The sequence below is a fragment of the Cricetulus griseus genome, chromosome 3, assembly GCF_003668045.3.
Source record: "Cricetulus griseus strain 17A/GY chromosome 3, alternate assembly CriGri-PICRH-1.0, whole genome shotgun sequence".
NCBI classification, from domain to species: domain Eukaryota; kingdom Metazoa; phylum Chordata; class Mammalia; order Rodentia; family Cricetidae; genus Cricetulus; species Cricetulus griseus.
The window spans coordinates 223,341,263-223,405,584 of record NC_048596.1 but is presented as its reverse complement, the minus strand read 5'-3'; the positions used below and the strand labels follow the sequence as shown (position 1 = coordinate 223,405,584).

The window sequence follows — 64,322 nt, the reverse complement described above, 5'->3', positions numbered from 1 at the left end:
TAGGTCTTAGCCCAACACAAAGCCCTGGACCTCCAGGAAGAGAGCTCAGGCAGAGAGCAGAAGCCAAAGAGAAAGCCAAGCTCCATTGCTGGTCTCCATGTCAATTTAGTTCAAAATTCACCCCAAGCCACAGAGATAATCTCTTGGCACTATAGACATGGCCCAGACTAAGAAGGTTCTCTGAGAATGGGTGGGGTAGAGGCTCCACTTGGCCCTCAATGAAGAACTATCCTTTCATACTTGGAGCTGGCACGGCAGCACAAGAAGGGATAAAGGTCCAGCTGGCACTGTGAAAGGAGGATGAATGACTGTGGCCAAGAACCACCCACCAAGCATCCAAGAGTGCTGGGGGAACAGAGAGGCTGTCTTTGTGTCAGGCTCCTGTGCTGTGCCCCACTCCCCTCCCTGCCTCAAAACAAACTGACCAACAGTCGGAAACCAGCAGGAGCCAGAAGAGAGAGACTGTTATGGTTCTTGATGAGGCCAAACCCACAGTGGAAATGTATTCAGTTCACTGAGGGCCCAAGACTAGTTAGAACTGCCTGAAACAGCAGTGTGTCCAGAGAAGGGAAAGATGGAAAGAGAGAAGTTTTATAACTAGTTTAGAAGAGGATAGGTTGGAACCCAAAAGGGGTGGAGAGGGGCTGGCGAAAGGGGTAACAGCTCACACCTTAGCCAAGAAAGGAATCCATGAAAGCAAGAGGGAGTGTGGAGGTCACAGTCTGAAAATCCCATCAGAGGCAAGCACTTTACCAACCCAACCCAGTCCTGGATTCGTGTGTGTGTGTGTGTGTGTGTGTGTGTGTGTGTGTGTGTGTGTGTGTGTGTGTGTGTGTGTGTGTAAAAATACACATGACATAACTTAGTATCCTGCCTTCATTTAAGTGGGCCTGAGCAACACACATGCCCTGCTAAACAATCCATCACCATCAATCCCACAATATTTTCATCTTGCAAAACAGAACCATTCCCCGTTAAAACACTATCTTCCCATTTCCTCCTCCCATAGCTCCTGGCAACCACATTCTGCTCTCTCTCTCTCTCTCTTCTCTCTCTCTCTCTCTCTCTCTCTCTCTCTCTCTCTCTCTCTCTCTCTCTCTCTCTCTCTCTCATCCAACAGTTCTGGGCTCAGCAGCAAGAAGGATCAATAGGTGAAGCCATATTCTACCCACTTGTGTCTGGCTTATGTCAGTTACCGTGATGTTCTGAGCTGTCTTAGCTCTATTGTTATGAAGAGACACCAGGACCAAGGCAACCCTTAATTGGGGGCTTACTTACAGTTTCAGAGGGTTTGTCCATTATCAATCATGGAGGAAGCAGGCAGGCACGGAGCTGGGGCAGTAGCTGTGAGCTTTACATCATGATCCACAGGTAGCAGGCAGAGAAAGGGAGACACTGGGCCTGGTGTGGGCTTTTGAAACCTCAAAGCCCACTCCCAGTGACACACCTCCTCCAACATGGTCACACCTCCTGATCCTTCCTAAATGGTTCATCAGCTGAGCACTAGGTATGCAAATAAATAAGCCTCCAGGGCCATTTTCATTCAAACTACCATGGCAGGCTTCCTCTGTGTCACAGCACCTGAATGTTTTTAAGTCTGACTAATATTGCATTGGGTATTTATATCACATCTTCTCCTTATCTGTTGATAGATACCTGTATTGCTTCCACCTTTGGGCTACTGGACATGATGCTTCTATGAACACTGAAGTACAAACATCTCTTCAAGGTCTCAGTTTCCTTTCTTTGGGGCATATACATAGAAGCAGAATTTCTGGGTCCTCTGGTAGCTGTATGTTTAATTTTCAGAGGGCAAGTCATTTCATATTTCCACTAGGAATGCACAAGAGTTCCAATTTCTCCACATCATCACCAATACTTGTTAGTTTCTGGATTTGGGGTTTTTTGTTTGTTTGTTTGCTTGCTTGTTTTTAATGGTTGTCATTCTAATTCTCATTGTGGTTCAATCTTGAATTTTAAAAAGTTGACTTTTGGGCACTAGAAATACAGCTCAGTTGATAGAGTGTTTGCCTAACATACATGAGTCCCTGGAATTGATCCCCAGCACTGAGTGTGAACCCACTTACTGGTATACACTTGTAATCTCAGTGACTTGGGGGGCGGAGGAGGATCATTAGGCATTCAACACCATCCTCAGCCATGAGGAAGTTCCACATCAGTCTGGGCTAGTTTTAAACCCTATCTAAAAGAAGGAGGAGGAGGAGGAGGAGGAGGAGGAGGAGGAGGAGGAGGAGAAGGAGAAGGAGAAGAAGAAGAAGAAGAAGAAGAAGAAGAAGAAGAAGAAGAAGAAGAAGAAGAAGAAGAAGAAGGCACTAGAAGGGAGACTTGGCACTTAAGAACATGTACTGCTCTTGCAGAAAACCCAACTTCAGTTTCCAACACCCACATCAGTGGCTCACAACCACCTAAAACTCCAGCTCCAAGGAGACCTGACACCTTTGGCTTTTGGCACCTGCATTCACATGCACATATATACAACTAAAAATAAAATAAAGCTTGGGCTGGAGATAATGGCTCAGTGGTTAAGAAAGCATACTGCTCTTGCAGAAGTCCCAAGTTCAATTCCCAGCACCCACTTCTGTTCACAACCATTTGTAACTCCAGTTCTTGGGTGATTGGCACCCTCTTCTGGCTTCCACTGACACCTGCACACATATGAATATGCCCACACAGACACATCAATTTTTTTTTTAATTTTAATTTTAATTGACTTTTTGTCTGCCCAGAGAAATAACCTTTTCAGGATACTCACATCCAACTACTACTCTGTGCTCCTTTAATGTCACCTTCACTAGACACATGCCTGCCATGTCACTGGTTCTTCTGTTCTGTTGTTTGTTTGGCAGTTTCCATTTGGGGTATCAACAAGAATGAATGGATTAAGATGCCTAGCCCACAGCTCTCAGGTGGCCAGTCAGGGCTAAGAGCCAACAGTTCCCCTGCAGTAGTAGCCAATTAGCATGCTCTGTGAGGGGTGTGTCATCATTTCCTATGTGTGCTATCAAAAGGAAGAGGTAAGGAAGCCAAGCAGATTGCTTTCTTTGACATTTCCTCTCAGCCTTCAGAATGAAACATTAAAATCCCTTCCCTTTCAAAACAGCTCGGTTCTCTAAATGAAATAGGTCTGGGCTCTGAACCCATGAACTCTGCTGTAAACGCCAGTGTTCCTTTGAAACACAACTAACTGCTTTGTTCCATCTGGGTTATTCTGGGATGTCTCTTTGCATGACATATGCATGTCCCCAAGGCAACATAGGGCAATAGAGCTAATGAGACAGAGTTGGACCACAAGGGCACTCCTTAATGCCTGTCACTCATTCTCTAGCCACATAGGAAGGATGGCCTTGACCCTTGGACAGAGCAGATGTGTCCTTCACTCTGTGGCCTCTCCTTTGCAAGGCACAGCAGCCAGACAATGACAGGCTGGTTTCCTATGAGAAGAAAATATAAAGTGAGAGAAGCAGGTTGTGTGCTATCAAGAGATCAGAAAAGGGAATGAGGTAGCAACTGGGAAAGAACCTGCCTGAGGAAGGCATCCTCCTGACAGATGGTGCTTGCTGTTCGAGGTCAGCATGGCTCGTCCTCTCTGTCCCAGTTTCCTCTTCCATAAAGCAGGTGTGTGTGGAGGAAGTGCATGAGGGCTTTCCACAGAAAACAAATGCCCTAGAATGCCAAGTCAGGAGAAGGGCTGATTGCATAGCCCTGGGAAGTGGGGCAGACGCGTTAGAACACGATGCTTCGATGCTGTCTGGGGACCTCTGTAAAGTACACATCCTACAAGGATCCACTTCTGAGAAAAAGAAGAGATGGAGGATTATAGTACGTTTATGTCATTCATAAAAAGCACACAAGAGTCTAAGGTAGAAGAACTGTGAGAGTGAGTCTGAGTTACAAAGCAAGTTCAAGGCTAGCCTAAGCTATATAGTGTGAGCCTGTTCCAAAACCAAAACCAAACAACCCCTCCAGTCCATGGAGTGTCTATGAGGAAGGAAACCCTTCCCATTCTTTAGGCTGACTCAAAACGATAAAATACACGATGTTAAAGAACCCTCATGCACCTTTGGGCTTAACAGCCTTCAAAGTTGGCTTGCATCAAATCCACAGGATTCATTCAACCTTTGATTAGAACTCAGTCCATACGACAGGTAAGAACAGAGCTGTTCAGAGTAAGGTGTGGTTGGGGCTGGGCTACCTGGGCCTCAGTACCTCCCTTCGAAACTCACAGGTCTAAACCATCTACTCAGAAGTGCAGACCTTCCTGGTGAAAGTCCATTTTGCTTGACTCTCACATGTAGATAGGCTGATCATCAGCCCAGATGACTTGATCCCAGGCTTGGTTCATTCTTCTTTTTCACCACACTGTGAATGGTAAGAACCATTGACAGTAATTGTGGTGGTTTGAATGAGAATGACCCCCATGGGTTCATGTGTTTGAATGCTTGGTCCCCAGTTAGTGAAACTGTTTGGGAAGGATTAGGAGGTGTGGCCTTGTTGGAGGAGGTGTGTCACTAGGAGTGGCTTTGAGGTTTCAAAAGCCTACCCTATACCAGGCTTAGTCTCCTTCTTTCTCTCTCCTTAAAATTTGTAGATCAGATGTGAGATCTCAGCTACTTCTCCAGCACCATGCCTGCCTGCCTGCCTGCCTGCCTGCCTGCCTGTTGCCATGCTTCTGGCCATGATGGTAACAGATTGACCCTCTGAAACTGTAAGCAAACCCCCATTTAAATGCCTTATTTTACAAGTTTCCTTGGTCATGATGTTTCCTGTCAGCAACAGAACATTAACTAAGACAGTAATACAATGGCATTGGGACGAAAAGAGTCAATACAATAGGCAGGGAGCAAGCAGATAGAATGTAAAAGATGGGAAAAGCAACACGTTTCAGGAAGAAAAGAATCAAGGGGTTATTAGTTACTTTTAGCATCTTTGTGACAAAGTACTGACAGAAAAAAAGCTGGGGAAGAAAGCTTTATCTTGGCTACAGTTTCAGAGGGTCTCAGCCCATCAAAGTATGGTGGAGTTCATGGTAGTGGGGGCAGGTGGTGGAGACTCCTCACATCATGGAAGAGTTGGAAGTAGTAAGTGGTCAGAACCAGGGACTTAACTATCAAAGGACTTCTACTAGCTAAGCCTGACCTCATAAAAGTTCCAGTCTCCTAACTACCAGTGATAGCTGAGAAACAAAGAGCTCAAAATGAGCCTGTGAGGGACAGTTCAGATTCAAACTATAGCAAAGCAGGAGGTAGTTAAATACTGCATCTCTTTTTTTTTTCTTTTCTTTTTTCTTTTTTCTTATTTTAGATTTATTTATTTATTATGTACAGTAGTTGATCTGCATGTATCCCTACATGCCAGAAGAGGGCACCAGATCTTATTACAGATGGTTGTGAGCCACCGTATGGTTACTGGGAATTGAACTCAGGACCTCTGGAAGAGCAGCCAGTGCTCTTAACTCTGAGCCATCTCTTCAGCCCTTCAGCCGTCTCTTCGTGTGTAAAAAAAAACAATGCAAACTGGGGCTGAGGAGATGGCTCAGTGGTTAAGAGCACTGGCTGCTCTTCCAGAAGTCCCAGGTTCAATTTCCAGAACCCACATGGTGGCTCACAATCATCTGTAACTATAGTTCCAGGGATCCAATGTCATCTATTAGTCTCTTTGGGCACCAGCCATGCACATGGTGAAGAGACATATTTGCAGGCAAAATATCCATACACATGAAATAATATAATAAAATACAATACTGAAAACAAAAGGAAAGAGAACTGTTCTGTGAGTGAGGAAGGAGTAAGAAGAGGAGACTGCTCTATATGCATCCTTTGGACAAGAAGACCACATCTCCTGTATTACAAATGAGTCACTGAGATGGCCTAACACTAACATGGGCATTCTGTAATACGCCATTCCCTCAATTGCTGGTAGTCTTACCATAATATTCCAATGTCTGGGTCTATCTTTAGAGTTTGTGCTACTCACTCGTTGTGATTCCTGGAATGGATAATTAATATAGCAAAGCTGTGGAGATCAGAGCTTTCCCCTTGCACCGGTGTCATCTCTACCACTGTGATTGTTAATACATGTCCATTTGACTAAGACAAGGCATGTTCAAATTAAATATCATCTCTGAGTGTGCCTATGAGGGTGTTTCTGGAAGGTGTTAGCATTTGAACATGTGATCGAAGTAAAGATTTCCCTTCTCAAAATGGCTGAGCACTATCCTACCCACTGAAAGCCTGATTAGAATAAAAAGGTCTTTGTTCTCTTTTCTCCCTGTCTCCTTGCTTGAGCTGGAACATCTCAGTCCATCTTCTTCTGCCCTCAGTTTCCTAGGTTCCCAGCTTATATGGGACTTCTCAGCCTGCTAATCACATGAACCAAGGTGCATAATAAATCACCGTGTCTATTTTAATACATTTTAATGCATGCACCTCCTATTAGTGGATTTCTCTAGAGGACTCTGATTGATGCTCATTTCCTCCAGTACTGAATATAGAGAAAGTCTTCAAAATGTCTGAGAAGCTGTTCACTCTACAAAGCTGAGTGCTCCAGTACAAGGTAATGTAGCCAGTAGGTATTCCAATATTTGTAGAGCAATGTCAGCGACACCAAGAGGTCATTTCTAAGCCCAAATCAAGGTCATGATCCCATCCTTAAAATTCCTTAAGTGCTGGAGATGCAGCGTTTCTGGAGACAAGTGGGCAACAGGTACCAGAAACCAGGAATTCAACCTCAGAGGAATGTCAGAGATGCACAGAGAGAATCCTACAGAAGGTTGTTTGGTGCAGTATTATTTATGGTATTAAAATTGTGTCTGTCAAGAGAGCCTGGTTAAGCAAATTATGGTAAAGCTATAAAATAAAATAGCATGTTGCATTTTCTTAGATACAAAGTCCATTTGTAAGAAAAGTATTGAATTATGGAAGTATTTATGATTTATTAGGGGAAAAGAGGAGACTATAAAACACTGTGCTATGTTATTCTATCTTATGCTACCTACTATAGAATGTGTTTCTGTTACATCTATTTGTTTATTTGGGGGATACATGCACTGTGGCACATATATGGAGGTCAGAGGACTTTTCCCTTTCCATCATGTGAGCCCCACGGATCTAACTCCACTCACCAGGAATGGCAACAGAAACTTTTACCTTCTGAGTCATCTCATCATCTGAAAAGCACATATTTAGAAAACATGAGTAACTTGAATATAAAACAGGCCTCTCTATTTCTCAAGATTGAGTTATAATTGATTTGAACACCACTTTGATTTCGTTTCCAATTCCATGAACTATGGAGATTTATGGGCTTTCCCAGGTTGCCTCTGACGTTTAGGTATGGGGATGGGAGAGGTATCAGGTTGCTCTCAAGGTGAAACTCAACCCTGTTTTCCCTTTTTATTTTTAATTACTATCTATATATCTATCTATCTATCATCTATCTAGTGTGTGTGTGTGTGTGTGTGTGTGTGTGTGTGTGTGTGTGTGTGTGTATAACATTCGAAAGTTGATTCTCTTCTTCCAACATGTAAGTCCTGGAACTTGAACTCTGGTCCTCAGGCATTTTTGTTTGTTCGTTCGTTCGTTTGTTTGTTTGTTTGTTTTAGCCAGTTGTGGTGGTCCTCAGATTTTAGGGGCAAGCTCCTTTACTGGTTGAGTAACCTCACCAGCACCTCATTTGGAATTGATTTATTTATTGGTGCTTTAAGAGTTTATATTGAAGGTCGTTAGTAAAAACAAAGTAAAAGACAATCTGAGAAAAAAATTACATGGATGAAACTCACTAAATAAGTGAGATTACATCAGACTTGGGGTAAGTGTTCTCTTCCACAACTCCAGAGGTGAGATCTGTGGCCCTGAGGTTTGGCAGTTTTCTAAATGGGGAGGAGAATTGTGGCAATTAAAGCTGCCTCATCATAATTGTGTAAATCTACAGTAGCAACCTAAGGTTTCTTCTCTTCCTGGGAAATCAGTTCTGATATCCAAACTGTGCCTTATTTCTTACAAGATAAGATGCTGGAACCCCAGCAGGATTTGGTGATTCTTTCTTTTGCAATCACACCAAATAATCCAATAGGCACAGCTGTCTGATCCAGTTGACACAAGTTGACAATGACCTTCTATTTTGTTGACTTTTCTGCATTGATCCAATGATGGCTATCCTCTCAACATTGTCGTAAAGCTATACTCAAGAGTGAGGGTTTTCTGTAACCTGTGTCTGTCCCTCCAGCATCTTCTGCTTCATGGCCAACCTTGCAAACCACAGTCACTGGAATATCAGTTCACACCAAGGCTGTACATCCCTAAGAGCCCAGCACTCAAAATTTATACAACTATATAATTAGGCACAAAGAAAGAGAGAGGGTTTGGGATGGAGTCTCTGAGACATATACACCACAAAGCATTTGGGTGGTGGGAAAGGTGCAGAAAGGCAAGCAGGAGTTTGCGTTAGATTTGAAAGCTTTATTCATTCAGTTATTTTGAGATAGTGTCTCACCATGATGCCAAGGATGGCTTGAATTTGTAAGCCGTTTTTGACCACACTTTAAATTCCATTTCCTGACACAGCTTTGAATTCTGTTGGTTTCCTCAGCATTTTTACACTTCAGCTTATTCAATATACAATCTAGTTTATTCACATAAAAAGGTAAACTATAAAAGTCTTATAGTAGGGCTGGGGATATGGCTCAGTTGGGAGAGTACTTAGCATTCATGAAGCCCTGGGTTCCAATACCCCCAACACTATATAAACCAGGTGTGGTGGTACAGGGATAGAAGACCAGCACTTAGGAAATACCGGCAGAAGGATGAGAAGTTCAAGGTCATCCTGCTACACCTCAAGTTCAAAGCAAGTCTGAGATACATGAGTCCCCATTTAAAGGCAAATTCAAGAAAGCAAGGGTGGGACAGATACGGGCATACAGGGGATAGACAGGTGGTTACTCCACACTCTGGTATCTATTATATTTAATGCTTTGTACACTTAGAAAAATAACATGAAAAATTATTAACTTAGCCCAGGCAACAGAGCTTTCACAGCTCATTTTCTGCACAATGTCCCACCACTAACAAAGGAAGGAACTCAAAGTTAGGGCAGAGCTCCATGGTAGAGCATTTGCCTAGCATTCATGAGGCTCTGGCTCTGCTCCATGACACCAAACAATACTGGGTTATGTGGTGCGTGCCATCTCAGCACTTCCTGGGAGAGACCCTGACAGGGTCAAGGTTATCCTCAGTTACATAGGAGAGGCCTGGACCAGCCTGGGTACTTGAGACCTGTCACATAAGCAAATAATTTTCCATGGGAAGAGGGAAATTTTAAAAAGCTGCTTCTCCCCAGCACACAGCCTTTCTGCACTGGAGGCCCACAATCTCTGCCGTGTCCTTAGCTGGGGTGGCAGGGCTCCTTGTTCAGAGAAAGCAGGTGTTTGTCTCTCTGCAGATAGTGTCTTGTTTTGCTCATTAAGCTGTCTTTTACATTTCTTTTCCCATCATCCATAGCTGCTTGATATGACCAGTGAGGCCACATTCAAAAGAGTTGCCACTATTTTCAAACTTGCTGAGAAACTGTCTGGCCGAATCTGTGTAGCTCTGCTTGATTAGGCCGCCACCATGTGTCTCTGGAGAGAACTGTCCCTTAAGTTGGAAACTCAGACTTGCTTAGATTCTCTCTCCTGTCTCAGGGAAGCAGGTACAGGAATAGTTAGAGTATGGAGCTTGCTCTCACCATGTCTTAGTGTCATATGGAAGAACAGGCATGGAGAGAAAAAATAACTGCAAAATATGACAGTGCCCGCTGTGGTGGCTCACATCTGTAACACCAGCATTTACGAGGTGGAGGAAGGAGGACCAGGAGTTCAATGTCATAAAGGGAAATCAAGCAGAGAGTAGAAGGGTTGTTTCCAGGTGTTAGGGGTCAGGAATTGAGGAAATGGTGGTCAAAGGGCATAGAATTCCACCTTTGCAGGAAGAATAGGTTTGGGAGGCCTACTGGAAAGCATTTAGTAACACTGGATCGTACATTTAAGATTTGCTGAGGAAATAGATCCTAAGCATCCTGATAACATAGAGAAAATGGAAATTCTATGAGGTTATGGGTATGCTAATGATCATTTCACAATATATACAGATATCAGACACACCAGGCTGGGGGGCCAGTGAGATGGTTTGCTAGGTAACAGTGCTTGGCACCAAGCCCAGTGACCTGAATTTTATCCCAAGGCCCACATGATAAAAGAAGAGAATGGATTCTCACAAGTAGTCCTCTAACACACACACACACACACACACACACACACACACACACACACACACACACGTGCACATATGGACATGTGCATAGCTACACTGAGTTGTATAGCAATTTCCTTTAAACTGAAACACCCCATCCAGAGGAAAGTTCATTAAGATTCAGGAAGTGAAGCTGGGCAGTGTTGGCATATGCCTTTAATCCTGACACTCGGGAAGCAGAAATAGGCAGATCTCTAAGTTCAAGGTCAGGCTGGTCTAGAGAGAATTCCAGGACCACCAGGGCTACACATAGAAACCCTGTCTTGCCTGTTTTGAAAAACAAACAAACAAACAATCAAAAAAGACTCAGGAAGTGTTAAAGGAAGTAACAATTCACAAGTCTCAGGAAGTAACAAAACAGGAAGTAACAATTCACAAGTCTCAGGAAGTCCCTAAAACCAGATATACAAGGTTCCCTACCCCACTTCAAGATAATATAATCAGTAAGGGCTGCTGAGGAAACTCAGACGAGCCCCGTGGAAGAGATTCTCTAACATGTCAAGGTGCCTGCAAGTTATGCAGTGAGCTCCAGGGATCTAGCTCTCATGAGCCATCACTCATGCTGGGATAGGGGCTAGGCCTTTAGTGTGTTCTGTAAGTAACCCTTCACCTATACACCTATAAGTAACCTCGATAAACATGCTGATTTATTTAGTTGGACTTTGGTGGTATCAATACTTCTGTCTGTCACGGGTTCCCTTTCTGGGGTGTATAGCAGTCTTTCTCAGACCACCAGCCCCTAAATCATGACACAGAGACTTAATATTAATTCTGAATGCTTAGCTTTATCTTATGCTTGTCCCACTAGCTCTTATAACTTATTTCAACCTGTTTCTCTTCATCTACATTTTGCCTCAGAGCTTTCTTTTATTCTGTATATCCTATTCTTTTTGCTCCTTCTGTGTTTGTCTGTCTGGCAGATGACCCCAGGTGTCTCCCTCTCTTTCTCCCTCGTTCTCTCTTCCAGAGCCTAGATTCCTTCTACTACTTATTCTTTCTGCCCACCAGTCCCACCTATCCCTCCTCTGCCTAGCTATTGGTCACTCAGCTTTTTATTAGACCAATCAGGTGGCTTAGGCAGGCAAAGCAACATATCTTTACATCATTAAACAAATGCAGCATAAACAAATGTAACACACCTTTACATAGTAAAAGTAATATTCTGTAACATAAAAAATTAACACATTTTTACATAGTTAAAGTAATATTCCACATCAGGGGTTAATAGATATTTGTTCTTATCTCCCCAGAAAGAGTGTCACACAACAGAAATACACAAATAAATATGTAATTATAAAAATAAATCAGGCTGGGTATACTAGTGAATAACTGTAATGTCTGTACTGAGGCAGAGGAATTGAGAAAATGGGGACATCCTGAGCTACAGAACTAAATCCCCAACTCACAATCCTAGGGTGGTGGTGCAGACCCATAATACTAGAACTCAAGGGGCAGAGGCAGGAGAACCAATGCAAGCTCAAGCCTGGTCTGTATGGCAGGCTCCAGACCAACTAGGGTTATATAGTGAGACCCTGTCTCAAAACTACCTGGAAAAAAAGGAAAAATACACTTGCCAGTACTTGGGAGGTGAAGCTTGGAGGTTTAGGAGTTCAAGGCCAGCCTCAGCTATGTTGCAAATTCAAGGCTAAATGTAGGGTAGATGAGACCCTGTTTAATAATAAATAAGATAACCCACACAGATCACCCCATATGTCCTAGAACATATATATATATATATATATATATATATATATATATATATATGTGTGTGTGTGTGTGTGTGTGTGTGTGTGTATTTAATTGTCTATTATCCTAATAAAGCTGGGGGGAGGAAGTGGGGGAAGGGTGTTGGTGTGAATGGGGAGTAGGAACAGAGGAAGAAGATGGCAGGGTACTGTAGAGGAGATCTGATTCTAGTCCCCACTATTTTATAAGCCACAGCATTGAGCATGGATTTTAGCACCATAGGGAGTGGCTAACAGCTTGATCTCCCCACCAGTTAGATATAGCAACTGGGAACAGATGCACTACAGAATGCACGAGCAAGGGCCTGACTCTCGAGATCTGTAAGTACGATACTGTGAACACACATTTTGTCATATTTATAGCACTCTTCCACATCCCTCACCTGAAGGTGCTGAGTGTGTTATATCTAACGCAAATGAGTCAACTCAACAACTTGTGCTATAAACTGGGTGCGGTGAGCACATCTTTAACCCCAGCACTCCAGAAGCAGGGCAGGTGGTCTCGGTGAGTTTAACACCTGTCTGTTCTACTAGCGAGCTCCAGGCCAGCCAAGGATACGTAGAGACCCTGTCTCAAAAAGAAAAAAAAAACAAACAAAACAAACAAACAAACAAAAAATCCCAACCAAACAGAAAATGATGTGCGCTAAGTGGAAAGAGAGTAAATTTCACCCATGTGCACTTCTCACCTAGTCTCTTTGTTAACTTTCACTCAACTTGAGGTCCTTATAAAGGAAGTGAAGCTTGCAAAAGGCATTTGTGTGATGGCTGCTGGGTTATAAATAAAATATAAAATAATACTGTTGGGGCACTGAGAAGCATGTTTGGATATAGGGGATCATGAACATCGGAAGCTTTCTGGCTGAGAAGTGTTTGACCCTCCCACCGGCCTTGGTGGTGGGGAGACAGACACAGGAAGAAGCTGGGATCAGAAAGACAGGCTTGCCAGCGCCAGAGGGATCATCACTGGAGCTAAATTCCGACCTATATCTTGCACTTGTACCTCTGACCACATCATCCCATTTCTTCCTAAGAGAACTGAGATGCTTTTTAGGCAGTTCAAATATCACTCCAGAAGAAACGAAAAATCTGCCCTTCTTCACTTTCCTTTCTCTGCACCCTGAAGAGGCCTAAATCTTCCTTCATGCCCACATCAAACTCGAGACACCGGGCTCCCTTGAATTCCTTTTATTCGGCACAGCTTCTGCAGCGGTCTCCAAGCACCTGTAGGTCTTTAAAGGGAATGTTAAAGGAAGCAAAGACACGTCCTCCAGCACGGGGCTCAGCAAACGGCGCATAAATCAAAGCCAGAGAGAAGCCTGCTAGCAACCCGGAAATCAAATTGTGTCTGTGAGAAGGACAGTGTGGAAAATAGATTAGAAGGGCTCTGAACAAGAGAGGATAAAGACAGCCAGCCCCTGAAAAAAATTAGCGGGAGGAAGACAGGGCCTGGAGAAGCAGCCTGAATTCACAAAGAGCCTTGCACTGCCTCAGGATAGACCCGTGTTTCAGCCACTTACGCCAATTCCTGCCTGGATAATGCAATGGTCGCCCAGTTATGTCAGCTCCTGCCTAGATATTGCAGTGGCTGTCCATTTCCACATCTTTCTTTGTGGAAACTTTCCATTCCATCCACGGTGTCTATACTCTGAGTTCTAATTTGTTCCTTTTCTCAAAGCCTTATTATATATGCCACCCTCTCGTCCATGCTCATGCTGTATGCTTTTGAGACAGACACTTTGTCATATTTATATCACTCTTCCTCATCCCTTACCTGAAGCTGCTGAGTGTTTTCTGTCCAAGGCAAATGATAAACTCAAGAATCTGTGCCCAGACTGGCCTTGAACTCAGTATGTGGCCCAGGACTGCCCTGAACTTCTGCTACTCCTGCCTCTACCTCCCAAGTGGGGCATTATTGGTGTGAGCCACCCACCCCCAGCTCCCAGCCCCCACTCACATCGACAAATTCTGCATTACAGGTTCAAAATTGGAAAAATGTAAGATGTACAAAAGGTTGTTGGGTATGGCGACACACTTGGAAGGTAGAAGCAGACAGATCTCTGAGTCTGACACTAGCCTGGACATAGCGAGTTCCAGGTCAGCAAGAGATACTATGCAATGAATCCTATCTTTAAAAAAGCCTTATACAAAAGAATTTGGCATACTAAGTGTTTATGATAAATCCCTGGAACGAAGAGATGTTTAGTATTTAAGTTATAAGAACTCCAGAGATTATTTAAAGTGAGCATCACACCATTTTATGCAAGAGAAGGGTGTATCCATGGATTTGGGACCTTTTCTCCAACTCTGTTGAGGTAAAGTCTATTTATCGATATATTGTCCCCAAACCAACCCCTCTAGTCCTCTCAGGGAAACTGCCTTGTGTAAGGTGAGAGGCATCTTTCAGCTGACTGTGGCCTATGATGTGACTAGCTGAGTAAGCCTTTTCTCTGCGCACTGCATCTCTTGGGGTGATAGTCTGAACAGACAGGGCAGTCCCCAAAGCCACCACGAGGTTCTTTCGCACTCTACCTTTCTGAGTCAGAAAGCTGCAACTTTTACTTTTTTTGGTCTCTTTTGGATGCCGGCCAATTGTAAGTATGATTTTTTCTGATACTTTGCACTCCTCTGCACTTCGTCTAAAGCTCCATCCCTGCCCTGTGACTGCTTGCCACCACGAGCTGACCTCCACGCCAACTTTACTCAAATGACTTAGCTTTTTTTTCCCCTCTCTATTCTCTGCCTACTCTGGGTTGCGAAGATTTACAGCTTGCTTGCCCTGGGTCTTTTCACTTAAACTCTAATAAAACTGTCCTCAACAGGGCTGGAGAGATGGCTCAGGGGTTAAGAGTTCCAGCTGCTCTTCCAGAGGTCCTGAGTTCAATTCTCAGCAACCACATGGTGGCTCACAACCATCTGTTATAAGATCTGGTGCCCTCTTCTGGTGTGCAGATGTATATGGAAGCAGAATGTTGTATACATAATAAATAAGTAAATAAAATCTTTTAAAAAAAGAGTAGGTTAAGGTATTTTAAAAAACTGTCCTCAAGGAGAGAGAGAGAGAATGTTGTATTTATCACTATATAAACCTATAACTTTATGAGCTTGATTGTTGTTTTAAAAAATCTCTATTACATTTAGTGTGTGCATCTGTGTATACTTGCATGCCTGCACATGTCATGGCACACTTGTGGAGTCAGGGAAAAACTTTTAGGAGTCAGAAGTGCCCTTCCACCAGATGGGTCCTCAGGTCCTCAGGCTTGGTGGCACATTTACCTGCTGAGCCATTCCACCAGCTCTATGAGATTAAGGCTATTTCAAAACCCCATTTGGCTTAGTGGCAAAAACTTAACCTAAGCCCATTTCAACTTGTATGCCATTCTCCTCCAGGGGAACTTGGCTGGCTCTTTCTCAACTTGCCATAATAGTCACTCTCTTCTTCCTTTTCCCATAGGCTCTACTTGCCCTACTCCTGCCCCAAATCTTAATTTGGCCTCAGGCTGGAAGCCTTGTTCTGAATCACCTGGCTCCTACCACAGACAACCCCCTCTGACACTCTGTCTGGCACTCTATGCACACACATCTGGGTCCTGTTGCTACTTACTTGCTGGATTGCTCACACCACACCCCTAAAGTAAGGGAGATCATTCCAAAACTCATAGGCCAGCACTACAGTTTGTCTGGTCCAACAAGACATGGCTAACCTATTATATTTGCTTTGTATTCTTCCACCCCTAAGAGACAAGCTTTAAAAACTCAGAAGCCAAGAATTGCAACCCTCTAAACTCCTGAATTCGGTGGGATCTTGGGTTTCTTCAAGGAAACAAAGAATAACCCAGCTTCCTAGATACAGCAAAAGTTTAAAAAAAAATGGAGAGATGAAGGGTGGTAGAGGAGTCTTAAATGATCAAAATATTGTCTACTATATTCTTTGTTTTGTCGAGTTACAAAGCTGAGAGTGAGAGCTTCACTCATGTTAAGCAGAGCTTCACTCATGTTAAGCTACCATGTTTCATTAATAGTCTCTGTGTGTGACTTTTCCTAGGGAGACATGAACAAGACATCCATAGGCCAAAGAAACAATTATACCCTAAGCTAGCTTAGGGAACCAGTAAGTCTATTGGGGTTTCCTACAGAAATAGGGTGAGGAGCTACTTGGGGGAGCAACCCCAAGGCAGCCCAAAGGCAGCTGCACTGATTAAAATCCCTCACTGGCACAGGTGAAAACTCACAGAAGGCTGCTTTCCTGCAACTCCTTGAATGTCTTGCAGGGAGATCAGCAAAAACGGTTACTACTTATAAAAACATGGAGAGAGCCTTGTGGATCTTGTAAGTTTCAGGAACTTCTTGACACTTGTAAATTTTGTTTGCATTCTGAGACTTAGTGGATGCATCTTTGTATACTGTTATCCTTGCAGAACCATGTGGTAAGGGGTGCAGGCTCCTGGGGATGGCACCTCCCTCCAGAAACAACACAATCCTAAAAGCTAAGATTATTTATTCTGTGTCTCCCACAAATATCCACATTTGCAAGAACTACTAAAAAGCAAGGCGGGTAGTCTCCTTCTGTGTAATACCTTTCACGGTAAGATGTGTCTCTCATCTAGCCACTGGGATCCTGAGGAGTCCCGGCTTTCCCTGGGTGCAAGTGGAAAGCCCAAGTTATAAATATGGTTCTCCCGCGTCTGCACCGGAAGAAAATGCAAAACATTCCAAGTTCTAGTAGGCTAAATAGTCTTTGCGATCCAGGATCACCCACAAGGCATGGGGGTGTTTCCTGTGGGAGGCGCGAGCCTAGTAATGTGTAACACAGCTCCTGCCACTCATCACCTGCTCGTTTCACAACATCCGGCACATTCCTGGTGTCATTACAGAAAGCCAACCCAGTTCTCCCCTCCCTTAAACTCTTTCACAGCCGGACTAAACCAAACAAACCGCTGGAACTGGCCTGAGTTTCAAGTCAGTGACCTACTCCGGTGGGCAGGCGCTGCCCCGCCCCGTCGGGTTGGAGGGTGGGGCTCCAGGGGTCGGGCTCCAGGAGAGGAACACGGGGGGGCGGGGCAGGACTTTGGGGGCGGGGCCCCGGGGGCGAGACTCTGAGTGATCAGGTCGGAAAGTGAAAACTCGAGGCCTAGGCCTCCTGCACTGTCGACGTTGCTGCTGTTTGACTGCAATGGCCATGGTCGCCGGCTGCCGGGCCTTTGGGGTGCAGGGCACCAGCTGGCTCTGGCGCAGCCGGTGGGCCCCTTTCTCCGCTGGCTTCTGCAGCCCGGGGTCAGCAGTGACCGCTCGGCCGGAGTCGGAGCCACGGCCCACTAGCATGCGACAGCAGGACGGAATCAGGTCAGCCGGCCGGCAGTGCCACGACTCTCTCCCTGGAGCTGGGAACCAGGGAAAAACAGGCCTCACCGCCAGTAACCCTGAGTTATCAGTCACTGCTTGTCTTTTAGATTTCATCTCAAGAAGATGAAATATTTGGTGGAGGAATCCTTGCATACTGGGTTAACAGGTGTCCCTTCCCTGTGCACACTAGTGCGATGCACCTGTGAGGGTTGTAGAGGAACTGCCTGGTGGCCCCCTGAACCCTCAGGGCTACTGTGCCCAATCGCCCAGTCATTTCTGAACATGTCTTCTGGTGTGGGCAGCGTAAGCACCCCACCCACAGTTGCTATGGTCTCCAAGAAAGCCCATCACAAAAGAGATCCATGGTCCTTACAAACTTCTGCAGGCTCCAGGATTAGCGAATGCTAAAACGCAGGGTGGGGTAGGTCATTAAGTGGGGTAAAGGGCACAACACCCTGCTCCCTGCCCTTTTTATGCAACAAACCTAAAAGCCTCAAAAAGAAATCAGTGCACAACCTAGAACGTGGAGTAACGAAGACCCTTTCAGGCATGACCGTTTGCCTGGCCAGGACAAGGCTAGGAAAGGAGATAGGCTTCCATGCTCAAGAGTTACAGATGATTAAGTGTTATATTTTCCAACTCTGGTAAATAGCCCTTCTTAATCCTAGAAGATGGTGTTTAACTTTTTAATCCTCACCCATACACGTAGGTGTTCCCCAAAAGGATGGAGAGCCAGTCTCTGGCCCCATCTTCTTCCACATCTCCCCTTCATCTCCTATACCTCTCTACCCTTACTGCCTTAAAGAGACTTAGCACACAGGTCTGCAGATGCTGGTGCGAGGTGCCCATATCTGTCTGTCCCCTAACTCCCTACAGGTGGACACCACAGGGGCTAGGCACTCCCAAAGAAAGCCAGAGGTGGGCTCTGAAGTGTAGAGCTCTCATTGGGGCCTTTCTTTCCAGTTTTAAGGAATGGCTCTGCTTCTGAAAATACGATCATAATCTGGGTGTGATATCATAGGCTTGTAATCCCGCCATTGTGGGGGCTGAAGCAGGATGATCCTGAATTCAAAGCCTTCCAGGACTTCATAGCAAGTTCAAGGCCAGCCTGGGCTACATAGTAAGACCAATCACCTCTTCCCCCTCAAAACAAAGTCTGGTCATACCTGATTATAAATTCTGGCAAGATAGGAGACTGAATCCTGAAAAATTAAACATGAATGGGGAACTGGAAAGGGAGAATGATGAGACCACTTGATTGTAAACTATAGGGATCATATATTAAGATTCTCCCTGAGTCAGGTATTAAAGCAGTGCTATGTTAAGTACTAAGCAGGTGGGCTTGTGCAACTCTGTCACTTCAATGGTCCCATTTCAAAGCTGTGCCTCAGAGCAATAACACTGCATACCATGAGGGTCAACTATAAAATGGGTGCTGTGTCAGGCACTCTGAATTGTTTCTAAATGGCACAATGACATGCAGGATGGATATCACCCCTCTTCACACACAGGAGTCAAGTGCAGAGATGGCTGTCAGGAGGTAGGTGAGCCAGGAGCATGAAAGAGATCCCCTCTGCCTACCAAGTTGTTTCCACTCATTTGCCATCATGGTAGAGTGGGCCTGTGAGACCACTCCAGTCCAATACATTCAGTAGAATTAGCCATGAAAATAAAAAATAACTGGTATTTACAATGATGAGCTTCAGATATCTCGTTGGAGCATTTATCGAGACCAGATTTTACCTGTACACATGTCGCCCTGGGAGAAAACTCATCAGAAAGAAGTTTTTCCTTAGGGGAAAGGGGAGCACATAGCTGAAACTGTCAGCTTAAGGCATTCCACACTTGGAACTAAAATAGTCATGGAGAGGGCTGAAATTGATGAGAGGCCTAGGAGTTTTTTTTTTTTTTTAAGTATGCATTTTTTATTAGATCAAATTAGGAACAAGCTTGTTTCACATGTCAATCCCTTCTCCCTCTCCCTCCCCTCACCCCCATCTCTCTTCCCCCATCCCCAACCTACCCCCCACCCCATCCACCCTCCACTCCCCAGGCAGGGTAGGGCCCTCAACCAGGGCTCCGCAAATCCACCACATCATCCTGGGCTGGGCCTGGGCCCTTCCCCATGTGTCCAGGGTAAAAGTGCATCCCTTCACATGGGATAGGCTCTCAAAGTCCCTTCTTACACCAGGGAAAATACTAATCCACTACCAGGGGCCCCCTAGAGTGCAGAGGCCTCCTCATTGACATCCATGTTCAGGGGTCTGGATCAGTCCTGTACTGGCCTCCCAGACAGCATCTGGGGTCAATATGTTCCCCCTTCCTTGTTCAGGACAGCTGTTTCTATGGGTTTCTCCAACCTGGTACCGACCCCTTCTATCTTCATTCCTCACTCTCTTCAACTAAGTTCCAGAGTTCAGTTCAGAGTATATCTGCGGATGTCTGTCTCCATCAGCCACTGGATGAGGGCTCTTGGCATGTGACAGGTCAGCCGAGGCCTAGGAGTTTTGATGTCCTGTGAAATAAGGGAGAACTGCATAGCAATATAAAATGTCTTTCAGGCTCCAGCTTGGGTGGCTGAGCAGCAGCTCAGAGAGGGGTGAGTTGGGAGAGGAAAATGCCCAATGCACACCTCGATGGAGCTATCCAGTGAACATCACAATGAACATACAGATCTGGGGCTCTGGAGAGAGGCTGGAACTAGGACGGATGACTGGTAGATGTCAGCAAGGAGGGAGCAGTGATGTCATGGCCACCAGTGAAGTTGCCTGGGCAATGTGCATGGAACAAAGAGAGGGCAAGGGATGAAAATGAGTGTCTCCTGCCAGAACACAGGGCCCCCGTAAAAGAAGGCAAGAAGAGACTAGAGAAGAGTAAACCCCTCTGCAGAGAAGACTGTTCCCAAGAGGGGAGGGGGGTGCAGGTGGCCCATGCATGTGTCCTGACAATCAGAGATGACCACTGAGAAGGGTGTCAGTGGACTGGTGCGAAAAGGAATCTGCACACGGGGCTGCAAGTGAGAGCTGTCAGACCGTGTGTCTGGGAGGATTGATGGGATTCACATGAAACAAACACCACCAAACAGCAAGCTTCCGCTTGGGCTGGAACCTTTCTGTGCAGTTTTGCCCAAGGCCTTAGAATTTAATTTAAACTGATGCAAATGCTGGGGTGGCAGCTTTTGTGTGTGCATGTACCCTCACAGGCACATGGCCATGTGTATACAGTTGCATGTGTATGTAGAAGCTGGAAGACCAACTTGGGTGTCATTCCTCCCATGCTGCCCACCTTTTCTTTTGAAAAGGGTTTCCAAAGTCTGTCTGTCTCTAGCTCCCCAGCATTAGGAATTAAAGTACATGTCAAATGACCCGCCAGGAAAAAAAAAAAAAGATAGTTCTAGAAATGGAACTCATGCTTGCAAAGCAAGAACTTGACTAAGCCATCTCCCCAGCCTTGGGGTGACATTGTTTTATGTTTGCCACCATGAGCACAGTCGTGATTCTACTGAAGGGTTACAAGCAGTTTCCACCGCTTCCCCAGATAAAGGTGTCTAAGTATCAGATCATCAGCTGCATGTAATTCCTGTACTTAGGAGAGAGGATGATTGTGAGAAACAAAACAATCCCACAGGTACCTGGAAGCTGCAGCAAAACTGAAATGATATCCCAAAAGGAATGATTATTCTTATTGTGCTGAGATAAATTCAGTCATCAAAGTTGTTTTTTAAAAAAATTCTTCTAAATGTTATTTATGGAGCATCCAATTGACCATGTCCCAATAAAATACCATATTCAGAAAAGAATGAAGAAGGCTTAGAGCATGTGTGGGTGGAGACTGATAGGAAATATAAGCGTGTAATGAGAATCTGGTTTGGTTCAGTGCCCATTTCTTAGGACAACAATAAAATAAGACACTTCTGTGTAAGGCAGTAAGATGACAATACAGGTTGTTTTATTCTGAATGTGGGCGATTTTAAAATAGCAAAGAGGCCCTTTGGGTGCGGGCTCTTTTCGAGATGCTACGTCTGTTGTGTGGATTTGTCCGTCTGCTCTTTGTATATCATCTGTTCTCAGACTGCACAAATTATCCTGCAGACTTACCCTGCTAGAAACCCTTACAAATGCCGAAGTATGTGCACACTGGCAGCCAGCCTCCATTGCCTTTTCTTTGGGGTGGGTAGGCGGAGACGGGGAGGGGGGGACTTTCATCCTTGGCTCCTTTCCTAACCTCATTCTAAAGAACACCACCTGGAAATAAGTTCCGGGTAGAACCTGTTTGTGGATTCACCTAGCCCTGCCACTGTCACCTGAAACTCATATCCTCTGTGGGCAGAGATGATTTGGGCACTGTTGTGACTCACCCTTGCTGTGGAGGTGGCAGTCATGTTTCTGACAGCACATGTGGGGAGAGGGGAAAAAAAGAGCAAAAACAAATCAAGGAAGCAGAGAGAAAAGGCTAGCCTACCTTTCGGGTCATCTTTTTTCCTTGTTTTGACTCAGCTGTCACTCCAGAGCGCTGACAGACCCTCTAAATTGGCACCAAGCCCTGGCAGTTCTCTATTCCTGAGTTTCAAAATTGCTCCTAAATTAGAAAGGAATTGCAGGGGTCCTCGCTTGTTTTGACTGGTTCATGACCCGGGGACTATCAAATGCTTTTCGCAGGAACATTGTCTTAAGCAATCCCAAGAAGAGGAACGCGCTGTCACTGGCCATGCTGAAATCTCTCCGAAGTGACATTCTTCATGAAGCTGAAAGCAAAGACCTGAAAGTCATTATAATTGCAGGTATTTCTCTGAAGCCTGTTGTTAGTGGCCCATGGTGCCCATGTGAGGTTTCTCAAAATGTGTTGTAAGCTGGGACTCCCTCTCCTCACTTCACTGGACCCTGACCCCCTTTGAAGAACTGAAAACTTCTGTGATGCTGTGGGCTCGGTCCTTGTTAGCTGTGGGGACTGAGGCAAAGGCCTTTGTTCAGTGAAATCATGGCTTCTCCTTGTCATCAAAATCAGACAATCTGGAGGCTGAGAATGTGGCTCCACTGGTAAAGCCCTTGGCATTACAAATGCCAAGCCCACATAAAAATCTGGGCTTGGTATTGCAAACCTATAATCCCAGATATGGGGAGCAACTAGCAGACAGGCTGATGGGACAAATGATTGGTTTGTCTCTTCTGTTTGCTAAATCTTGCTCATATCTAAATACGTAGTATCATTTTTAATGGTGCCAAAAAGTATGCCAGATTTTGTCCATTTCTTCTCTTCCTTTTTCCAATAGGATTTTTCTCCTAATGTGTACAGAAGTTTGCCTGCATGCGTGTCTGCACCACTTGCATGCCTGGGTGCTGCAGAGGAAGAAGAGGGTATCAGATCCTCTCGAACTAGCATGACAGAAGGTTGTGAGCTGCCATGTGGGTGCAGAGATTCAAATCCAAGTCCTGTGGAAGAACAGCCAGTGATCTTAACTGCTGAACCATTTCTGTAGCCCCTCTAGTAGAAATTTTTATAGATTATAACTTTGGAGCTGGAGAGGTGGCCTAGAGATTAAAAGCAATTACTGCTCTTGCAGTAGACCTGAGTTTGATTCCCAGCACTCATGTTGGGTGGCTCACAGCCACCCCATAACTCCAGCTCCAGGAGACCCAATGCCTCTGGGCTCCAAAGGTACCTGCACTCACATGCACACACCCACATACAGACACATAATTAAAAATAAATTCTTGAAAAGATAAAATCACCGCTTCATACATACTGCCATGGCATAATAAAAAATCATACCATCAGCATCATGCATGCCCAGAAAAATACAACAGACACTATTTGCTGATACTTTGTTTGCTTAAGCATCAGAATTTGCTGAGATACTCTGAGCTACCTTCTTAGGAATGGCCAAAAAGGAATTTTCAACTGTTTCCTATGGTGAAGGGAAAAGAGATTCAAATTAGCAGCTTGCAGCAGGCATATGAGGTGTAACCTGGACACTGCAGAAAGGCCCGCTAACTTCTTAATGACAACACTTTCTCACTTGTAAAAACAGGCTAACATTGCCTGTCACAAGGGAGATGGCAGGAAATGTCCTCAGCTTATCAGTGGAGTGACACTTTGTTGTTAAGGATAATGATGGCAGCCACATCCTCAGCTCCTCTATGTAAAATCAAGAGCTGGAGCCAGGTGGCTCCCATGTTTCTGTTCACACTCTGACCCACTCTGGATGATTGGGGCATTGCTTACGGCATGGCAGATTTCAAAGGACCTGCACAAGTCAATAAACTTAGGCCAGATTGAGAGCAACAATACAGTCATCAGACCAGACAGAGCTTCATAAAAGCACTGATCCCGGAGCCTTCCTGTGTCACTGCACTTGCCATTTGCCGCCCCTCACTGTTGGCTTTTTTTCTTCTTTTCTCAACTGGAAACGCTCACAGCTGAGGGCCCTGTGTTTTCTTCTGGGCATGATTTGAAGGAGCTGACAGATGCACAAGGCCGTGATTATCACACTGAAGTATTTCAAACCTGTTCTGAGGTAAGCTAAGGTGAAAGCCAGCATTGTAAGCATGAACACCATTGTTGTATTAAATACTGAGGTAGCAGAAGTTTCATATAAGAGTCTATCCATGGGGCCTGCTCCAGAGAATGGCTATCAGAAGCTCTGTAGTTATTAGTGAGTTCTTTATCCAAGCAATTATTTGGTTTGCACCAGCAGTTCTCAACCTGTGAGTTGTGAACCCTTTGAGGCTAAACGACTCTTTCACAGAGGTGGCATCTCAGATATCCTGCATATCAGACATTTACATTGAGACTCATAACAGTAGCAAAATTGCAGTTATGAAGTAGAGACAAAAATAATTTTATGGTTTGGGTCACCACAACACGAGGAACTGTACTGAAGGGTTGCAGCACTAGGAAGGTTGAGAACCACTGGTTTCGACTTCTAAGAAGTGACCATGGGGGCTAGAGAGATGACTCGGTGGTGAGAGCACTTGGACTCCCAGCATCCATGTGAAAAACTGGTCAAGGCCACACACATCTGGGGGGGGATGCCGATAGAGGACCCCTGAAGGTTTGCTGTTGCCAGAGTAGCCAAAATCCAGTGAGTTCTGGGTTCGGGTTTAAGGGAGTGGGACAGACTGATAGAGCAGAACAATCTCCTCTGGCCTCTGCGTGCGCACATACACACACACACACACACACACACACACACACACACACCACCACCACCACCACCACCACCAACAACAACAACAACAACAACAACAATACCAAAAACAACCCCAATATTGTCAGTGGAAAAGAGAGAATTCATAAATAGAAATAACTATAATGCTTCTAAATTTTTAGCTAACCCTTCTAAATATCACCTCCAAAGAAGAAAATTAACCTCATTGATTTTATTTGGCGGTCCGAAGCTGACATCAAATGTCTTCCTCAACTGCTTGTGTTTTGAGATTGGTCTTTCAGTGACGCTAAAGCTCAGGGATTAGGCTAGACTGGCTGACCAGTGAGCATAGTCCGGGGCCTCCAGTCTCTGCCTCCTCAGCGCTGGGATTGCAGGTGCATTCAGGGTCCTCGTGCTTGACTGGCCCATCTCCCCCACCATTCAGGTACATTCTTGAGCACAATTTATTCCCTTTGCCATTCAAAAAAAAAAAACAGCCATAAACTGATCAGATTATCATTTCTCCTTTCATGGGAGGACAAAGAGAAAAAGTAATTTGCTTTCAGTTTTACGGAGGAGTAAAACAAACTAGAGGTAGGACTTAGGGTGTTGATTGTTTTAGAAACAGGGTCACAAGTAGCTCAGGCTGGCCCTGAAGTTGTTATATAGCTATGGCTTGTATTGAATTCCTGATCTTCCTGCCTCCACCACCCAGATACTGGGATTATAAGTGCATCACACGATTTGGATCTTTTGTTTCATACATTAGCAATGTTTGCACAGAATCCTATTTGGTTTGCCAGTGTTTGATGCTTCCAAAATCATTTTCCCACTAGGGGTGGAACTCAGTTGTAGAGCATCTAGCTATCATGCATAAGGGCCTGCGTTCAGTCTACCACACTGAGAAAAAATTATTTTCTACAAATTCCCAGTATATTTGGCTAAAATATAAAAATATCTAAAAGCACCAATATACCCTTGAAGTTTCCAAAAGCACCTGCTTTTTATCAGTCTGCTGCAATGTCTGGGTGAACAGAGACTTGAGTGGGTTAGCAGAGGGCTACATGGCAGTTTGGGCTTCTTCGGGAGGTAAAGGACTGGTTTCTTGGAAGCTTCTAGCCTAGCCTTGCCTCTGGCTCATCAGAAAAGATTCAGTATATAAATAAGACTTAGTCCTAGACATCAAGAATGCAAGGCTATTGGTTCTTTTGAAGATTCCCTTTAATTATTTTTAATATGTATATGTGTATGGAGTAGGCATGTGCCCATGGTTGCAGGTGTCCACAGAAACCAGAGGCATTGGATCCTCTGGAAGTGGAGTTACAAGCAGTGTGAGCCACCCAACATGGGTGCTGGGAACTGAACTCTGGAAGAGCAACTCAAGCTTTTAGCCACTGAGCCATCACTCTAGCCCTGAGTGCTAGTCTTTAACACTAATTCTATGAAACTCAAGCCGTCTTGAACAAATGTGGACAGCAGGAACTTTGTAAAATTTCAGTTTCCTGGTGTAATCAGAGAGCAGACTAGAGCAAAATGAGCTAAAGCTGCACTGGTTAGTTCATGTACAGGATTCTAAAAGGCAGATGGAAATCTGCCTTAGCTTGGCCTCACCAACCTGGAGCACGTTTGTTACAGACCCAAAGTTTTACCTGACAGTCAATTGTTTACCAATTAGGGGACAAACTGAATAAGTGAAGAACTAGTTATAGACGAGCTTAAGTGACTTCTGGGTGCCAACATGACAGCCTAGAGACCCATTTCTTGTCTCTCTTCTTCCAACACATTGACAGCTAGAGTGTCTTTCCTGAAGACTGTTCCTTTTCTCCAAACTTCTCACCATTGAAACAAGAGTGGATTGGATTAGAAAATAATGTGGGGAAACAAAAAGAAAACAATGTAGACCCTCAGTTATGCCAGTATATGAGGCTAGGGCAGAGTTCAGTGGATGCCACTGAATGGATTCCAGTAGGCAGAACTCAAAACAGTGCTTAATTCAGGAAGATTGGAAAGATGACATCAGTTCTTGACTCCCATGGGGTGGATTACCCTGGCTTAGATAATTCTTTATCTAAGCTCCTTTGTCTTTTTCTGAACTATGCTCTGAATTGATTTAAACTATTTTGATCAATGAAAATAAGTATTTATTATAGAAGATTTAAAAAATTTAAATAACAAAAGATACTCACACCAACCCAGAAAAGAGTGTAATATTTTGCTATATTTACTTTTAGTGATTTCTCCAAGAACGTAATTGTTTGAATGTTCTTATATAGGTATGATATATATATATATATATATATATAATCATGTACATATTACATGATAATGACTTAATGCTTAGTATTAAGCTATTGCTAATGTATGTAACCATTGTGTTGTGTTAGATTAGGTCTGATATTATACCCATCTTTAGTGTTGTGAAAACTGAAGGATCATGTGACTTGATCTGAGTTACTTGATAGTAAGTGAGTGACAGGCAGGGTATCAAATCCTAGCAGGCTTGCTCCATATCACTATATAAGCTCTAAACCACCCAAATGTTTTGTTTTCCTCCTTAGAAATTTTCATTTCATTGAAAATGCTGCAGTTACTAAGTAGCTATAATTCAGTATACGTAGCCATTGTGTTTGTCAGTTCCACATTGCTATAAAGAAATAACTGAGGCAATGAATTTATATTATAAAAATGGGTTTTGACATTCAAATTTAAGATTTGGTAGCTTGGGGCAGGGCATTGTGGCACATGCTTTTAATCCCAGCACTCAGGAGGCAGAGGCAGGTGGATCTCTCTGAGTTTGAGACCAGCCTGGTCTACAGAGTGAGTTCCAGGACAGCCAGGGAATCATAAAGAAACCCTGTCTCAAACAAACAAGCAAAGATCTGTAACTCTTGGTTTTGAGCTTGTTGATGGTGCCAGATGACAATGGCAGGACTTGCATGTCAAAAACAACAACAACAACAACAACAGCAACAACAACAAAAAACAAAAATAATAACCTACTTAAATCACTAATCAGGAAGCAGACAGAAAAGAGATATAATCCCTTTACATTTTTTTTTTCTGGTTTTTCGAGACAGGGTTTCTCTGTGGCTTTGGAGCCTATTTTGGCACTTGCTCTGGAGACCAGGCTGGCCTCGAACTCACAGAGATCTGCCTGCCTCTGCCTCCCAAGTGCTGGGATTAAAGGTGTGTGCCACCAATGCCCGGTCCCTTATACATTTTTTAACATTAATTTATTTCAGCATTTCCTTTTCTAAAGAATTATTTATCTATTATGTATACAGTTTTCTGCCTGAATGTCTGCCTGCATGCCAGTAGAGGGCACCAGATCTCATTACAGATGTTTGTGAGCCACCATGTGGTTGCTGAGAATTGAACTCAGGACCTCTGGAAGAGCAGTCAACCTCTGAGCCATCTCTTCAGCCCTTAGATTTATTTTTATTTTATGTGTGTGAGTGTTTTGTCCTCAGGTATATAAGTGCCCATGTGTGTGCCGTGTATGAGGAGGTCAGAAGAGAGCATCCATGCCTGTGGAACTGTAGATACAGATGCTTGTGAGCCACTAAGTGGGTACTGGGAATTGAAGCCTAGTCCTCTGCAAGAGCAGCAATCGCTCCTAACTGCTGAGCTATCTCTCCAGCTCCACACCAATTCCTTTTGAGGGAATGTGCCAATGAACTAACAGCCTCCCACAAGACCACACTCCCGCTGGCTCAGTCATCTTCTGATGACACCACCCTGAGAGAAATCTTTAATGTATGGAGTTTGGGAGAACATCCACCCAAGCCATAGTAACCATCTACTTTTAAAATTGTTTTATTTATTATTGTTGTCATTATTATCATCATCATCGTTTTTATAGTGTGTGGGGTGCACACACACACGAGAGAGAGAGAGAGAGAGAGAGAGAGAGAGAGAGAGAGAGAGAGAGAGAGAGAGAGAGAGCATGGTATGTATGGGCACTCATGCCTTGACACAAACATGGAAGTCAGAAGACACCTTTATGGAATCACTTTTCTCCTTCCACCTTTATATAGTTTCTGGGTATTGAACTCAAGTCACCAGGCTAGCATGGCAAGCACTTTACTCCCTGAGCCATCTCACTAACTGCCTATTTACTCCTTTTTGTACACTTGGATCATTTCTCATTTCTTCTGCTGTAAGGTAATGATTTGGTGAACATGTTTGACCATAGAGTACTATCTATTTCAGAGCTCTTGCAATTAGGATTTCTGAATCAGTGGTATAAGAGAACAATGTTCAAAAGGAAGGAAAACCTTTTCTTTCTTTGCAACAAGACTTTAGATGTCGTGAGTTCTTCCTCTCATTACTCTCTAGGAATGAGACACATCACTAACCTGCCCCCACTGCCTCTGTGAAAGGCAGGAACCAGTTATATTCACAGACAATTCTGTATGCCTTTATACATATGTGCATTTTTCTGGGAAGATAGTAGTTAACATTTATCAAAGAATTAAAACATGACCCCCACCTTCCCTGAAGCCAAAAAAGCTACTATCAAATATTATGGGATTCCCTTAAAAACATAGGCAGGTATGGATTCTTTAATGATGACGATGGGTTTAGAGATAGCATGGGTAGATAGTTTTGTAATTCAGTCAACAAGAGTGTGCTTACACAAACATTGACAATATAGTCTACACTACACCTAGATGCATAGTGGACAGATAGGACAGCCTGCCCCACTCAGACTACATGGCATACAGATGGTAAAACCCATTTGATAACCCCCAGACTGTGTGGTATATAGATGGAACAGCCAGCTCCACAAACCTGGCTACATTCCTTAAAGGTGGTAAAGCCAGCTTTGGGCATACATATGGAGAGTCTGTTCTACACCAGGGATATGTGACATAAGATGGCAAAGCCCAAAAGCCTGCTCCACACCAGGTCACGTGGTCTATAGAGGGGGAAGCCTACTCTACACCTAAACTAATAATGTGTAAATGGCACAGCCAGCTCTACACCTAGGCTACATGGCAAATAGATTTTTTTTTTCTGGACTGGGTTTCTCTGTATAACAGCCCTGACTGTCCTGGGACTCATTCTGTAGAGAAGGCTGGCCTTGAACTCACATAGATCCATGCGCCTCTACCTCCCAAGTGTTGGGATTAAAGGTGTGTGCCACCACGATCCAGCAGTAAGCAGACTTTATACAAAGTTGAATCACGCACAGGCAGACACTACAAGCTGCATGAGACAGCAGCAATATAGTATAAGTATAAGATGGCATGCAGTCTCCCAGGAAACATTTTTTAATAAGTAGAAGGAATATATTCTACAGTGACTATTTTTAAAGTGCACATTCATAAAATCTTGGGTGGCTGAGGCAGGGAGAGCAGAAATCCAAGGCCTCCGTGGGCTACAGAGTGAGTTTGGAAGCCAACTTGGGCAACTGGGTGAGAACTTGTCTCAAAATATAACAGAAGAAGGTTTGGGGACGTGACTCCATGATATTCACAGGGTCCTGGGTTCCATCCTCAGCACACGAATACCAGAATATAATCCAGGGATGTTACGATAAATCTTTCTGCCAAAAGCCACCAAGCCCCACCGCCACATGTGTACTTTACGCCAGCCGCTCGCCTGAGTTAGGGCCCAAATTAATACACAGAAATTTGTATTAGGTTCAAATGCTGCTTGGCCAATGACCAGGATTTCTCATCTGTTAGCTCAGTCTTAATTATCATAAATCTATATATTTTATAAGACTTATCTTATAGAGGATGCCTTCATTTGGTACCCTCTCTTGCTGGTGGATCACATTGGGCCGCTGGAGGAAGAGCAGACGGGAAAGGGGGACACTTCCTGTTTCTCCTTGCTTAAATATGAGTCTCCTTGCTATGTCACTTCCTGCCTGGATCACCACTTCTCTACTACATTTCCCAGAATCCTCTTTGACTCCTAGTCCTGTCTAACTTGCTGCCTCATTGGTCAAACAAGTACTTTATTCAATAATCAATAAGATAAACATACACAGTACATTCCCCATCACAGGGAAGCCGTGAAGCAGCCGCATGGTGTGCATATCACTGAGGATTATGCCTTGTGCTTCACCCTACTACGGCACCTTCATACCACTTGCAGCAAGCAGCACCTACTCATACTCAACACTGTACTGTAATGTCAGGGTGGGTGCTCACTGAGATGGTAGGAATTATCAGTCCCATTGTAATCTAGATGCCATTCACAGGAACTCCAGCCACCACTTTTGAGACAGCGTCTCTCCCTAGAACCATCTGGCCAGTGATCCCCAGGGATCCTCCTGTCTCCATCTCCCTAATGCTGGGCTTATAAGCATGGGTCCCCATGCCAGGCTCTGTCTCTGTCTCTGTCTCTCTCTCTCTCTCTCTCTCTCTCTCTCTGTGTGTGTGTGTGTGTGTGTGTGTGTGTGTGTGTGTGTGTGTGTGTTACAGGGGATTGAACCAAGGACCACACACTTGTGAGGCAAGCACTTACCTAGTGAGCTAGTTCCCCATCCTAGCCATTATAACCTTCCAGGACCACTGCTGTATTACAGTTTGTACTTGACCAGAAACATCGTTATATAATGCCTAGATATATAATTGGTTATTTTAGGGGGGAAATGCTTATAAATATCAAATGTTTATGAATATAAAAGACCAGTTTCCTAGGCAAAACTCTTCAAATCTGTGAAGGTCGTTTTCTTTCTATTGCTGCCTTGGGGAAAAGCCCAGATGTAGTTCCTGTCTCCCCTCCCAACTTGCCAAGGTTCAAAGAGCAATAATTTAGAAATTGAAGTTGCCATGGCAACACAATCTGTTTAGAGTGTCATGAAAAAAATAAGCTTCAAATATAAGTTGGAGCTCTGGCCCTTTATGGTGGCAGGGGTCACACGAACATGGCTTTGTCTCTCCTCTCTGTGCCAAGGGCTCAGTCTCAGGAATTTTGCTTATTTTTATGACAGTAGGGTATCCTCCCTCCCCATTTTAATGGAATTGAGAGAGTATGCTATGCTGCATGGTAATTTGAGAAGTAATTACTAAGGAAATTGCCTTCAAGTCCCCTTCCCACCTTAATTTTCCCAGGAAGCACCAAATGCCAATTTCAGACTTTTAACACAAAGGCTGCCCAGGGGTACAGAGAACCGACAGTTTTTGAAGGGGGTTTCTTGCTCCCCATGAACAAAATCCCTCAGTTCTCCTTGGGGGAAGGGAGGCAGGGGAGGCAGGAGGCACAAAGGGCTCAGTCAGACTCCACTGCCACTGTTATCCAGGGGCTGTCTCTTTGAGGAAATGGCCTCAGACTCCACTGCCACCAACTTCCCATCGTGCTCTGGCCTTAAGTGAATGACTCTCCACCCACCCAGCTTCATGTCCTTGTTGTTAAGTAGGACTGTTTGCTAATGGGGTTCCAAAAACCCAAACTCTACAAGTCTGTTTTGTCATGGAGACATATTCCAAGTTGATGGTTTTGTGCTTTCTGCCTAGACGCTGATGAACTAGTGCATGAGAAATGTGCTCTGTGGGGTCAGTCATGTAACATGGCAGGTACACGGCTCTTCACACTTCATGGAAATGAAATGGGTGTATTTGTCCTACAGGTCATGATGCTGATACGGAACCACCCAGTCCCCATCATTGCCATGGTCAATGGCTTGGCCACAGCTGCCGGCTGCCAGCTTGTTGCCAGCTGTGACATTGCTGTGGCAAGTGACAAGTCCTCTTTTGCCACACCTGGGGTCAACGTTGGACTTTTCTGCTCTACCCCTGCAGTTGCCCTGGGGAGAGCAGTGCCCAGAAAGGTAACTGAACTGGCTGTCAGTGCTCACAGTTTGCAGATTAGCTTAGGGAAAGTACCTATAAGGGGGTGGGGAGTTCAATCCTCAGAGTCCATATAAAAAAGCCAGCTGTAATGGTGTACACTTGCAATTCTGGCACAGGGAGGCAGACACGGGCGGATCCCTGGAGCTTGCTGGCTGCTTCGTGAGCTCCAGGCCAATGAGAGACCTTGTCCTCTCTACACAAACCAACAAGATATGTTGTACCTGAGAAACATCACCAGAAGTTAGCCTTGGCTTTTACACACACACACACACACACACACACACACACACACACACACACACAGAGAGAGAGAGAGAGAGAGAGAGAGAGAGAGAGAGAGAGAGAGAGAGAGAGAGAGAATCTTCTATCTTCTATATTGGACATTCTGCCCGAAGGCCTCTAGTATTCCTTCTGTGCTGGGGAAGGAAGAGCTCACTGCCTGTTCCTCTGTAGCATCAAACACCAGGCATCACTCTGTGAACTTGCCACATTTCAATTTTTCATGTCCTCAGTATGACTATTTAGGTTTTTCATTTTCAGGAAAACATAGCCTTTGTGTAATCTTATTTGAAATGCAATTGAAGCAGTTTTGTTACACTAAATGGCTGCCCATAAGACAATAAACAACATGCTGGCACAGCACCAGTGTCAAGGGGCTGAGACTGTATCTCTGGCTAATGACTTCTTACTTCTTGACAATCTTTCTTAGTCCAGAAAGGATTTAAAGGTGCTGATTTACAGCATTGAGTTCACAGTGGTTAGACAAGGACTGTCCTGCCCATGCTATGTGAATCCGCCCAAGGAGCAGCTGTATGTCAGAGCTGTCTTGTCATTACAAATGACTGTCAAGTCCATTTCCCTTGTAAAGCTTTCTTCCTTCCCAAACCTCACAGAATAGCATTTAGTGAGCATCCCTGAAGTGGAAAACAACAGAGTCTGTTCTAGGAAAAAGTCATTCTGTTCTCAGTGGGAAATCTGGAAAAGGAGGGGCAAAATCATATATGCAGCAAGCAAAGAAGTGAACTGCTTCCTAGAATGGATTATCTGTTTTGAAACAACTACAAAAATTAACAGTGTCTCGCATGCCTGAGGCACAAAAGAAATGAGACCCAAAGGGAATCTAGCAGTAGCACTAAGATGTTCCAGGGAGGATTTTTCCTTCCATAGAACCTGTTAATTTTTTTAAGAAACATGTGCTTGTAGGGAGATTCTGTGGTTACCTACACGGCAGTGTGCTGACAACACTACATGCTGCAAGAGGCATGCTCAAATGTCTTCCAAAAGGGGGAAGTTTTTGAATATTCTAAGATAGACATTTGCCTTAATGTGTGTCCATATTTATTTAGTGACTATTTCTTAGGTCATTGCTTTGTTCCCAGACATTAACTCAGAATGTATTACAAGTCTCTGGTCAGACTCACAGACTGTCTTGTAACTGCAACTTAAACCATGAAGCCTTTCATAGCAAAAAGTTGCTATACTGGTTTATTCCCTTCCAACATGCGATTTTCTGGAAGGTTCCATGGCCAAGGCGTTTAAAACCTTTAAATCAGTCCTGTTGTCAGGAAAGCCTTCTAAATCAAAATTCCTAGAAACGTCATACTGTATCATTTTTATCAAACTTTACATTTGTTTTTTAACAGAGAGGGGAAATGTAGCCAAAATATCCTCTAAGTTCCATGGAGGCTGAATTCTCGGAACAATATTGCACAATGTCCAGTGTGACAGATGAGGGGGCAGGGACATTGTGAGAACCAGGATTGCTTTTTCATCACAAAGATATTTTTGTCAGGACACCCTGGCCTGGGACTTCGGAGAAGGCTCAGTTAGCAAAGTGTCCACTGCTCAGGCTTGAGGACCTGAGTTAGATCCTAGAACCCACGGATCAAAGCCAGGTCTGGTGGTACAGACTTGGAATCCCAGAGCTGGGGAGGCAGAAACAGGAGGAGCCCTAGGGAGCCAGAAGCAACCAGCATCTTGTCCCCCTGGAGGGCTCTGTCTCAAAAAACAAAGTGAACAACTTCTGAAAAGCAATACCCAAGGTTGACGTCTGACCTCTGAACCCATGCAAAAGCGCGCGCGCGCGCGCGCGCACACGCACACGCACACGCACACGCACACGCACACGCACACGCACACGCACACACACACACACCACAAATGTGCATGCAGAATCATGTCTACTCGGATCTCTGGTCTCTCTTCATGTTCTGACCCCAGAAGAAGACTGAACACACACCCATCCATGTGCTGGTGATAGGTGACTGTCGCTGTGTTTATCCAGAGAAACAAGCAAACAGGTGCTTTTGCAAACTGTCCTGGGCAGGAAGTCTCTGCCCTTTCCACTTAGGTTAGGACAGCATGTGTTGGACTCTAGTTCCCTCTGCTGGACACTCTAGGAAACTGCTCCACTGTATTGAAAAACAAAGACTGCAGTTTGTCTGCTGGGCAAAAGTCATACAGTTGAGCCTGCTATGCCAGGACATGAATTATTCACCTTATTTTTAAAGTCTCCCTCTTTTGCATGAATTAAATAATGCATTTTCATTGTGCCATATAAATGCCCTGCCTGTTCCAGCTGCTCCCTTCCCCACCTAGAGCTGGCCACACACACTAGAGCCAGTGCCTCAGGCAGAGGGTATCCCAGGAAAGCTGGAGAAAATATGAGTCCCTTTCCAACACCAGTCGCTTCGCCACAGTAGACATCCCTGCTTTCATTTACCTACCCACTTGCCTGTGTGTCCGCACACTTGTTTCCTGCCAGTCTAACCTTGAGTGGGATTTCGAAGCTGGAAAGAGAGTTCACCCTCACTCAGAACAGAACCCCCAGAAACTCCACCTGACACATCCTGGTTAGTAGTGATTCATATGCCCAACATAATTTAGGAAGTACAATTTCAAAGCACCTAGGAATCATAGTGACTTTTCTCAGGTTCCCAGTGAGATGAGGCCAATGATCTAGTGTGTCAGCTGTGCACACCTGGTGGACTTTGTGGCATATTTTACCTTCCACCACCCCCTCTCTCTTCCTCACTGCACCTCAGCCTGCAGTCCATAGTCTCTGGGAGACAGAGACCATCGTCATAGCCTGAATGTGTTGCCCCCCACCCCCAAGTTCCTATGGTGAAATGTAATCATGAACATTAGAGGTAGGCTCTGGGGAAGCAACCATTAGGTCAAGGATAGAGCCTTGTGCTGGAATGAGTGCCCATAGAAAAGGACTGCCGGTTTCTGACTCCCCAGTTTTCTTCTTTGTAAGATTAGTGATATTTCAGTCTCTGAACCTAGAAATGGGTTTTCACTGGACACCAATTCTGAGGATGCCTGGAACTTAGGCATTCCAGCCTCCAGAGTGTGAGATGTACCTGTTCCTTCTAAGCTAGCTACACAGTTTATGGCATTTTATTCCAGCAGTCTGGATAGACATGGGGCCCACCCAAAAGATAAGCAGAGAACCCCAGAATGCTGCAGCACACAGTCCTCTCATATGTGTGACAATTCTACTTTATTGACCTGTACAGGAGCTGTGAAACCTAGAAGCCAGCCATGCCAGGCTCTGTATCTGGTCCTTGAAGTTACTTAGGTCCCTTCATGTCCCCAGAATGGATCTTGCTGAGGAAATGGGACCCATGGATGTGTTCTTGTAGAAAGTGGCCCTTGTACTGATTTCCAAAGGCTATGAGCTTGTTCCAGCAGCATTCGCAGTGGTCCTCATCAGATAGGCTGTCTTTATGCACATGGCCTTTAAAGGGGTGGACAGAAGGGATCTCCTGGGTTGCCAGGGCTACTAATTAAATCTGTGGAACAGCAAGAGGACCCAGAGGGAGTCTCCACCCATTCCAGGATACTTGTATTTTCTTGGCTCTTGGAACAATCTGATCTTCTCCCTGGCAGAGAATTAGGGTGTTGACATCAAGGGGTGATAGATGACATGTCATTTGTGGAAGCAGATATCTGGGCTGAGTTTGCAGGTAAGTCCAGAGAGTGACTGTCTCAGTACAGGGAAACAGAGATGGGGCCTGAGGAAGCTCTGGGATGTGAAGAGTGATTTAATGACCTCTCTTGTTCTTCCCTCAGGTGGCCCTGGAGATGCTTTTTACTGGGGAGCCCATTTCTGCTCAGGAGGCCGTACGCCACGGCCTCATCAGCAAAGTGGTGCCAGAGGAGCAGCTGGAGGAAGAGACCGTGAGAATAGCAAAGAAGATCGCTTCTTTGAGCCGCCCCGTGGTGGCATTGGGCAAGGCTACCTTTTACAAACAGCTTCCCCAAGACCTTAGAACAGCATATTATCTTGCCTCGCAGGCCATGGTGGACAACCTAGCCCTGCAGGATGGGCAGGAAGGAATCGAGGCCTTCATCCAGAAGAGAAAGCCCATCTGGTCGCACTGAGCCAGCATGAGGGGGTGCTCAGCCAACAACCAATGCTATAAAGTCCTCATCTTCTCAATCCAATCACACTCTCAATTGTAAGAGAAATCAGCCGGTCTTCCTAACTCTGATATTGGTTGGCCAGTGTGTGCTCTATGTGATTAAAAGCCACAATTCTGTGGGAAACAAATACAGGGGGTGAATGAAGTGCTAGGCCAGTGGCCAGGTTAATGAGCACTGGCTGTGACAGAAAGCCCAGTACCTGACAGAGCCTGCAGCACCTGAAATGAGATGCTGCCTGCACATAGGTGACAATCAAGAGAGGCATGAAGGAAGGACACCACCCCACTCCGGCAGTTTCCTTAAGGCAGAGTCCCCTCGGGTTGCTCGTGACAAGTTGAACATTTCAAATCCTCATGAGATCATCTTCACACTGAAAATCTTCTTGATTCTATCAGGATATAATCATGTCTGTGGCTTTGGAAAAATCCTGTGGGATATGAATAAATTAAATATTTATAGAGCGGGCAGGAGAGATGGCTGTTCTTCCAGAGATCCTGAGTTCAATTCCCAGCAATCACATGGTGGCTCACAAACCACCTTGAATGAGATCTGGTGCCCTCTGCTGGCATGCGGGCAGAAGACTGTATACATAATAAATAAAATCCTTAAAAAAATATTTATAGAGCTGGGTCATTCATTTCTAACCCACTGCAAGCTGAGAAAGAGAAGAGTGAACATTGTCTTTGTGTGTCCGCTCTGATGGGCATGTAGCAAGGGCCACGTGTCTTCTAACGAACGTCCTTGCCCTCCAGTCACTATTAAACCAATGGATAAAAGCAGACCGGAACAGCGAGAAGACCCAGAGCAGGTCCTGCCCATTGAGTCACTTCCTCCACACACAGCTCTGAACCACACTCCGCATCTGGTAAAACACAGACTGACACCAATCACTGAGTTCTCCAGTTGAACTAATGTTTAGACCTAGTCATATTTTTCTGTTTCTGGTCTAATGCAGCACAAGAAGTGATCAAAATTTCCTTATCTGTAAACTTGATCATAAATCAATACCTATCTATCTGTCTCTCCTCTCCCTCCCTCCCCTCCTTCCTTCTTCCCACTGCTAGGGATTGAACTCAGAGCCTTGTGCACACTAAGCAAGTCCTCTGCCACTGAGCCCAGTCCTGATTTGTTATTGTTGTCATCAATTTTTGTCACCTGTGAGTAGAATAGAACAAAGCACAATGTCATATTCCTGTAATCACATCTACTCAGTAATCTGAGGTAGGAAGATCACACATTGAAGACCAGACTGCATAACTTAGCAAGACACTGTCTCAAAACAAAAAAATTCAAAAGGAAAGAAGTAGCTTGGTGTTCGCTAGTCTAGAATGCATTAGGTCTGGGGTTTTATCCCCAGCACCAGAGAGGGAGTGAGAGGGAGAGAAAGAGACACAGAGAGACAGACACAGAGACCAACCAACTTGTATGGTTCTAGCCTGTGGTTTCTACTCTAGTTGCTGGGGTAAAAGTGGCTTGTGGTATGGATATTCCCAGATATTGCTGTTACAGACTTCTCTTGGGATGTGTAGTTGTTCCCTTCTCCAGGTTTTAGATGGCAGTTTGCTGTAAAAGTGCCCCATGGGCAGAAAACCAGCTGAGCTGCCCATCTCTGGCAGACCCAGAATGTGCCAAGTGTCTCTGCCTGCTCTCATGTGACCCTCAACAGGGCCTGGGGAGTAGATCATGATGATCCCCATCTCAGGTGAGTCTTTGAGGCCAGGGTGTCACCTTTGTCCAAGGACAAATGGTGGACCTGGAGTTTGAGGATTCCAACATGTCCTCCTGCTAGAGCCATAGTTTTCAGTCCCCTGGCTGCACTGTCGCATGGGAAATGTTCCAGATCATTAGACCAAAATCCAGAAAGGAAAATGTTTAGTTCCCAAGCCACACACTTGCTCTCTTAGGGAGCTCAGTTGCCTGATGCTAGTCTGAATTGGTTCCCAGAGGCTGAGCACAGTTTGGAACTGTTTCTTCAGGAAGTTACTCTGATTGGGTGGGATACATGCTATGTTCCTCTCTCACTGTCCCCAGGGATGGTCTGAGCCTGGCCTGAGATCAAGGACAAATGGCTGCCCTGCTCTGCAACACTGTCTCCATGCAAGAGAGTGGAAGACGACATACTCCTATGTCTTTGAACAATGGGGACTTTGAGGGACTTTGCCAGCTCACAAGAGACACTGGGTCTGTTAACTGTCAACGGACAGTAGGCTCACATTTCTAATCTAAGGACTGACTATGGTGGTTAGTCCAAAAGAAATGGACCACCCACTGCCTGTTCCTCTTTGGTGCCCCCACTGAGAAAATTACTGCCTGGTGGGTGCTGTATCTCACTGATGAGAAAGAGAGGGTGGCAGACACTATGCAGACTTTGGTGAGGCTAACAAAGCCTTCTCACACATTTGACAAATGAAAACGAAATGCCGGTTCCATATGAGCAAACACTGCTCCATCAAATCACAGACTCCTCAGGCCTCTAGGCTGGCTCCCCAGACTATGAGCTGATGTGCAATTGACGACTAGCTATAAATATCAGTAGTCACTGGGGCAGAAAACAATCCAGGAAGAAATGTGGCGCACACCCTCAGCGTCAGGTAATCTTCCCAAGGCTAACATCATTCTCAGCTTTATTTGTATCTGTTCCCTTTTACTAGGATGTTGAATGAAAACTTCCTGATAACCACACATGGTGACTGTTTGAAAAGCCTATTATATTCATCTTTTCTTCAGCACCATTTACCTCTGGGGAGCTGAGCTGAGCCCAGCAGGCCACACCCTAGCAGTCAGTGCAGATCAAGTCATTAGAATGGGCATTGATTTCTGTTAGCCCCAAGTAAGGCATTGTTCAAAGGCTGGCTTGGCCCCTGAAAAAGTAGAAACAGGAAAATTACAGAACATCAGAGACTTCAGGAGAGCCCAAAGCCATCTCAAGCAGCCCTAGAATTCATTCTTCTCCTTCATGCTGTGAATGAGGCCCATAGAAGTCAAGGCATTGCCCTCAGAAGAGCTGGTGTGATTTGAACCCGCATGACTACAAGGGCTATGTTCCTAACTGCTGTGATGTGCTCATAGGAGGCTGGATTAAGTAGCAGAGCAAAGGGAACACTGCTTTCCAAAGGAGATCTGCAGAGAAGTATCCATTTGGCAACCAAGAACCCTGGTTGAATGCCTGTCCTGGTTGTGTGGGCATGTTAGGGGAGGCAGCCTCCATCAGCACTGTTTCCCTTCCTAAAGGTGCCAGCCCTGCTGGGCATGCCTGCATATGTGTGCAAATCCTGCATGTAGGAGAGTAAGGCAAGAAGACTGAGAATTCCAAACTAGGTTGGGCTACACAGCAAGGCCCTGTCTGAGGAGGGAGGGCTAAAATGGAGAAGGAAGAAATCATGACTGCTCCACCAATAAATACCCTCATTTGTCCATCCAGTTTCTACATCCTGGATTCTACAACACCAATGAACTTCTTCTCTGCCATTGCAGAAGACAGGAACTGGACTCTGAGCAGTGACGAATACAAGAAACACATCATTCCATTGAAGAACCAGACATCCATTCACAGACATGGGAGTTTAGGTCACACCACAATCTCTGAAGATGTCAAAGGCAAAGTGGACCCCATATAAAGCAAAAACCCATTGGACTTAATCATTCCTCTTAATTCTGTCTTTGTGTTCCCAGAAACCTTTCTAGTATTTGGCCCATTTCCTTCTTGCTTATTCTTCTGAAACCCCATTTCACTAAGAATGGTGTGGTCAGTGTGGCCCACAGGTCACCGACACCTAAAGCTTAGACCGTCAACAAGCAGAAGCCTCAGCTTCACACCAGACCAACCGAGGAGAACATTCTGGTTTCTTTTGCTCTAAAAACATTCCTTACAGGATTTCCAGATGATTCTGCCACACACTAACTTTGTGACTATCTGCACTGGTGGTATAAGCAATAAGTCAAGTCCTTCCAGCAGGTTCCAGCAAGATGTCTTAGCAAATAGGGCACTTGCCCCCTGTTGTGATTTGAATAAAAATGGCTTCCATGGGCCCACAGGAAGTGGCACTATTAGGTGTGGCCTTGCTAGAGTAGATGTGGCTTTGTTGGGGTGGGTAAGAAACTCAAGTCTGGTCAGTGTATCACAGTTACATCCTGCTGCCTGTGGATCAAGATGTAGGAATCTCAGCTACCTCTCCAGCACCATGTCTGCCTGCATGCCACCATGCTTCCCACCAAGACAATTGTTGACGGAGTTTCTTTCCCACCTGGTCCCACAGCCATTTAGGCCCAAATAAACACACAGAGGATTATATCAATTGTAAACTGCTTGCCCAATGGCTCAGGCTTCTTATTGGCTCACTCTCTCTTAATTACTAACCCATTTCTATTCATTTATGTATTTCCATGGGGTCTTGGCTTACTGGAGAATGCCCTGTGTCCTATCTTTCCGGTAGCTACATGGCAACTCCCTGGTGGCTCTCTCTCTCTGCCTTTTTCTTCCCAGCATTCTCCTTGTTTGGTAGCCCCACCTATACCTCTGGCATGGCTACTGGCCAATCAGTGTTTTATTAAACCAATAAGAGAAGCATATATTCATAGCACACAGGCAGGACATCCCCGTCGGACAATAATGGACTAAGCCTCTGAACTGCACTCAAGCTGCAATTGTGTTTTCCTTTACAAGAGTGGCTGTGCTCATGGTGCCTCTTCACAGCAGTATAACCCTAACCCAGCAACCTGAGCTTGACCCCCAGGACACACATGGTAGAAAGAGAGAGCAGACTCCCCAAGTTGTCCTCTTACCTCCACACACACTTCATAGTGTGTGTGTGTGTGTGTGTGTGTGTGTGTGTGTGTGTGTGTGTTCATGTTCTCACTCACATACACAAATAAGTAAGTAAATAAACAAGCAAATATAATGTTGAAGCAATGTGTTATGCATGATGAAATCATGGGCAATTGCAATTGGTCTAGAAGGAATGAAGAGAAACCTAAAGGAGCCCAGGATCCTCTTAAAATCCTCATACAGGGCCCGGTGTTGCTGCCTTTGGATGACCAGTCCATTAAACATCAGAATATACCCACTGCCATACTTCATTTCTCTTATTTAGGAGAAAGCATTGAACAATTTGATATTCTACTATGTCTTAATTAAAGGTCATGATTTCCTGGCAAACAAGTATAATGTGTTAAACTCTACTATTGAAGTTGACATGTTTTTTGTCAACATTTAAGAAAATATCAAATTTTCATCTTGCGAAGATTTTTCTTTCATCGTTTGAGGCTTAAAGTTTATTTTTTTCCTTTTTATGTGTATATATATGTGGTGTGTATGTGTGTGTGCACATGTGTACATGTGCATGGAACTAGAGGTCAACCTTGGGTGTTGTTTGTTAGGAGCTGTCCACCTTGTGTTTTGAGGACAGACCTAGGGTGTGCCAATTGAAGAGAGTGGCTAGCCAGCAAGCTAGCCCTTTGGCTTGCCTCAGCCTTCCTAGTCTAAACACTAGGATTGCAAACATGTTCCACCATGCCTGGCTTTTTACCTGGGTTCTGAGATTCAAACTCAGGTCATTATTCTTACACAGGAAGAACTTTGCCAACCCAGCCATCTCCTCAGTCCTCAAAGTTTATTTTTTTGAAACTTTCCCAAAGATATGCCCATAGGCCAATCTGATGGAGACAACTCCTCAAATGAGGTTCCCTCTTCCCAGAAATGTCAACCAAGATTAGCCATCACACATACAGGGAAATGATTTCTTTCATGTCCCAGATGCCAGTTCATGAAAAGCTGACAGACTATCTGGGCTGTGTGTACTGTGTTTCTTGGATGGCATGTAGGCCATTCTGGCAGCACAGTGAATTGTTATTCGTGACAATGCCTAGCGCAGAACAGACCTTCAGAGTCATTTGCTATGTGTTAAATGTTTCCAGTGCATAGTTTCCTTTAGTCCACAAGGCAATGCAGATGGATTTCCTGCAGTGTTCAGTTCCGAATCAGTTTGAGAGAGTGAAACATGAATTAAATGGCTGTTTTCCTTTTCAAGTCAGTGAAGTCAGTTGGTATTTCTCTTTAAATTGAAGTTGACATGTGCAAGTGGCACCACCCCACTTGTATAAAATCAGACTTAGGGAGTTTGGGCTTGTTTTGGTAAAGCAGGAGAAATGTGTATTTTAGCCTCCAAACACTCAGCTTCTAATGATATTATAACAGTCTTCAGAGAGATTTGATGACTCCCTTATATGCCATCCTAGAGCCTTTATCCAGTAGCTGATGGAAGCAGATGCAGACACCCACAGCTAAACACTAAACTGAACTCCTGGAATCCAGTTACAGAGAGGGAGGAGTGATGAGCAAAGGGGTCAAGACCAGGCTGGTGAAACCCAGAGAAACCTGAACAAGGGGAAGCTCATGGACCCCAGACTAATAGCTGGGAAACCAGCATAGGACTGATTCAGACCCCCTGAACATAGGTGTCAGTGAGGAGGCCTGGGCAATCTATGGGGCCTCTGGTAGTGGATCATTATTTATCCCTAGTATACGAATGGACTTTGGGAGCCCACTCCACATAGAGGGATACTCTCTCAGCCTAGACACATGGGGGAGGGTCTAGGCCCTGCTCCAAATGATATAACAGACTTTGAAGATTCCCCCATGGAAGGCCTCACCTTTCCTGGGAAGCAGAAAGGGGGGGTTAGTGGGGGACAAAGGAGGAGGGGAGGGAGAGGGAACTGATTGATATGTAAAACAAGCCTGTTTCTAATTTAAATAAAAAAAGAAAATGGGTGGTAGCCAGGCAGTGGTGGTGTACACCCTTAATCCCAGTGGCAGAGGCAGGAGGATTTCTGTGAGCTCAAGGCCAGCCTGGTTTACAGAGCAAGTTCCAGGAAGAGAATTTCTGTCTCAAAAAAAAAAAAAGAGAGAGAGACACTCTAGCCCCATACAAAGAAGGGTGGATATTAATCACTAAAGAGATCTCTTAAGAGTTCAGACATGGCACTGGGGGAATTGAGAAGACATGCTTCTTTAGTTTATTCTCATAAATTCACTCTCCATAATTCTGCATCTATAGAAGATACAAGCAAAACTTGCTTCCTATTTGTCAGGTATATAAAATCCTACTGGAATTGTTGTTGCTGTTGTTACTTTTGAAGATCTTGTATAACCAGAGATCTAAACCACTGTTTGGAATTATCTTCTGTTGGAGTTTCTCCTGCATGGTGTGCACATTGCACGTAGTGGCAAACTTGCTTAGTTTTCTCTTGAGGAAAAAAGAAAACAGAATGCCAAGCCTGATCTTCTTACCTAAGCCTCCCAAGTGCTGGGACTGCAGGAACGCACTACCACACCTGGGTATATTATCTTTAATTATTTTCATCAAGTAGTTATCAATGCATAATTCTTTCAGTCTTTAACATCCTTAGGAATATCTACTCATAATAAAATTATTATTTAACATTGTAAAAAAATAAAATAGAGAGAAGAAAGAAGGAAAGGAAGAAAGAAAGAGAAAATGGTGGTTGGTGGGAAAGGGTCAAAAGGGTCAAGACAGCTAAGATCTCTTCTTGCATTTATGTAAACCTTGAACCTGAATGACCTCAGTTGTTCTCTGCATCATTGTCTCACAAAGATATCTGTGTTAGCTGGGAAGACTAGGGAGATAGCTCATTTGGCAAAGCACAAGTTATACAAGTATGAGGACCACCATTTGTGATAGTGTGCAACTTAAATCCTAGCACTTAGGAGGCAGAGGCAGGAGTATCTCTGTGAGTTCAAGACCAGCCTGGTCTACAAAGTGAGTCCCAGAACTGTCAGGAAGACATAAGAGAGACTCTGTCTCAAAAAATAAGAAACAAAAAAAGAAGTGTGGGGACCTGAGTTCGGATACCCCCCAAATCTACATAAGAAAAGTAAATCTCCGGCAAAGTGTTACACATCCTCAGTCCTGGCATTGACTAGATGACAGGGGACAATGGAAGAGATCCTGGAAGCTTGGGGGCCAGCTAACAAAGGTCCAGGCCAGTGAGAGATCCAATTTTAAACAAAAAGGTGGGAGGTGCCCAAGACCAACTCAGAAGTTGTCCTCTGACCTCCACAGGCAGATTGTCCACACATGCATCCATATTCCACATATGTGTACACGCACGCGCGCGCACGCGCGCGCACACACACACACACACACACACACACACACACACACACACACGCACGCTGAGAGAGGGGAGAGAGATCAGCCACGGCTATAGTCTCATTTGACAAGGGAAGGTATCACTTCTAATCTCCTGTGATTGTGGATGACATTTAGTTCCTTAAAGATGACTACCAAACTGAGGGTCTGTTTCTTGTTGGCTGTTGACCATGTGTGGCTCTCTGTAGATGGTGGTTTGCAGCACAGAACTTGCTTCATTGAAGCTAACAAGCAAAAGAAAGTTTCCCAGCAAGATGGATGCTACAGTTTTGTGCAACATGAGCACACACATGACATCAGGTATATCCCATCACCTTTGCCATATTCTTTCAGTTGGCAGGTTATGGGGAAGACGTTGTACAAGGGATGATTACAGGAACTTGGGATCATAGGTCTGTCCTCCATAGAAGTAATGTGCTTTCTCTTAAGTTTTGGCTATGAACATCTTGCACTGGCCATCTTTCACTGAGGACAACTGGGAGGTAAAAGCTGCCCTAGAAAACGTAGCAGAGTGAGGTGAGAACCTGGGTGTGATCGTGTTACCCTCTCAGTATCTTCTTGGTACATTCTTGGTAAATTTGTAATGAATCAAGTCATCTGTACACATACCCTAAAGTATGCTCACCATGTGCTCCTTGAGGAGACAACAAAACCCTAAATAACTAAGAGGCCCAAGGCAGATGCCCTCAGATACAGAGGTACCTGGTACCAAGTCCACAGGAAGAAGCTTTCCTCCCAGCTAGAGAGCCAGAAGCTTCATGAAGGCTCTCTGAATGAGTAATTGTGGACCAGGGAGATATGGATGGAGAAGAAGGCATGAAAGGGTTAGGTATGTGATGTTTCCTAAGGAGGCCATGGGGGCATGTGGATTAAGGCAGAGTCAGATTCCCAGGGCTAAAAGCCATGGGGTTTAAACTATTCCTGCTAAGCAGTGGGGGAACCATGTATGATTTCTAACTGAGAAGTAGGATCAAAATAGGGAAATTCCAACCTTTTTGATGGTTTATAGAAAATCATTTTAAATTTATGATTTGGTACAACGTCGATCTTATGTGTTAATCTTCATTCTCTGGATTTCCATCCAGCTGCCTTCTAAACAGCAAGCTCCATGAGCATGGCTCCATAGAGCAGGTGAGCTTTTAGGATGAGGGGTCTACCTTGGTGTGAAACTTACACATGCATCTGTCAAGCTGATTCAACACCTTTGTCTAAGAGATTGCCACCATCGGGACACTAGCAAGCCATTTAAACCAAACAGACAACTGATAGTAGAATTTTCAAAATGCTCCTCTTAATATATTAAGCATCTTTCAGTATTCTCAGAGTTGTTTGTCACAGGGTCTTCCAGTGTTAAATTTGTCTATATGGTTTTTCCCTGTCAGACATTTGATCAGCATCATACAAAGAATTCCAGGTTTTGAGAAGGTGGATGCTTTCCCTCAACACAGCAGACAAAGGTTTATAGCTTCATAATTTATAAATTAAAAGGAAGTATAATCCAGGTATGATACCACACATCTGTAATCCTGGCACCTGGGAAGCAGAGGCACAAGGGTTATAAGTTCAAAACCAATATGGACTAAGGAACAGGCTCAAACCCAGCCTGGGCTACACAAGGAGACCTTGCCTCAAAAAAACCCATGGTTGAAAACAGATGGGGTGGGCTGGAGAGATGGCTCAGAGGTTAAGAGCACTGACTGCTCTTCCAGAGGTCCTGAGTTCAATTCCCAGCAACTACATGGTGGCTCACAACCATCCGTTATGAGATCTGGTGCCCTCTACTGGTGTGCAGATATACATGGAAGCAGAATGTTGTATACATAATAAATAGAGTACACATGGATTGGTTATCCAATACAAAATGGCCAGCACTAAAAACAAAAATACAAGTGACACTTACAGACTGGAGCAGGTTACATTTAGAAATAAATATGTATATACATGACTTATATAATGCAGTAATAATCAATAAAAAAAGAGGCCATGGATTTTAAAGAACACAATGAGATATATACATACACACACACACACACACACACACACACACACACACACACACATATGGAAGGGTTTGGAAGGTTGGAATGGAAAGGGGAAATGATGTAATTATATTATAATATCAAAAAGAAAAGAAAAAAAAACAAACCAAAAGGCTGACACTATAGCTCAGTATGAGGGCCTAGCATGCACAAGACCATTGCCTCAATCCCCATTACCTCAAAATCAGGGGAGGCAAGTATAAAGTTATTTATTTGACAACCTAAATGATTTAGTTCCTTTCCTTATCTGGGGAAATAAATTGTAAATTTGGTTAGAACAAGAATTAAAAAAAACACACAAACAGACCAGTGTTGTAGACAGAACAGTGTGTCACTGTGATAGAGGACACATGGGCCTGCTTCATCTAAAAATGACATCTACAAAACCTTTAAAAGCAAGTGATGTTACAATCCCTTGTGAAGACAGAGGCAGGCTTTGTTTTATGAATGAAAAAAATGGTGCACATTTATAAAATACAGAATTACATGTAATTCACTGTTTTCTGCCAGCATTCATTTTTTAGAAGAGAATAGGGGTGTCTAAGGGAAGAGGCTTCACTTTTATTATATTTTTTTAAGTTGATAAGACTCCTTGGGATGATAGAATTACTGGTCCTTTGAAAATAATATTTATTGCATTAGGGAGCTGGGAAGAAGCTTGGTCAGTTAAAGTACCTGATTCATAAACATGAAGACCTGAGACTATGACCCACGCACCCATGTAAACTGGCCAGGGTGACAAGGATCTGTGCTCCAGCCCATGGAGGGATGTTGGGGGTAGATGGCATGGGTACAGGCAGATTCCTAGATCTATAGAGATGAAGTTTCAGAAAGAAATAAGGTAGACACTATTAAGAAAGACACCCAATGTCAACCTCTAGCCTACATATGCACACATGCACATACACATACATATGCTACACATACATCACACACACACGCACAACACACACATGCACAAATAGCACTAGAAAGATATGATTCTCATGCCGTGAAATGAACCCACTTAAGATATACAATTCAACACTGGGCGGTGGTGGTGGACACCTTTAATCCCAGCATTTGGGAGGCAGAGGCAGGCACATCTCTGTGAGTTCAAGGCCAGCCTGGTCTATAAAGTAAGTTCCAGGACAGCCAGGGCTGTTATACAGAGAAACCCTGTCTCAGAAATAAATAAATAAATAAATAAATAAATAAATAAGCAATTCAATTATTACTATCCATAGCTTTGTGTTGGGAACCAAATCGCAGGGCTTGGCATGAGATCCTAGGCCATTCTTGGCCAGCCACATAGTTGTATATTAACCTTTACATAGCAGCTCCTTAGAATCTCAGCTCAGGAAAAGAAACAACTTGACCCAGTCCTCCACCCACAGGCTCAGTCACCTAGGCAACCCTTCCTGGACCTCTTACTCATAAACTCTTTACCCTGCCAAACATCCTCTTTGTGACCTCCTAATATCCTGCCTACACTAACACCTGGTGCACAAACAACCCATTCTACCCCTTCTCATATCTTGATCTACTGACAATATAAGCTAGCCTGAGAAAAATAAAGTTTGCCACTTGAACAGAATCCTGTCTGGTAATCGTTCTTTCTGCATCTCTTGTCCCCATTCCCTATCCCGGACTCTCTTGCCCCAGGTTGCCGTCCTGTGGGTAGGGACAGCTTTGTAATGTAATACAATCAATTTTTGAATGTTTTTATCAGCCCTGTGTAGGGGAACCTGTAGCCACGCCTGCTTAGGGGCTAGCTACAGGTCTGCCCTACAGCCCTGTATTAGTTACTTTTCTTGTTGCTGTGACAAAATACCCAAAAAGAAACTTAAGGAAGGAAGGACTGATTTTGTCTTACAGTTCTAGGGGCTATACTCCACCATAGCAGGGAAGGCATGATGGCAGGACCCTGAGGTAGTCAGTCACAGGAAGTGGGACTGACTAGAAAAACTCAAGGCTTACCTCCAGTGACCTCTTCCTCCTGTGAGGCTCCACCTTGACCTTCCCAGACAGGGCCACCAGATGGGGGCCAAGTATTTAGACACAGAGCATATGGACCATCTCACTTTGAAAAGTGATACCCACAAGGGAAATCTGCCAGCAGTCACTGTCCAGATGCTTTCAAGCCATCCACCCCTGAGCTAGTTAGGAGACCTGCTACTGTGATCCTGCCTGGCCCATCCCTGCAGGCCTTCTCTAAGCCCAACCAAGCTCTCGTACTTGTTGCCTGTAATCACTTTCCAAAGAACTCTCCCCCACACAAGTCCCTCATTCAGTGTGGTCACCAGAAATCAAGTGAGTCAAGAAGCTAAGTCACACTTGACTGTCAGTAAATATCCTTCTCTGTCTTAGGAAAAAAAAAAAAAGATTTCACCACAGAAGGCACACTGTCAAGAAGCAATAGGATTAACTAAAGTGAGTAGTGTCTGCAATGGGGGTGACAGGAATACAGAAGAATCCATTCGGCTAGTTAGTGAACAAAGGACTTCATTCCTATGAACCTTTCAAACAGGGCCACCACATAGACTGCCACGTGACTGAGCTAGAGAACCAACACAGAATCCCCTGACCAAAGGCTGGAGTGGCCTCCTTGTTGATAATCTCCCCAAAATAAATAAGTGAAAACTACACAGGTAAGCTGCCCGTTGGTGTTACAGGCTTTGTGGCAGTATCCTCGGTGGTGCTGAGACGGTAGAGTGGTGTGCTGCCCCCCAGATCACTTCCAGAGTCCCCCTGAGAAGGAATTTATGAGCTACTGCATTTCTACTCCCTTCGTTGGCATTTATTGGCTTTTTGATGAATGTTAGAGCAATTTTTCTGTCAACAGCTTCTCATTAGGGGCCTGGCGATGTTCGTTCTGACCATTATTTTGCTCAATATCGCGCCTGGTCACTGCGAGCAGAAGAGGTCCCACTTAGAAGCCATCCATCTTCGCAGCAGCAAAGGCTCCAATAATCCACTTCCCGCCCCCGCTGCAGTGACAGCTGCCCTGGGGCGTGCACAGGGAATTGAGACAAACAGCCAGGCTGCCACGAATCACACATCTCCAGTCCTTTGCCTCTGTTCTCCTTTAGAGACTGACTTCAGCTTCGATTCTGTTTCTTTTTAAAATAAATTATGGGGAGCTTGGTGGTGCAATAATTGCCAGGACTTCCTTGTGAGGGGTGATGTGATCTTATAGGAGATGAAGATGCTACCTTGGTGTCGTCTAAAGAGCTAGCAAGTATTGGGAGAGAGAGCCTGGTGTCCCCAACGGGCTGCCTATGTAAGCCCCAATGCACTGTCTTGAAATAATTGTGGCATAGAAAAGCATCTGGAGGCCTTCCTGGCATTTCTGCATTTTTAAGCATCAATATCTACTTTAATATGTCTCCACCATCACCCCAACCAGCAGGCACAGGAATCTAACCTGGAATGGCACATCTCAAAAATGTTTTTTGTAAATTCCAAACACAGGGAAAAATTTAGAGACATTGCAAACAAGACAAAACAAAAACTACCTTGGATTTATTACCACATTTTAACAATAATCAATTTATGACCAACCTCCCTCCTTTCAGCCACCCTTCCCACACCCAAGACTTTTATAAAGCAAGCCCTGACTACATTTTAATTTTTATAAGAGGGTACTTGGGGTGATATTTCGTTTATGATCTAACAAATAAAGCTTGCCTGAAGGTCAGAGAGCAAAGCTAGCAACACTGGTTAGCCATAGAGGTTTTAATCCCAGCACTCAGGAGACAGAAACAGATGAATGTCTGTTAGCTCAAGGCCACGCTAAGCTACATGAAATTGATCCAGTCTAAAAGAGAAACAGAGCTCATGCAATAGTAATCCCTGCACTTGGTGTCCCACACCTTTAGTCCCAGCACTAGAGAGGAATATAAGCAGGGAGGAGACAGACGAAGTCTGAGGCAGTCTGAGGAGCAGTGTGGTCTGAGGGTTGATGGAGACAGATGCTGTCTGGAGACACAGTCTGAGGACAGGATTGCCCTTTCGATCTGAGCATTGGTGGAGGTGAGAACTTCTTCAGGCAAGCTTTATTTGTTAGATCATAAACAAAATATCAGCACAGGGACTAATGTCTGACCACGCCCCAAGTACAGTTTAAAAGTGAGAACACGGTCCTCCAAAGGAACAATTTTCACCAAGGATCTCGGGATACTCCCTCTGCAGGGAACCAGCCAAGAGACTAGTTTCCTAGATTAGTAGAGTACTTGTTAGGGTAACAGTGAGTGTCACTAGAGGAACTGCCAATGGTCAGAGTCAACTGCAATTTTCATGTAGCATTTTTCATGGCTCCAAAGACTAAGAGGCACGACAAGCATTCAGCAGCCAAAGGCCAGGACTCTACGATGTCTCATAGAGCATGAGGCAGTTCCCCAAGCCAAAGAAGTATCTTACACACCACGCAGGACTCATTCAGACAGGTGCAATGGTCTAAATCCAAAAGTAACTCCATTTAGAAGTGTAATTTATAATATGTTTGCATGGCTTTACAGAATGTGCAGAAGTTTAACTGTGTAAGTTGAAAAGTCACTCACTTTATTGTTGTTATTGTTTAGAACTTTACTAAGAGCCATTCACCATCTGGAAAACTGCACCCCACATGCAGTGCTTCTTACAGTATTCAGGTCCCCTCATCCAAGCATACTGCATTCATTGTCTCCAGTTCACAGAGATTCCACACAGAGCTGGGAGCACCTGAGACATCATTTGTCTTCACTGTACACGTGAAGCTATCGCCACATCGAAGCATCTTGTTTAATTCTGCATCTTATGCATTCATTATACAGCACTGTATGATACAGGGTTCCGGGCTGTCCTGTGTAAATTATTTCACAGACACCCAGAGTTGTTTAGCTTGGTGATCTAGTTGCTATTTCACATTGCATTACCAGTTCTAACCCAAACAGTTAAAGATCACTTTTCTCAACCTCAGAGACACAGAAGTACGGGAATTAGGAGACTAAATGGGGGGGGGGGCATGACACCGTTGCAGGAAGTGCAAGAGAGCAGACAGGAAGTTGTTCTTGGCTTTTCTGAAGCCAAGCAGCAGATGGGAAACACGCATCTAACACTGCATCCTCCCCAGGCCCTCGTGAAAGTACAATAACATTTTATGGTGAGCAGTTTGAGAGAGCACACTCAGGGAATCTAAACGGCCTGTGGGGAAAGACATGCAGATGCTGTTCTCATCCAAATTCCCTACACATGGCCCAGCCAGATCACAGGCAGTCTTCACCACAAACAGTTAATCACAGAGGTCCCCCGAATTTGCAGATAGTCTAGTATGGAAGACAGTATTAAAAGAAATTGATTTGGAAGTGAAGGAACCGGCTTCCCTTTTGGCAGCCATAACGGTCGAACATGTGCTTCTATGACCTTGACCTAGTCACTAAAGTCAGATGCCTGTCTCGTGACAAGGAGCCAATCAGAGGTTAGCTGGTGGCGCTATGCTTTACGACCCTGGGTGTGCTTTACAGACAAGCACACAGCAATGACGTAGAGAGCATAGCAACCACCCTGGGAGGGCCTATGGGCCATAACAACCAGTTGACCAATCAACACAGGGCAAGCCCTCCAAGCCTGGAGACACACCAATCGTGAGCCTGTGCGTACCCCTAGACACTCCCCTTACGCTGCCCTATAAAGATTTGTGCGCAGCGGCTTCAAGCCGTCTTTTCTAGCTGTCCGCCATGGCGGGTGGGTGAAAGACTGAAGCTAACATGGGGTTAGCTCGTTAAATTACAATAAAGCCTCGTGCAGTTTGCAGCAAGCTCTCGAATCCGCCTGGTGATTGGGGTGACCGCGAACGTGGCCTTGGACCCCGAATACTTGAGTTTTCGGGGGTCTAACATTTTGGGGGCTCGTCCGCGATTTTCGACCACCCTTCACCTGAGTGGATTCGATCTTAGAGGTAAGATGATTTGAGCTCGCAACTTATATATGTTAAATGTTCAATGTTTGCTTGTTTTGTCTCTTGCTGTTTTATGTGGTGCCATGACTTGAATTTGATCTGCGCAGAATTTGTAATTTGTATTATTTGGAATTTGGACTTCATGTGGAAATAGACGTGTTTCAAAAGCCTGAAGTCCCGCCCTGGACGAAAGTCCGAGGGTCGTTTGATTTGAACCATAGGGTAAGTCTCACGGGCCCAGAAATAGACGTGTTTCTGGAATCCTTGGTTCCGCCCTGGACGCAAGTCCAAGGGTTGTTTGTAATTTTGGTTTGGGGCGCCATTTCTTTGCCACGGTTTGTCCTGTCTAATGTTTGTGCTGTCTAATGTGCTGTCATTTGTGTTGTGTGTTTGTTAAGCATCTCTTTCTGTCCCACACTGCCCAAGCACATGGCATGCATGGGTCAGGGGGTCAGGGGTCTTTTCTTCTCTGAGCACATGGCGCCACCTCAACTGTGATCAGCAGATGCGCCCGGAGGACAGACTGCCACTCTGAGGACACCCAGGACCCAAGAGGTACGGACTCGGGCCAAAGACACTTGGACCCGCCTCAGTTAGCCGCCAGGTTCTGCCGCCTGGCTTCCCGCGCCATTGCCTTATAAGCAGCGCGGGCGGATTGGGTTGGCGTCTATTCTTTCCTGTCTATTCTGTGTTATCATCATTGGTTTTCAATTCAGGATCCACCATGCCACCCCCTTTCTATTCCCACCTGCGGGTCTATGAGGCATGCCCAGTAGGGCTGTTTCTGCCCCAGCGGCTGTCGCGGGTGTTTCCCTGGTCTGAGGGAACATGGCTACAAGGCCACCATCTGCTACCCATCTTTCTGTGCTCCACACACATGGTATGCAGGGGGCCCGCAGGAGTCTTTTTCCCACCCCTGGATTGGCCAAGGGTCTGGGGTTACCAGCAGCACCCCTACCCCAGGTCTCTCTGCCTTGAGCACATGGAGCTCGAGCGTATGAACTTATCTGGCCTGATCCGGACATCTAAACGGCCTTAAAGTTATTAAAAACTGTAAAAGGGACTTTGACAAAATTTTTATGTTGACTGAAAAATGAGAAAAAAATGTAGGAGACTTAAGTAATAAAGAGGGAAAGGAAAAAAGAAAACTTGTCTAAGAATGTCTAAGAAAGTCAGAGAAATGAACTAAAAGGTTATAGAGAGTTAAAGCAAGCGGTAAAAGTTATAGAGGGTTAAAGCAAGTTGTAAAAGGTCAGAGAAAAGTTGGAGGTCAGAGAAAAAGATTGTTACAGAAAGTTATAGAGGGTTAAAATAAGTTATAGAAGGTCAGAGGAAAGTTGTTAAAGGTCAAAAAAGGTTATAAGTCAGAAAAAAATGTAAACTGTGCTATGGTTTCTCATGTCTACAAACAGTAAATTTTAACAGTAAATTTTAACATACAGAAGAGAAAAAATGTAAGTGGGTCAGAGAGATAAATCAGCCAGTAAAAGTGCCTATTGCCTGCTGTGTAGGTGTAATCTGAGTTCAGTCCCCAGAACCTGTGGGGAAAACCAGATGCAGTGCCCTGCATCTGTAATCCCAGCACTCATGCAGGCAACTGGAAAAGGGGAACTCATTCCGTGAGAAGGAAGAGAGTTACCCAAACGTTCAAAGGCCAAACAGCCTGGAGGACTGCAACACAGCATAAAGAAGAGAACCTGACTCAGCAAGAAAGAAGAAGAAAACAGACTCCCGAAAACTGTCCTCTGACCACCACGTGCATTGTGACACATAACAGCCCTCATTTCCACATACACATTACTCACAATAATAATAAATAATAATAACTGTAAAAACAATAACAGGGATTAGAGAAATGGCTCAACAGTTAAGAGTGCAGACTGCTCTTCCATGGGTTCAATTTCCAGCACCCACGTGGCAGCTCACAACCAGTTCCCGGAGATCTGATGCCACCTTCTGGCCTCCACGGACATTGCATGTACATGGTGCACAGACACACTTGGAGGCAAGACACTCACACATATAAAATAAAAATAAGTAAGTCTTTCTAAAAAAAAAAAAAGCAAAATATCATCATTGTGATATCCTGAGGAAAAAGAAACTTTATTCATGAAACAAAAACAAGTTGTCATACATATGCATGTACACATACATGTATATGCAAATAATATACATATATATATATATTTATATTTATATTTATATGACCCCAACATATGATTGCTGGACTTAACATTTTTTGGACTTTATAATAGTGTGACACCAAATAAGCATTTAGCAGAAATGTTTTAATCTTCTCCCAGGATTAGTGATATGCAATAAGATTGGGCTTTGGGGTGCTGGATGGCAACAGCAAGACACAGTTCCCCGTTGGCCTTGTGATCACAAGGAAACAGTTAATTGACAACAATACACTGGCTGAATTATGTTTGGTAAGCAAGGTAGATTAGATATGTTTTGACTCATGATATTTTCAGTTTATTGTGGGTTCATTGATACATAACCCCACTATTTACATATAGTATATATGTATAATATATATAATATATTCATATAACATATATGTGTGTATGCATGTCCATTGTGAGCAGGTATATATGTATACCTGGGTGCATGTACATATGTGTGTTTGCATGTGTAAATACATGAAGACAACCTCAAGTGTCATTCAGGAACACTGTCCACCTTATTTTGAGACAGCTTTCATTGGTCTGGGACTCACTACTACATGAGCTATGGTGCTGGTCAAAGAGACCCAAACATCATCACTGGGATCACAGCCATACACCCCCACACCTGTGATGGCGATTCATGGTTGTCAAATTGACTACATCTGGAATTAACTAAAACCCAAGCAACAGAATACACCTGTGAGGAATTTTTAAAAATAATTTATTTTTATTTTATGTACATTGGTGTTTTGCCTGCATATATGTCTGTTTGAGAATGCCAGATCCCCTGGAACTAGAATTACAGACAGTTTCGAACTGCCATGTGTGTGCTGGGAATTGAACCCAGGCCCTCTGGAAGAGCAACCAGTGCTCTCAACCACTGAGCCATCTCTCCAGCCCCTGGAGTTTTTTCCTTAATTAAACCATTTGAAGTGGGAAGACACTAATCCAGATCATTTAGCATGGGAAGACATACTTTTAATCCAGATTTTTTGAAGTAGGAAGATCCACCTTTAATTTGGGCCATACCTTCCACTGGCAGCCTATATATAAAAAGGAAATGAAAGAAGAAAGCTTGCTTTCTTTGCCTGCTTGCCCTTGCTCTCACTGGCAAGTGCGTTTCTTCACTGGCAATTAGAGCCTACTTCTTCAGGATTCTGGTGCATACTGAAGACCTGCTGAGACATTCAGCCTCATGGACTGAACAACTACTGGGTTCTTGAACCTTCTCAGCCATTATTGGACTAGCTGGACCACAGCCTGTAACCCATTCTAATAAATCCACTTTAGATAGATAAATAAATGACAGATGGACAGATAGATGATAGACAGACAGACAGATAAACAGATGATAGATAGATAATAGATAGGTAGATAGATAATAGGTAAATAGATAAATAGAAGATAGACAGATGAGATAGATAGATAAATAGATAAATAAATTCATTCTATTTATAAGTTGTTCCTCTAAGAGAACCCACCTTTTAAAATGTGGCTCCAGGGATCAAACTTGGGTCTCTTTGTTTACAAGGAAAGTACTTTCACAATACAAAGAGGTCTATGTTTTACATATTATTATACATCATTTATGATTTTATATGTATATAAAAGAAACCTACAAGAACCTAAATGATCTTTAAAAGCATAAATTCAATAAAATTGTCATATTAAACTGGGGAAAATCTCTTGTAAACAGCTGAAACTCAAAACACTAGGGAAGGGACGGGGTCATTTGAAAGGATTAATAGCAATTCCCCAAATTAAGAACAGAGGAAAGGGATAAAGAAGCCTTAAAGAGAATGATCCAAGCAACATCCCCAGAACCAAAAACCAGTTTCCACGCTAAGAGGCATGTCTGCTCAGACCATGGGTAAAAAGTGACCCACATGAAGGTTGAATCATTGAGACATCTCAGGACACGAACAGAGAAAATATGCGATAAGCTGATGGGGAAGTGCATGGATTGTAACGTACATTAGATTGGCAAACCAGATTCTGTCGTTTGAGCTCAGAGATGCTGGCTCTGAAAGTGGGGTTGTCCCTCACCCCCAGCCAGTTTCAGACTCAAACTTGTTCATCTTGAAATATCCTGCAAGGCCCCTTGTCCTGGCATGAATTCCCCACCCCCAGCTCTGTGACCAGGAGGGAAGAGAACAGCAAAAGAGCTCAAGAGTAATAAGACTGTGTTCTTGACAAAAGCTAGAAACTATTTCCAACAAAAGTTCCTATTGTTTAACCCCATGATATAAAAGTGCCTTCAGTGGGGACCAGAAGCCTGAAGTTCAGCCATGGGAAGCTCATCTATGGGGTTAAAACTCAGTTGGGAACTCCAGCTGGCTTCCTCAACTTCCCCAGTTGGTTTCTACTGGGTGTTTGTAAGCCCCCAGTTTGACGGCATCACCTTTCTGCTGGTATCCTTTTACATGGAAGCCTTGCCCAAGGACTTGGCTTTGCCTGGGACACTATTGGGGACATCAGTTGACTGTCCCAACAGAGCTTCCCAGGCAGTTACTGCTGCATGTTTTGAGGACCAGATTTGAGGATGTTTTGCTATCTATGTATTATTTATCTATCAACCATCTGCCTATCAATCATTTATCATCTACCTATCATCTGTTTATCTATCTGTCTGTTGTCTATCTGCCATCTATCATCTATCTACCTATCTGTCTGGCTGTCTATCACTTGCTATTTATTTTATTTTGACTTGCTGCATACTTAACACAGTCAGTCACTGAAGACTGGAAATGTTGCTGTCACAAGTCATTCTTCAGACTGTGTGGAGTGGGGATAAAAACACTTCATTTCAAAAGTTTAAGAATAAAGGCTTTGACTTTGAACTTCACAACAATGCTAGTATTAAGAAAAATATAGAATAATACCCCCCCAAATAACACAGAAACATGATTTTCAATCTTTTCATAAAATGTATCGATAAAATAAGAATATTTTCTAGGCAGGCATATCATAAAGACAATGGCATCCTCCATCTGCCTTTTCCAGAAAGGATGGGGGAAATGTCCATTCCAACAGGGTAAATGCAAAAGAAGAAATGGGATTTCAATCCACCTGGGAGGAAAAGGGAATCCAGGTAGGGGTATTGGAGATGAAGTATGAAGGCAATTGTCACCGGCAGCCAGCCTGCCCACTAGCTGTCAGGTAGCTCAAAGGACTATTGTCCTCCTGTCCCTTTTAACACCAAAACAAACACATAAACCAAGAAAGAAGACACAGAAACCAGAAATCAAATAACTCCACAGCTTCTCTCTTCTCAGACCACCTTGGACTCATTTGCATAGATGCTACCTCAGGAGTCTCCAAATCACATACTCATTACAGAAGTACAAGGGGCTGACCATGCTCTGTTATAAGCCTTGACCACCAGGGAATGGGAGCAGACTCCTTGGAGAGCCCCATCAGGAAGGAGACCACCTGCCTTCAGCAGTGGCCAACTCAATAGCTCACCCTTGGTGTCTACCTTTCCTCCTCTTGTGTGACCTTCTGCTCCTGTCCCATGGCATCACCTTACAGAAAAAAACACCTACATACAAACCTGGGTCTTAACTTCTGATTTCATGGCATACACAGGCTAAGATACCAGCAGAAGAAGAGGTCATGGGAAGCCAAAAATGATAACAGAGGGAAGTGTAGGATAGCGATTAGGGCAGGAGGCTGGGGTGTATTCAGCCCCAGTAGCAGAAGTCATGTCTCCTAGAAATCAATGGAAACTCACAGCCATTTCTACTGACCTTGTAGAGAATTGTCTGGGAGACTGGAAGAAGGGGACTGGAAGAGCGCATCCTTCTTTGGGTGGAATCAGATGGCACCACTCTTCAGGAGAGAGACCAGAGACTCAAATCAGCACTCTCAAAAATGGCCATATCCATGAAACCGAAGACCATCATGTCAATCATCACCATCCAGTCTATGGGTTTCAGCCTTGGGTAGAAGAAAAGAGGAAAAGGGAAAACATGAGCTGAGTCCTAGCATTTATGGTCTGCTGAGATGTGAACGAGGTGCCACATACCCCTGGCCACCACAGAGCTGCTGTCAGAAGGCTGCCTCCATGGCTTCCACACTGTGAGCAGGAGAGGTGGGGTTGCCCAAGCCCCTGATGCTGGACACCCACCTGCAGGCTTTTGATGTCCTTATTCTCCTACCCTCTTCCCTTTCCACAGAAATGTTTACTTTGTTCCCTTGTATGTTGGAAAGATGTAACTTTTTATTTAAGTTTTTGAGGAAAGTTAAGAGATTTTCTTGAGTATCAGGAGGGACTTTGTTCTTCTGAACAGTATCAGTACCGTTAAGACTATGGGGGAATTTGAAATTGGGATAAATGCATTTTGCATTGTAAGATGGCCATGAGGCTATGGGAGTCAAGTATGAAATAATGTGGATTAAAATGGTGCATTCAAACATCAGGTCAACAAAGGAAGACCTGACAAGATTTTGTGTGTCTGGAAGAGCACTTCAGAGATTAACTGAGGGGAAGACACTTTCTGAATGTGGGTGACACTGTCTAAATGGCTGGGGTTTAGATAAGATTTTTAAAAAAGGAAAAGGAGAAAGTGAATTGAATGTCTGACTTATCACTGTACTTCCCTGTCTACCATGATGTACACTGCTGCATGCTCCTGCCTCCACGCCTTCCCTGCTGTGGTGGGCTGTATCTCCTCAAACCATGAGCCAAAATAGGTATTTCCTCCTTCAAGATGTTTCTGGTCAGGTATTTGGTTATAGTGACACCGAAAGTAAGTAACACAGACAGATGACCCACAAATAATGTGCAACCAGCTATCTGGGCATCCTGTGGCCCAGTCAAGTTGACACATAAAATTAACTATCACAGTACCTATGTGTGTTTATACATTGCCTAGCTCTGGAAAGACGCACAGAATGGATAATGGTGTTCACCTCTGGGTCAAGGAGCAAGGAAGACTTACTTTTCATTGGTTGCTCTTTAATACTGCTCAAAGGTTTGAAAACACATAGTACTCAGGGGTGGAGAGAAGACTCGGTGGTTAAGAGCATTTACTGCTCTTGAAGACCCACATCAGATATCTCACAATTACTTGAAACTTCAGCTCCAGAGAATCTGACACCCTCTGACCACTTCTCCGGCTCACCGCTATCTTACTTAGATTACTAAAAACTGTGTGTGACAGGCTATATTTGGGAATATATATATGTATCTACGTGTGTGTGTGTGTGTGTGTGTGTGTGTGTGTGTGTGTGTGTATACATACAATAACAACTGATGAAAAAGAGGCTGTGAATTTAAAGAACAGGGAAGGGTTTATGAGAAGGGTTGGAAGGAGGAAAGAGAAGGGGAAAATGCTATAATTAAAATACAGGTTTGTCTGGACAGTGGTGGCACACACCTTTAATCCCAGCACTCACGAGGTGGAGGCAGGTGAGTTCAAGCCCAGCTTTCTGTACAGAAAAAGAGTTCCAGGACAGCCAGTGCTACGCAAAGAAATCTTGTCTTGAAAAAACAAAATAAATAAATAAATAAAGAAAGAAAGAAAGAAAGAAAGAAAGAAAGAAAGAAAGAAAGATCATAATTTCAACCCCTATCCCAGAAAGAGTAAATAAATTTTACCATGGGATAGCAAAAAGATATGTATATGTGTGCTCACAGGTGTGTGTGTGTGTGTGTGTGTGTGTGTGTGTGTGTATGCATCTTAGTGTGTGTATATGTGTGTGTGCATGCATGTGGAGGCCAAAGGACAACCTCAGGTGTCATTCCTCAGGTGCTGTCTGTCTGTCATGCTTTGTAAGTCTCTGGCTGACCTGATGCTGTTCAAGTAGGCTAGGCCAGCTGGCCAGTCAGCCCAAAGGACCTGCTTGTCTCCACCTCCACCAAGCCTGGATTTTTTTAAAATGGGGGTTCTGGAAACTGAGCATGCTCACATGACAAGCACTTTATTTACTAATCCTTCTCCCCAGCCAATCAAAATAAAAAAAAATATGTTTAAGGCATCCTAGAATCTACTTCTGTGTCCTATTATTAGACTTTGGTACTGTTTTGCTATTAATGCCACCCTGCTAGAGAGGGAGCGAATGCTTCATTATCATTAAATAACACATCAACCTTTTGGGTACTACATAAGAAAGAAACTGTGAAAGCATGGATGGGGGTGGAGAGTGGGGAAATGAGATGTTAGTGGAAGGCTTAACCAAAATGAAGGGACTGTGAAAAAGTTATAAAGAAACCTGCAATTTTCTAAGCCAAGACAAAGCTCAATTAGAGAGGGCACGGTACAACACAAGTGACATGGAAAAAGATGGGATGTATTCAAGGTCAAAGGTTGACATAGCTGTATGTGAATTGAGGAAGAAAGAAGGTAGTGGTTAGATAAAACTAAGGATACATGAAGAACTTCTATGGAAACCTACTAGTTTGTAAGCAAACTAAAAATATTTTTAAAGAATTTAAACAGAAGTGCCCTGCATGGGAGGACAATGTTGCTCCCAGAAGACTTGCGCTGTTAATGAAAATCTCGATGCCACCACGTGTTACTTCTCCCTGAGTACTGGTCATAGAGAGGCTCCCAAAATAACAAAAGCTATTGCCATTGCCATTGCCATTGCCATTGCCATTGCCATTGCCATTGCCATTGCCATGTAAGACTTTTTTTTTTTTTTTTTTTTTTTTTTTTTTTTGTTGGTTTTTCGAGACAGGGTTTCTCTGTCTAGCTTTGGAGCCTATCCTGGCACTCACTCTGGAGACCAGGCTGGCCTCGAACTCACAGAGATCCGCCTGCCTCTGCCTCCCGAGTGCTGCGATTAAAGGTGTGCGCCACCAACACCCGGCTGGTGGTATGACTCTTGTCTCTCTCTCTCTAGATGCGGGCATAGAGAAATCAGTCTCAAATCCTGCTCCTGCTAACTAGCTTACATAAAGCCAGAAGTGCTTACAGGCTTCTTGGAGGGATTCATTAATGTCTTACTCAGCTTGGACCTGCTGGTAACATATGCGCATTGGTATAGTTGTGGCATGACACTTTTAAGGGTATAAAACTGCTTTCTGATTGGATCTGGGACTTGCTCAACAGGGGGAATTGGATGCCGAGTCCTCTAAGCCTGGTCAAAAGCCCAAGGCTGAGGATTTCATAGGCCCTACGGGAGACCTACTGCTGTTGTTTTCCTGAGTGGTCATGTTGTCAAATTGCCTTCTAAATCCTCCTGTTTATACCCACAGATGTGTGCTTCTCTCAACGGAGAGGCTTTTTTTGTAGCAGATTAATGCAGAGACCTCCAACTGGTCAAAAAGTCAAGTAGAAATACCTTCAGGTGTCCAACTATGAATAGGTTATCAATATCAACCTCCACTATCCAGGCTCAGGAACTTCCTGGAAGAGGGGAGGAAAGTACGTACGAGCCAGCGGATGGAGAGGAGAGCTGGGGATGCCAGTTTCTGAATGTGATGTGTGTGCATGCGTCAACTCACAGTAGCTGTGGTTACACAAGAGAGCGCTTCACAGTTAATGGCTGATGAAGAAAGTCATGGTCACTGGCAACATACCTGTGTGCATATGGACAGCACTAATTGGACTCAGAGAATTGGTAACAACAACCAAAGAGGACATGAAGGCAAGGGAAGTGGATAGGTTTATACACTGCATAAATGTGTGAATTGTCAAAGAATAAAATTACTATTTAAAATATTAATTGGAAAAAATAAAATATTAATTGGTCGTATAAACTAATACATTCCCCACCCTTGGAGGCAATTACATGTTCAAAGGCCAAAATGAATCATCCTGGGTTCTTGCTAAATAAATGGTGACCTGTAGCTCTGCATTTAATGTAGCAGTTACAATATTTTCCAGCAGAGGGCGGTAGTTGTTTACCTCTGGATTGAAGTCTTTTTTTTTTTTTTAGACAGGCTTTCTCTGTAGTCTTAGCTGTCCTGGAACTCATTTTATAGACCAGGATGACCTCAAACTCACAGAGATCAGTCTGCCTCTGCCTCCCAAGTGCTGGGATTAAAGGTGTGCCTCCCTCCCCCCATTGGATTGAAATCTTAACCAGAAACCTTCAGGTTACTTCATGGGAAGTCACTTTTGTTGTTGTTCGGGCTTTGGTGATACTTGGGACTTAACCTAGTACCTTACATACACTAGGCCAGCGCTCTACCACTGAGCTATATGCCCAATCACTTTTGAATCTTGAGAATAAAAGCAGCCCATTTAATACGTCATACTGTCAAATTATTTAGATGGCCACAGAGGAGGAGAAGCTTATAGACACAATTCCATGCTGCTCTTGATTTTAGGGACAGAAACAGCAGCCCGTGTAGCCTGCTGTCGTGTACATACCTCTTTGATTTTCACCCTGGGCTGGGAACTACAGGAGGACTCCCCAGCAGGGCTTCTCGCCCTCGGCAACATGGACCTTTGGGGCCAGACAGTCCTTGGTTCCGGATGTGGACCTGTGCACTGTGGTTTGCAGATCAGTGTTTTTTAACCCCACCCACTGATGCCAGTCACAAAGATTTCTAATTCTAATTTGTGGCACCACAAGTCATGTGGCTGAGTAATAAATACATGATATTTTATCTCTATGGAGGAAGGAAATACTGTGAAACCTCAAAGGAACCATTAAGGTCACCTTTCAGTTCAGACACCTGAGTGGGGCCGCTGGCTTTATTTTGATGAGAATGTATACGATAATGTACCCACTTGACATATGTGTAATTTTGTTTAAACAAAAGTTTAATAGTAGAAGGTAAAAACATTCCATTTACAACTCTTACCTATTGTGGGACCAGCAGGATAATTTTATATACTCACTGAAGAAACATTTCAAACATCCCGCCTTAAGAAACATCGCTAAGCTTTTGGTTTAAATGATACATTAATTCCAAGTCATGAAAATGGACCCACAGAATAGTTGATAGCATGCAATCCTCTCAAACATTGCCATTTTGGTGTGTTTTTAGCATTTAATCACAAGGTTTATCAAAACTGTCAAAGGGGGGGGACAGATGGGATCCCCTGAGTAATCTTTCCCAAACCTCTTCTCTTGACTTTGGTTTTGATAGGTACCAAATGCACCAGTGTCCATCCTCACGGAAGTCTCCCTGCTACTGAGTAGTCATTTCTGTGGGAGGAGAAATGGGATTGCTTGGGTTTGGGTCACTGTCATGGTTTGAGTTTGAACAGCTTTGTTTTGGTTTTGCTTTATTGACCAAGACTTTCCAGGAGAAAAAGCCAGTTGAACGACTTGATATTTCTCAGTTGT

The 64,322-nt window shown here is 44.2% G+C and overlaps 1 protein-coding gene, 1 non-coding gene and 1 pseudogene across 2 annotated transcripts; 1 reads left to right on the top strand and 2 right to left on the bottom strand.

Moving 5' to 3' along the window:
• Positions 1-7,983: 7,983 nt before the first annotated feature.
• LOC113834616 lies at positions 7,984-8,259 on the bottom strand (annotated as a pseudogene).
• Positions 8,260-17,222: 8,963 nt separating this feature from the next.
• Echdc3 (enoyl-CoA hydratase domain containing 3) lies at positions 17,223-36,736 on the top strand. Its single transcript, XM_027405162.2, has 5 exons — positions 17,223-17,392; positions 22,051-22,172; positions 23,809-23,906; positions 32,125-32,325; positions 36,425-36,736. Exons 1-5 carry the CDS (start codon positions 17,223-17,225, stop codon positions 36,734-36,736), a joined length of 903 nt encoding a protein of 300 aa, XP_027260963.1.
• Positions 36,737-46,286: 9,550 nt separating this feature from the next.
• LOC113834656 lies at positions 46,287-46,350 on the bottom strand. Its single transcript, XR_003483360.1, has one exon. It is a non-coding gene; the product is annotated as a small nucleolar RNA SNORD78 (small nucleolar RNA).
• Between the last annotated feature and the right edge of the window lie 17,972 nt (positions 46,351-64,322).

Bases quoted from the DNA above. Each gene is read 5' to 3' on its own strand.
- Echdc3 (XM_027405162.2), top strand. From the start codon at position 17,223: ATGGCCATGGTCGCCGGCTGCCGGGCCTTTGGGGTGCAGGGCACCAGC. The intron at 22,173-23,808 runs GTATTTCTCTGA...AAACGCTCACAG, and splicing joins GAAAGTCATTATAATTGCAG to CTGAGGGCCCTGTGTTTTCT. The intron at 32,326-36,424 runs GTAACTGAACTG...TTCTTCCCTCAG, and splicing joins GGAGAGCAGTGCCCAGAAAG to GTGGCCCTGGAGATGCTTTT.